Source organism: Triticum aestivum, chromosome 5D, assembly GCF_018294505.1.
Source record: "Triticum aestivum cultivar Chinese Spring chromosome 5D, IWGSC CS RefSeq v2.1, whole genome shotgun sequence".
In the NCBI taxonomy this organism is placed as follows: Eukaryota; Viridiplantae; Streptophyta; class Magnoliopsida; order Poales; family Poaceae; genus Triticum; species Triticum aestivum.
In genome coordinates, this window is record NC_057808.1 from 407,016,492 (window position 1) to 407,088,580 (window position 72,089).

Consider the following 72,089-nt stretch of genomic DNA (forward strand, 5'->3'; position numbering starts at 1 on the left):
CATGCAGAAAACAGGAACTGGCACTGGGCACTGGATCAATAGGTTAGTCAAATAAATCATATGAAAAGTTGCCAAAAGTATGTAAAAGTTGTATAATATTGGCATGAAACAATCAAAAATTATAGATACGATGGCGGGTCACGAGGCAAAGCCCAGTAGGTTCTGGCGATGGCGGGTCCCTTTCTCTCCCCGACGTAGTTGTTGTAGCCCGGTATTGTGCTTGCTTATCTTGCTACTTGTTGTAGTTGCTTATCTTACTTAGCACTAGAATCACCCTTGCAATTGTTAGGCTCACTTCCTTATTCTGCAATCTTGCCTAAAATTGTTGAATAACAATTAAAAATTATAATTTTACCTATTCATCCCCCCTCTAAGTCCATCTTGATCCTTTCACTTGCTTGTTATATTTTTCGTAGAAAGGAGACTAGCTCGTCTTAGTTAATCAAATAAAAAGTTGAGTTATCACTGGGATAATAACCAAGGAGTGGATCTAGAGCATTAAAAAGGACAACACAAGTATATGTGTGAATGTCATGCTTATTGACGTGGTAGAGCCGAACAGGGACTTCGGGAAGAAGACGACATCTAGTATGAGCGCTCCCGCCCATACCAGCGCATGAACCACATGTTATTGCCTCCCCTGGTTTGACTATTTCACCATGGCGGGTTCAGATCGTGAATCAGAATTACAGAAACTCCAGATTTTACTAGAATGAAGAACCCTAGCCTCTGGAAGGAATATGCAGAATGAATCAATCAAAGGGATCTGCCACGCCATCATCTTGCCCAAGGAGACTCCGGCATCAACTGTCGTCATCACCATCCTCTATCCATCTCTTTGTAATATCAAACCCAAGGTGGAAACCTATGTGTATTAATTTCAATGTTCATCCATGTTTACCAAGATTATCCTTGTGATGTTTGTCGTTTCTATGTTCAAGTACTACTCGGGGACATGAAGGAACCTAGTATGTTTAGGTGTTCAACGCCGATAGGATATGGAACCCTCCTTTGCATGTTTGAGTTAATATTCTTCATGAATGTTGTGTAAGGTCAACCACTCGACATTTAGACTTTATGGCCATGAAGAATGTTGCTATCTTTGTGATGGTGGGAGACGGGGGTAAAAAGGTGAAGGTAATATACTATCTTCCTTCTCTAAGCAACTGATACGGGAATAATGGAGAACCAACCATTGGCCACATCCTATGGGTGACCCTTATCATCGTTTATGTAACCTACTATGGAGAGGAATGATGGTGTCGTGTGTGATATGGAGCTACGCGAGTAGCACGTATGTTGTACCAGGCTCTGCCCACTTATAAAAAGATGCAAGGTGGCTTAGTTATCCGAACCTAAAATTGTGTTACATTGGACACATAGTGGTGGGAAATTCAGTCTCTCATAGATACATTCTTATCAGATGAACAACATGTTTCTCAGTTGTGCCTTAGCTTTGAGCTCAAAAATCCTTAGCCCATTTATTATTACCAATAATTCCTGAAAATCAGAAGCCCGTGTGGCCCATTCATGCATGATAGGGAGGTGTAGGAAGTTTAAGCCCATCCCATTTGTCGAGGAGGCTTTGAACCAATATATAAGGTTGGTTGTCTCACACACACCACTAAGACCTTGAGAAGAGAACACATACATGTGCGCTCCTTCTCCGTCGACATAGATATGTTTCCTATATAGGTTTGGTGCAATTGATCCTGCAGTTTAGGTTTGTGTCCTCGCAAGACCGATCTTTCCAATATGTTGAGTTTTTGTGGTGTGTCTCCATGTTTTATCGACTTGAATTTTTGTGGAACTAGAGTCTTTGCTCGACACTTACTTGCAAGCCAAAGCTTCCAGACTACCCGGATGTGTGATCCCACTGAAAATGACTGCATCCACACCGGATATGTGCCATCCCCGCCTAGCAAATGTCAACAACAACCCCTTTTGATTTCTTTTATCCACCACATCGACGTTAATTTTGTAATTGCCTGTCAAGGTGGGATCCACGTAGGTGTCGAAGCTGGTGTTGAGACAACCCTCGGATGGCCCCTTTGCAACATATAAGTCACTATTGAAATTATCCATGAAAAGATGTGTGGACATCGGGCTGTATAAAGGATCCTGATGGATCTCCTGATACCTCGCATGCCAAATCGCAAAAACGGTCACTAGCATATGAGTAAGCTCCTCTACTTGCATTGCTTCCATCATAGCAAAAAGCGACCACTTTAGTCCTTTCTGCATCATCAGGCTCAGGAGCTCCATCGCACATGGATCTACTAAGGCATGGACACACCAAGACATGGTGTACTCGAGGAGAGAATGCCCCATGAGACCTTTTGGACAAAGAGTGAGCACACATTTGTCTGGGCAATATTTCTATGCTGTCGCACATGACCTTTGGGAAGGGAACGATGCACTAACCTCCATAAGTAAACATGAACTTTTGACTAGACATGAAACTCCCATAACTTTGTCCAGCTCTTTCCCTCTACTTCTGTCGTGGATGTCGGTGGCTCCCCTTGGAGCCAAGCTTCCCTAGACGAGTAGCAGCTACGCCAAGCGCACCTGAACACCCCTGATGGCTCAAAATGCCACACCAAGAAGTCTTCCTGATTGTGCGCACTCATCGTAATGGACTTGGTGATCTCTGAGTCCATCAGAGAGGAATGATCTAATAGTAGCATTTTCTTCCATTTGGACAAAACCCAAACGTAGATGAATTTGTTGTTGGGAAATTTTGTGGGCTTGGGCCTACTACCAAGCGAACATGGTTCAAATCCTAACAAAGGCAAATCCATGCACCAAATAGTGTTTTAGCGGTATCTGACGCTCACGACACAAGGGACAATATCTTGCTTTAGCGGCAGTAGTAGCAGGCCGACGCATGCGAGACTGCACTGTAGGTTGCTTTTCCATTTTGGAAACGTTTTAGAAGGTTCCCATGGTTTAACGGACTAGTTTTCTCTGTGTTTTTACTTCTGTTTCTTGGGCCGGTTTTCTATCTAGTTTTGTTTTTTCTTTGTTTCAATTTTTAAAATTGTGATCTTTTTTATAATTCTTTTAGATTCAGAAAAAATCAAATTCTTGAAGCTCTTTCAAATTGGATAACATTAGTGAATTCATGATATTTTTTAATTTAGAACTTAATTCAAATTCCTAAAATAATTCCAATTTGTGCAAATTTTCAAATTCGTGGACTTTTTAAAACTATCTCCAAATTCCCGAGCTTCTTTTTTGCAAAAAAAATTCAAATTCATTTATTCAAATGCATGACCACTTTCTTAAATCCGCAAATATTTTCCAAATCCGTGGACATTTTATTTCAAATGCATGAACTTTTTCCATATACACAAACATTATGTGAATTCTCAAAGTTGTTTTCAAATTCGGGATTTGTTTTTCAAATTAATGACTTTTAAAAAACAGAAACACTAACACCCACACGTGTGGGCGTTTGTATCTCGCCCACATGCATGGATCCGCGTCTGTTTGTGGGTGCACGAATCTTGGCATGTTTGTGGTGCCATGTAGGACTGGGCTGGTGTGTGGGCATTCACCCGGTCGCCCACGCGTCCGTTTCACCACACGGAAGGGCCGGTGTGTGGGCGTTTAGCAGTTCGCCCACATGCCAGTTTTCACTCACGCATAAGGGTTGGTGTGTGGGCATTTGCCATCTCGCCCACACGCGCGTCTCCTCTCCCACACCCAAGCTGCCAGTTGCCATGCGTATTGCAGTGTACATGGCAACTGCCCTAGTGTGCTTGTAAGCAGATGGCAACTCTCTCTTTTTTTTTACCCGAACATGTGAGTTGCCATGTGTTTTTCAAGGTACACGGCAACTGTCCTAGTGTGCTTGTAAGCAGATGGCAACTCTCTCTTTTACCCGAACATGTTGTTTTACCATGTCTCTTTGTAGCGCTACACGGCAACTGCCTAGTGTTAGTAGGTGGCAACTCCTAAGGTTTTCAAATCATGGCAACTGTAGTAAACCAGACCATACATGGCAATTTCTTAGTGTTAGTAGGTGGCAACCTCTAAAGTTTTCAAATCATGACAACTATAGTAAACCAGACCTGTCGTGGAATAGTCACGGCAGATGCCCTTGTGAAAGGACTTAGTCGTGGAGCCATCGCAACTAGGAAGCTTAAAGGGGTTAAAGCGGGACAAAGGACACGTGGGTTATACTGGTTCGGCCCCTTACGGTGAGGGTAAAAGCCTACTCCAGTTGAGGTGGAATTACTAGGGTTTCGATGACCAGGGAGCGAATCCGCTATGCCTGGCTACCGATTTGATGTTACTTGTCCTAAGCCGCCGGCGGGTCATCCCCTTATATACACGGGCTGACGCCCCGCGGCCTACAGAGTCCCGGCCGGCTTATAAACAGTATCCGGCTCGGTAACTAGTTAATCTTGCCTTACAACACAAGTCACGCCATTACGGCGGTTTATCACTACGGGCCTTAAATCACCCATGGACTTTAGGCCCTTTATTGAACCGCCATCTTCAAGCTTTGACATTGGGCTTCATATGATGAATTACCCTAACGTAACCCGGCCCCTCCTGAGCGGGTTACGCCAGTAGTTATATCCCCAGCATTAGGCCCCAGATTGATTTGAACTGGTTCATGTCGATCTTCAATACCTTAAGAAGAAAACTTCTGGCTTCTGTCTGTGCAAAAGTTATGACCCGTCGTGACGTCATCCTCTGGATTCCTGATAACCCGCCATGACGTCATCTTCCATTAAATTCATTTTTTTATTCTGTCATATCCCAACGGATCTTTATCTTAATAACCATCCCGGAAATCGAGGCGTCGGAGCCGCTGGGTAATCAAGTTTTTGGCCTCCTCGTTTTTCGCGCCCACTTTCAGTCCTCCCTTATAAATAAGCACGACCAGGTCTTTTCTCATTCTCCCCCTTCCTATCGTCTTCCTCCTCTCTCGACCTTGCTGCCGCTCGAGCTCCGCCGCCGCCGTAACAGAGCACCTCTTCTTCGTCGATCTTGGCCGCTGCATCAACCTGGATCGACTAGAGAACAGCGGCGATTCTCCATAGTGAATCTGCAGCCGTAAGTCTCCTCCTTCTCGAACGTCAGATCTGCATTAGGGTTTCCAAGTTCTTCCCTGTTCTTCGTGGTTCATCACGGTTTCTTTGTAGTTCTTCCACTGCGGCCTTATTTGATCCAAAAAGTAATATCGAAACTTATGCGACAGTTATTTCGCGTCCATTTTTAATACTGGCATATCCCTTTCCTTCGTGCAGAGGCCTAACTAGAACTCACGAACTCATCTGTACCTGTTTTTAGGTCTAGAATATCTTCTTTTCTGAACAACCATTTGATCCAAAATAACAGCTGCAACTTGTGAAACTTGTTTGTGCGACACTTAGGCAAAAACTGTATCCGTTATCCATGACGGCTCTTACCGCCGGCTTAACGAGGCAATGCTCAATGAATGATCCTGATCACTCATAGTGGATTTAAATAATCTAATTGCTATTGTTTCCCATGGCAGTTTAAACAATCTAACACAATTAGCCATATATCATTAGGCCCCTTCGTAAGTCGCCATCTTGAATATGAATTGAAGTATTTTCTCCGGCTTAAATTTGAACCGGAAATTTTTATTTTGTCATAGGCTTCCATCCTTCATAATGCCGCCCAAGGCTCCCAAAGCACCCATCACATGTAACTGGGTTAAATCCACCGTCACTGATAGCATCTTAGCTGATTTTGTAAAGACTGGTTATCTGCCGAAGAAAGAGGTCATGTCCTATCGTGCTCCTGATCCGTCAGAAGAAAAACCTCAACCCAAGGATGGGGAAGTTGTCATCTTTACTGATCACATGAACCGGGGCTTTGCTCCACCCGGCTCAAAAAATTTCAGAGACGTCCTGCACTTTTTTGACCTGCGACCTCAAGACATCGGACCCAATTCCGTGTCAAATATCTGCAATTTCCAAGTGTTCTGTGAGGTGTACCTTGGAGAAGAACCCAGCTTATTACTCTTTAGAGAGTTATTTTATCTGAACCGCCAAAACGAATGTGCCAATGGGCCCAGCTTGGAACTTGGCGGAATCTCAATCCAACGACGGAGAGATTGTCTCTTCCCTTATGCTGAGCCGCCAAGTCACCCTAAAGATTGGAACCAGACATGGTTCTACTGTCAAGACACTTCTCCGGCTGATGAGAACCCTCTGCCCGGCTTTCGCGCCCTACGACTGGAGTCAAATCACCCCTTGCCAGATAAATTATCTCCAGCTGAACGTCAACCACTTGCTCCCACCATCAACAAGATCAAAGCTCTTCTGGGGAACGGCCTAAATGGCATTGATCTAGTCCGGGTTTGGATTGCCTGGCGGGTTATCCCCTTAAGCCGCCGCCCCGGCTTGATGTGCGATTACACTGGCCTGAACAATGATCCTCTACGGCACAGTCCCGACGACTTACCCGAAGACGTTGTTGATGACATGACCAAGTCTCTTTTGAACGAAAGCCTGGCCGATTGTGGGAAAGTGGGCTTAAGCCCTTTCTACAAAGCTAACCCAGCTCCAGCGGTAAGCCATTGACTTTGAGCATTTTACTTCCCACCTTGATAATGTTGTCTTTACTCAAAAACCCTTTGTTGCAATTTGCAGGCTGATGACAAATTTTGGAAGGTCAAGTATGACCATGAGGCTGCAAAGAGAGCCAGAAAAGCTAAGAAAGCCGCCAGGAAAGCCGCTCCCCGTAAGAAGGGAAGCAAGCCTAGCGCCTCGGATATGTTTCATCTGGACGATACCTCCGAGTCAGAGGTAGCTCTTGACTCTTTAGGTTCCTTTTTTAACCATCTTATTCACACTGATTATCAGCAGGAGGATACGGGAGCGAGTACTGCAGTGATTGAAGAGGTAACTATAATTTCCTCCGACTCCGAGCCTTTGCCGAGACAGGAAGTCCGAAGAGTAACCCGGAAAGTAAGATTTTCACATCCTTTAGCTTATCAAGATCCTCAATTTCTTTTGAAGCGACAGATTCACGAAAGTCGGAGGCAGACCCGGACCAGCAAAGACGCAGACCTCTCCTCCGGCTTACCTGATGCAACAAGAAAACGCCGGACTGAGGTTACCTCCGATTTACATTCTTTGTATCCTTTAGCGGGTTTCACTCGTCAATCACTAAATTTTTCTGACTCAAACTATCACGGGACTCCACCTTCCTCCGGCGACTCCATGCAATCTAACATGCCGGCTTTCAAAACCGCCCCAGGGTAATGATAATCTGTTTATCTTGTGTTTATCTTGTGTTTATCTTACTCATGTTTTTGTACTAACCCATTGATTCCCAGTGTTCAAGTGAAGCCCAGCAAGAAGGCAAGGAGAAGTAAGCCGGCCAAAGAGCCGATCTTGGCTGAATCGGAGCTCAGAACGGCTGCTGCCGATACTTCCGTTCCTGAGCCGCCGCCTGGACCGGCTCATGACGCTCCAACTTCCACCACTGATCCATCTGTCGAACAAACTATGGAAGGCTCTGAAAACCCGGAGATCCCCAGCTCGGCCATGATGGATGACCCGGAAGTCGAAATCACCCGGACGGTCTTTGTTGAACCGGGGAGACCTACCGCGCTGGCCAAATGTTCTGCCAAAGAAGAACTTCTGGAACGCCGCAAAGCCAAACTAAACGTTACTAATTATGCTCATCTGAGTATTGGAGACATTGTCACTGGCTATCTGAATCAAGTGCACAACAGCCGTGACTTGGAAATTGACATGGTGAAGCAGATTCACCAAAAATCTGAGGTATAATTCACATTGCTTATTCCTTAGTTATCTTAACTCTACCAGCCCCCAAGTCTACTGCTTATGATCAAATATGTTGTAGACTTAACACCAGCTTAGTAATTACCGCAAGAAAACCGGCTTATCCAGTAGCGCACAAGGTCCGGCTTAGATAGCAGATTTGATCCAGCCCTCACCGTGTTTTAACCAAGTATTTGAACAACAATATGCATTAGCCCCCAAGTGCCAAGTACATTTGCCTGCAAAGTGCTTGGGACTTACTTTCATAAACCGCCACTGTAAATAGAGCTCTTCAGCATACATTAGCCCCCAAGTGCCAAGTTTCTTTGCTTGCAAAGTGCTTGGGACTTAATATTGCATTATGATCACCCTAACTGTGACCCGAAATTTATACAAGCCGCCATTAATCAATTTGAGTTGGAGATCTCTGAACTGAAGACTCGATTGAAAACTCAAGAGAATGAGACACAAAAGGCAAATTCCAAGTTTGAATTCAGTGTATCTACTCAAGAGAAACTGAAAAGGAAGTTTGAAGCAGAAAGAAAGGCCTGGGCTGATGAAAAGGCCGCTTTGCTCAACCGGGCTGAACAAGCGGAGGCTACTCTTGCAGAAACAACCGCCGAATTATCCGGCTTAAAACGCCATGTATCCCAGATGGTCTCAGCAATCTTTGGTAAGTTACTCTGCAAGTGTTAGCTATTTTAAATATTTTTCAACAAGTATCTCAATTGTCATTAGCTCACCTGACTTTGCAATGCAGGCCCCAGGAGTTCCAATCTCAACCAGAGCATGCTGACAAAGCTGAAGGCCATTTATACCCTGGTGGAACAACTCTACACCGGGTCACAACGTGCTTTAGCTGTCGTGGCTCTGTCAAATGAAGTTCCCACTCATCTGGCGGACGTGCTAAGGCGGCTTGCCGTGCTACCTCAACGATTCCAAGAACTGAGATGAGCTTCTGCAAGAGCCGGAGCCATAGCTGCATTAAGCCGGGCCAAGGCGTGGCTACTGGAGCTAGACCCGGCCGACATCGCCCTTGGTTATCCCAGCTTGAAGGAGGACGGCGCTCCATTTGCAGAAGGATTTCGCCGCTTGCGTGAAGGACATACGCCCTGTGGCCACTCTGATTGGCAACGATACAGATCTCACCAAGTATCAACCGGGTTATGATGCCGAGAATCAGAGAATTCCAACCCCGCGTTATGAAGCAATCAGCCTGATCCCTCCAACTCGTAAGCATACCTTCGCCCCTGAAGTTGACCCGGCCGAGTTAATTGATGATGAAGCTGAATTTGAAGCCTTGAGTGGCATTGACTGGAAATCATCAACCTTCCAGGACAGGGAAACAGCCGGAGGAGCGGAAAGGGATGAACCGGAAGCTTCAGCCCAACAACACCTTTGATCCCTCAGGCGGCTCATGGTTATGTCTTGACAAAAAACAATGCCTCACCTTTTGGACTCGGGGAGTCATGTAATAGAGTAGGAAAATACTTAATTTTGTCGTGCCATTGCGCATTTGTGTGGCACTCAACACTTCTTAAGCCGCCATCTTATATTCACCCGTATTATACTGATCCTCTGCTTTCCTTGCTTTAATTGTCCTGCATATAGAACAAATCACAAGTACCTTGGCGGCTTACCGCCTGGAGGGTCATATATTTTACATATAACCGGAGTAAGTAATAATCATAAAAACTGGTTCGCAATCATATCTTTGAGACATAATCATAACAGCATACCTGTGATCCTTCGATTATGCTGCCGGTTTATGCGATCTGAACAATGAGGTTGAGAACCCAACCCCGGTTTACCAGCACATATGATATTTATTATGTGCTATCAACGTTATTGATCAAGGTTAAGCCGGTGGAATAAAAACCACCCGTGAACACCTTAGATATGATCAAAAAGAACGTCAAGTAAAATCCAAAAAATTGTTTGCAAGAAGAAATTTCAAAAAAACCTTAAGGCCTCTGGTTCGAATACGACCAGAAAACCGTCCCAAATGGGTTAAGCTAAGATTCGAATATGATCATATAGCCCCCAGTGGCTTTGGCGTTGCCGATCAAGAGGGTACCGACAGCTATGTTCTCTTTGGTTCGAATACGACCTATGTTTGAACAGGAAGCCCCCAAATGACCTTGAGAGTTGTTTAACGACGCTGATTCGAATACGATCCACGTCGGTTCTCAAAAGGGGGTTGAGCTATGGTTCAAATATGACTAAGAAAACTCCCCAATGAGCTCGGCAGTGCGCCGATCAAGAGGGTATCGACAGCTATGTTCTCTTTGGTTCGAATACGACCTATGTTTGAACAGGAAGCCCCCTAGTGATCATAATTTCTAACGGCTAGATTCGAATACGATCGTAAGCCGGATCAGCCCCCAAGTGACCATGTGAGATCATAACGGAAATAACAACGACACCTGTTACCTTTGAGGGGAAAAGGACAGAGGTCCTGCTTTATTATTTATCATAATATATACATTGTCACGGAAGTATGTACATTATGAGAGCCGGTGGCTCAAGTGTAATAAGGCCGAAGCTGAGCTATATTCCACGACCGGCGGGTCTCCTCCTCCAACTTACGTGAATCTTTGTGCTCTCGAACATCGATGAGGTAGTATGACCCGTTGTGCAAGTTCTTGCTGACTACAAAGGGCCCTTCCCAAGGTGGGGATAACTTGTGTGCATCTGTTTGATCCTGGACGAGCTGGAGCACCAAGTCACCTTCCTGAAAGGTTCTGGACTTAACCCGGCGGCTGTGATAGCGGCGCAGGTCTTGTTGGTAAATCGCCGAGCGAGCTGCTGCTATATCACGCTGTTCATCCAACAAGTCAAGAGCATCCTGACGCGCTTGTTCATTGTCCGTCTCAACATAAGCCGCCACACGAGGCGAGTCATGACGGATGTCGCTAGGGAGCACCGCCTCGGCTCCGTAAACCATGAAGAAAGGCGTATAACCCGTAGACCTATTAGGAGTAGTATTGATGCTCCATATCACAGAGGGTAACTCCTCCACCCAACAACCCGGCGTCCGCTGCAAAGCCAAAAGCCGGGGCTTGATGCCTTTCAAGATTTCCTGATTGGCTCTCTCAGCTTGACCATTGGATTGGGGGTGAGCCACGGATGAAACATCAAGTCGAATATGTTCTTGTTGACAAAATTCTTCCATGGCGCCTTTAGACAGATTGGTACCATTGTCAGTTATAATGCTGTGTGGAAAACCAAAGCGAAATATCACCTTTTTCATGAACTGAACCGCCGTGGCCGCATCACACTTACTAACTGGCTCTGCCTCAACCCACTTTGTGAACTTGTCAACCGCCACCAAGAGATGGGTCTTCTTATCCTTGGACCTTTTGAAAGGTCCAACCATATCAAGCCCCCAGACTGCAAACGGCCAAGTGATTGGAATCATCCTCAACTCTTGAGCCGGCATGTGAGCATGTCTAGAGAACTTCTGACAACCGTCACATTTACTGACTAAGTCCTCTGCATCAGCATGAGCCGTCAGCCAATAAAAGCCGTGATGAAAAGCTTTAGCCACAAGGGATTTTGAGCCGGCATGATGGCCACAATCCCCCTTGTGAATCTCTCGTCAAATTTCTTGCCCTTCCTCAGGGGAAACACAACGCTGAAAAGCCCCAGTGACACTGCGATGATGCAACTCGCCATTGGCAATTATCATTGACTTAGACCGCCGGGTTATTTGTCTGGCCAAAAGTTCATCCTCAGGCAATTCTCCCCGGGTCATGTAAGCCAACTATGGCACTGTCCAATCTGGGATAACATGAAGAGCCGCCACCAACTGTGCTTCAGGGTCTGGAACAGCCAAGTCTTCCTCTGTAGGTAACTTGACAGAAGGGTTATGCAGAATATCCAAGAAAGTATTAGGCGGCACCGGCTTTCGCTGAGAGCCCAGCCGGCTTAAGGCATCAGCCGCCTCGTTCTTTCTGCGGTCAATGTGCTCTACTTGGTAACCCTGAAAATGTCCGGCAATGGCATCAACTTCACGGCGATAAGCCGCCATGAGGGGGTCCTTGGAATCCCACTTGCCTGATACTTGTTGGGCCACCAAATCGGAGTCGCCAAAGCACCTCACCCGGCTTAAACTCATCTCCTTAGCCATCCGAAGACCATGGAGCAAAGACTCGTACTCAGCTGCATTGTTAGTACAAGGAAACATCAACCGTAGTACATAACAAAATTTGTCACCTCGAGGGGAAGCTAATACGACTCCAGCCCCCGAGCCCTCCAATTGCCTGGATCCGTCGAAGTGAATAGTCCAGTATGTGTTATCCGGTTTCTCTTCAGGCATCTGCAGCTCTGTCCAATCATTGATGAAATCTACCAATGCTTGTGATTTGATAGCTGTGCGTGGCACATACTTTAGATCACGAGGCCCAAGTTCAATGGCCCACTTAGCGACTCTTCCTGTGGCTTCTCTGTTTTGGATGATATCTCCTAAAGGAGCAGAACTAACCACAGTGATAGGGTGGGCCTGGAAATATTGCTTAAGCTTCCGGCTTGCCATGAATACCCCATAAACAAGCTTCTGCCAATGTGGATACCGTTGCTTGGACTCAATAAGTACTTCGCTGACGTAGTAAACCGGCCGCTGAACCGGATGTTCCTTACCCGCCTCCTTGCGCTCCACCACGATGGGCACACTGACGGCTCGTGTGTTAGCAGCTACATACAATAATAAGGGCTCCTTATCAACAGGAGCTGCAAGAACTGGCGGTTCAGCTAACTGTCTTTTCAAATCCTCAAAAGCGGTGTTGGCAGCATCACTCCAGACAAAGTCATCTGTTTTCTTCATCATCTGATACAGCAGTTTGGCCTTTTCACCCAACCGGCTTATAAATCGACTTAAAGCAGCGATCCGACCTGCCAGACGGTGGACGTCATTTATACACGCTGGCTTAGACAGGGAGGTGATTGCCTTGATCTTCTCTGGGTTAGCTTCAATGCCTCTATGAGAAACCAGAAAACCCAAGAGCTTGCCTGCAGGAACACCGAAGACGCACTTGGCCCGGTTAAGCATCATATTGTAGACCCGGAGATTACCAAAGGTCTCCCTCAGATCGTCTATCAAAGTCTCCTTCTCTCTGGATTTTACCACAATATCATCCACATAGGCATGAACGTTGCGCCCAATCTGATTATGAAGACAATTCTGTATGCACCGCTGGTAAGTTGCCTGGGCGCTCTTGAGCCCAAACGGCATAGACACATAACAGAAGGCTCCAAAAGGGGTAATGAACGCCGTCTTCTCTTGGTCCTTAACTGTCATTTTGATCTGATGGTATCCAGGGTAAGTGTCCAAAAAACTTAAACGCTCACAACCCGCCGTAGCATCAATAATTTAATCAATACGGGGGAGAGCAAAAGGATCAGCCGGACAAGCCTTGTTTAAATCCGTATAATCCACACACATACGCCAGGTGCCGTTCTTCTTGAGCACGAGCATCGAGTTAGCTAGCCATTCTGGATGAAAGACTTCAACGATGAACCCGGCCGCCAAGAGCCGGGCCACTTCCTCACCAATGGCTTTCCGCCTCTCCGCATTAAACCGCTGGAGAAATTGCTTGATTGGCTTAAATTTTGGATCAATATTAAGAGCGTACTCAGCGAGCTCTCTCGGTACACCCGGCATGTCAGAAGGTTTCCATGCAAAGATGTCCCGGTTCTCACGGATGAACTCGATGAGCGCGCTTTCCTATTTAGGATCCAGATTGGCACTGATGTTGAACTGCTTAGACGAGTCGCCAGGCACAAAGTCAATAAGCTTAGTCTCATCGGCCGACTTAAATTTCATTACCGGCTCATGCTCCGTGGTCGGCTTTTTCAAAGACGTCATATCTGCCGGGTCAACATTATCCTTGTAAAACTTTAATTCCTCTGTCGCACAAACAGATTCAGCGTAAGCAGCGTCACCTTCCTCGCACTCCAAGGCTATCTTTCGGCTGCCATGAACCGTAATGGTCCCATTGTGACCCGGCATCTTGAGCTGCAAATATACGTAACACGGCCGTGCCATAAACTTGGCGTAAGCCGGCCGCCCAAATAAAGCATGGTACGGGCTTCTTATTTTGACCACCTCAAAAGTCAGTTTTTCCGCCCTGTAATTGTACTGATTTCCAAAGGCTACTTCCAGCTCGATCTTACCAACTGGATACGCCGACTTACCGGGCACCACACCATGGAAAACAGTATTAGACTGGTTGAGGTTTTTATCAGTTAATCCCATACGACGGAAGGTCTCATAATAAAGGATGTTGATGCTACTGCCTCCGTCCATGAGTACCTTAGTGAATTTATACCCACCAACTTGAGAAGCCACCACCAAGGCCAAGTGACCTGGATTATCAACCCGGGGAGGGTGATCTTCCCTACTCCATACAATCGGCTGTTCAGACCATCGTAAGTAACGTGGAACTGCCGGCTCAACAGCATTCACAGCCCTCTTATGAAGCTTCTGGTCTCGCTTGCACAAACTGGTAGTAAACACATGATACTGTCCACTGTTGAGCTGCTTTGGATGGGTCTGGTATCCCCCCTGCTGCTGCTGCTGATTACCCTGGCCAGATTGCTGGTTAAAACCACCTTGATTACCTTGAGAATTCTGAAAATTGGAATTTGAACCGCCGCCCGGGCCATGAAAGCCGCTGCCACCTGAGCCGCCGCCCTGCCCATTGTTACCATTGAACATGTTGGAATTCTTGAAAGCTTTCATGATCGCGCAGTCTTTCCATAGATGAGTGGCCGGCTTCTCCCTAGAGCCATGCCTTGGGCAGGGCTCATTTAACAACTGCTCAAGCGTCGGGCCTGACCCGCCAGACCGGGGAGGCTGTCTCCCCTTACGTCGAAGATTGTTACCCTGCGTGTTGGTGTTGGCCACAAACTCCATACCATCACCAGCCTTACGCTTATTACCTCCCTGATTCACCGGGTTATGCTGAGGGCCCTTGTCGTTGCCATTCTTCTTTCCCTTCCCTGTCTTTTCCCCATCAGATGCGGGATCCTTGGTACTACCAGAGTCGGCGTACTTGACCAGAGCCGCCATCAGCGTACCCATATCGTTGCAATCGCGCTTGAGCCGCCCAAGCTTCATCTTCAGGGGCGCAAAACGACAATTTTGCTCCAACATAAAAACTGCAAAGCCGGCACCAATTATCAGACGAATGTATTATTTCCTTGACCCGGCGTACCCAATGGGTCGTAGACTCGCCTTCTTGCTGCTTGCAGTTAGTCAAATCCACAATTGACATAGATTGCCTACAGGTATCTTTGAAGTTTTGGATGAACCGGGCTTTCAGCTCTGCCCATGACCCGATGGAATTAGGTGGCAGTCCCTTTAACCAAGTGCGGGCAGTCCCATCCAACATCATGGTGAAGTATTTGGCCATTGCCGCTTCGCTGACCTCCAGCAACTCCATAGCCATCTCGTAGCTTTCAATCCATGCTCCGGGCTGTAAATCAGCCGTGTAATTAGGTACCTTCCTAGGTCCTTTGAAATCTTTGGGCAGACGTTCGTTACGGAGAGCCGGCACCAGACAAGGGACACCTCCGGTCCTCGTAGCTATGCCTGCCTCGATAAAAGCCGTTGAATAAACCGGGAAGGGTTGGTGAGCTGTCAGCTGAGCCGCCTGCTCCACCTCTTGACGTGCTCTGTCTTGGTCTACCGCGTTAAAGGCTCCGTTATGCGCCGGGCCGTGGCCAGCTGGCAAGTCACGGCGCCGGACGTTGCTTGAGCCGGTCGCTGAAACCATGTGTCTGCTATAACTTGGGCTCCGGTTTGGACGAGGGGTTGAATGAATCCTGTCCCGGCTATATGAATATGCCTCCTGTTGTGCCAGAGCCGTCTGAAGAAGTTCTCTGACCCTGCGGGTTTCGACCGCCGTTGGAGAGTCACCCTCGACTGGGAGAGCCGCCAGTCGCGCCGCTGCAGCGATCATGTTTTCCAACGGATTAGAATAATGACCCGGTGGTATCGGCACGTATTGAGGTGGGGCAGTATTCACACGGGGAGGCCCCATCACTTGCGGCTGAACCGGCGTCCCTGCCCCGGGTGCCATGATTTCTGGCGGGTTACTGGGCCCTGCACCGGGCGTGTTGAAGAGGTTTCGAGGATCATAAACCGGAGGGAGCCGAGATTGAGCCTTCTGATGCCTCCTTCTCATGACCTCATTGGATGCGTTCTGATCCATCGTGAGCCGGAAAGACTGCGCCTGAATCAGTTGAGTCTGGGCGTCCAGAGCCGCCCGTTCTGCAGCCATCCTGATTCCCTCCGCTGCCAGATCTTCCTTGGCTCGTGCTATATCCAGCTTTAACTGTGCCACCTCCGCATCATCTTGAGCTTGATCCGCAGGGACGACCGTGGCGGTTAGCAGGGCAGTCATCTTATCCGTGAGATCCATCAGCACCTGAGCCGGCGAGTGCACAGGGCCTCCTGCCCCAGCGGCGGAGTTTTGAACAGGCTGCGTGCCGGCCATGAAGATTCCAACCCAGCTCGGCGGCTCAAAAGGGTCCGGAATACTGTCGTCATCGGAACAACCCTCGAGCCTGCCGTCTCGAAGTTGATACAACGAGTCCGTCTCACCTGTGGATGATTCATCATCAGAGCAGATAGCCGTCTCATCGCTAGATCTAGATCCTTCTGAGAGTCCTCCGTGGATGCATCCCACGAAAGGACGCTTCAAAGCGGGCAGAGTCCGGGCGGGTCTCGCACGCTGAGCCATCTCAGTGAGGTCGGTGCAGATGTCCGGCTCAGGGCCCGGCTCACCGATCTTGCCAATGAAAACGTGGATTCCGCCGAAGGGGACCCGGTACCCGTACTCGATTGAGCCGGCGTCGGGGCCCCAGCCTGCGTCGTTGATGTAAAGCTTGCCGCGACAACTCTTGGTCATCCGGCCCACAGCGTATCCCTTGAGCCCTTCGAAGCTGCCCTTCAAGAACTCAAATCCGCCGTGCGCTGGCCCCACGGTGGGCGCCAACTGTCGTGGAATAGTCACGGTAGATGCCCTTGTGAAAGGACTTAGTCGTGGAGCCATCGCAACTAGGAAGCTTAAAGGGGTTAAAGCGGGACAAAGGACACGTGGGTTATACTGGTTCGGCCCCTTACGGTGAAGGTAAAAGCCTACTCCAGTTGAGGTGGAATTACTAGGGTTTCGATGACCAGGGAGCGAATCCGCTATGCCTGGCTACCGATTTGATGTTACTTGTCCTAAGCCGCCGGCGGGTCATCCCCTTATATACACGGGCTGACGCCCCGCGGCCTACAGAGTCCCGGCCGGCTTATAAACAGTATCCGGCTCGGTAACTAGTTAATCTTGCCTTACAACACAAGTCACGCCATTACGGCGGTTTATCACTACGGGCCTTAAATCACCCACGGGCTTTAGGCCCTTTATTGAACCGCCATCTTCAAGCTTTGACATTGGGCTTCATATGATGAATTACCCTAACGTAACCCGGCCCCTCCTGGGCGGGTTACGCCAGTAGTTATATCCCCAACAAGACCATACATGGCAACAGCTGCAGTTGTCCAAAATGGCATCTGGCACTTGACCTAAGATGACAACTGCAGTTGAGCAACCATGGCAACTGTAGTTGTCCGACATGGCAACTTTAGTTCAGCGACATGGCAACTGCAGTTAAACGGACATTGAAGAGGGTCCAGACCATGGCAACGGCGGGGACGCGTGGTGACTGTCACGCGGGGCGTGCGGGACCGTGAGGTAGGTGGCTGAGAGAGTTCGTGTGGATGTTATGCTTTTTGCCCACACATAGGCGTGTGAGAGGGATCGCAAGAAAAAAAAAGAGGCGTGTGGGTGCTAGTTGTTTTGCCCACACGTAGGCGTGTGGGCTGGTCCTCTTAGACACCACACAAAATGTGTGGGCAGACCCCTTAACGCCCACACGTGTGGCAGTTATCGTCGTCCTTTGAAAATTCCAAAGTTGTTTTCAATAAAATATAAAGGACCATCCGAAATAAAAAAGAACAGCCGATTTAAAAAAAAAACGGCTAAAAAGCCTGGCAAAATCGGCAGCGAACAGGCGACCGCTAATGGGCTGAGGCCCAACAATCGTCTGCTAACTGGCGCGTTAAGCGCCGTATAGGAGGTCTCCCTGCCAGACGCATTATGTTCTGCCGGTTCAACGCTCTGCTTTTGTTCCTTCGTTTTTCACGAAGCCGCCCCATGTACGATCGTTAGGTTCCTGGTTTTCAGCTTCATAAACGCATTACTCCTACCCGTCTGGCGCCTCGCTCGGGGACAGATTGTTTCTGATACGGCGATAAGGCTGTACTCGTGTGCCCAACGGCGAGGCAACAGCCTTCCCGTCCCTGTTATACTCCTATATATACAGGCCACAGATTGGCTCTTTTTTGGAACGTGGTTATCTTCTCGTCATAGATAGATCAGTTGAGTAGCTAACTAGAGATCCGCCGATCGAGGCAGTAGAATATGGCGAGTTTTCATGTCGCCGACGCGTCGGAGTACCTGGCCATCACCGGGTGGGGCATCGACGACGTGAAGCTCGCGAAGAAGGCGTGGGTGTTCGTCGGGCAGCAATGCAAGAAGCTCTGCATCTCGCCCGTCAACTACGAGTTCGAGGTGCACGCCATGAGCGCCGAGAAGCTGCCCTTCATCCTCCCCGCCGTCTTCACCATCGGCCCCAAGATCAGCGCCATCGGCGACGAGGCGGCGGACAAGGAGGAGCTCCAGGCGCAGCTCCTGCTCTACGCCAAGCTCATCGCCCCGCTGCATCACAACACCAGCCACGTCCACGACCTCGTCAAGGGGGTCATCGAGGGCGAGACCCGCGTGCTCGCCGCCGAGCTCACCATGGAGGAGATCTTCAAGGGGACCAAGACCTTCAAGGAGAAGGTGTTCGACAGGGTGCAGCTGGAGCTCAAGCAGTTCGGGCTCTTCATCTACAACGCCAACGTGAAGCAGCTGGTGGACGTGCCGGGGCACGAGTACTTCTCCTACCTCGGCCAGAAGACGCAGCAGGACGCCGCGAACCAGGCCAAGGTGGACGTGGCGGAGGCCCGGATGAAGGGGGAGGTGGGCGCCAAGGAGAGAGAGGGGCTGACCCGGCAGAACGCCGCCAAGGTGGACGCCGAGACCAAGGTGCTGTCGGTGCGGCAGATGGGTCAGGGGCAAAAGGAGGAGGCCAAGGTGAAGGCCGAGGTGCAGGTGTTCGAGAATGCAAGGGAGGCGGACATCGCCGCGGCCAAGGCGGAGCTGGCCATGAAGAAGGCCGGGTGGGACAAGCAGGCCAAGGTAGCCGAGGTTGAGGCGGCCAAGGCCGTCGCCATCCGCGAGGCCGAGCTCCAGATGGAGGTCGAGATTAAGAACGCCATGCGCCAGACTGAGAAGCTCAAGGCCGAGCAGCTCAGCAAAGCTACCGTGCAGTACGACACACAGGTACCACATTATCCATAGTTCCAAAGAATCCAAACCATACATGTGCTCAAATATTCTCATAGATGACCGATCTCTCAAAAATATATATTCTCGTGCATGCCTGTAGGTTCAAGACTCAAACGCGCTGTTGTACAGCAGACAGAAGGCGGCCGAGGCGGCGCTGTTCGAGCAGATGAGGACGGCGGAGGCGCGCAAGGCGCAGGCGGACGCCAAGTTCTTCGAGCAGAAGATGGCCGAGGACGCCAAGCTCTACGCCAAGCAGAAGGAGGCGGAGTCGGTGGCTCTGGTGGGCAAGGCCAAGACAGAGTACGTGGCGTCCATGCTCCAGGCGCTCGGCGGCAACTACCACGCTCTCAGAGACTACCTCATGATTGACGGCGGCATGTACACGGAGATGGCCCGCATCAACGCTGGAGCAGTCAACGGCATGCAGCCCAAGATCAGCATCTGGAGTAACTGTGGTGGTGACGCCGGGAACGCAGGCGGAGAGGCTGCCGCCGTCAGCGCGCTGCAGCAGGTGGCCGGGGTCTACAAGATGCTTCCGCCGCTTCTGTCGACGGTGCACGAGCAGACGGGGATGTCGCCGCCGGCGTGGATGTGTACTCTGTCCAAGGACAATGCTGCCAACTAATCGTCGATGTGTACTCTGCCCATGACTCGTCGTGGAGTATATATACCTTGTTAGAATCGAGCTTGCTGTTCGTTAGAAAGTTTTGGTTCCTCGTTGTCGCAATTTAGGTGTTTTTTAGGGGAAATATTAGGTGTTAATGTGGCTACCGTTTGCTACTTCTTAGTTGTCCAATACTTTGAAACAACTTGATTGAAAGAAAAAATCTTATTTGAATTGTTCGTTGCTGGGTCGACATAGAGAAGTACTTCCTCCGTAAACTAATATAAGAGTGTTTAGATAACTACTTTAGTGATCTAAACGCTCTTATATTAGTTTATAGAGGGAGTAATTTAAATTCTTATTTCGAAGTTGATGATCCTCAGCATCCAAATTAACTTCCAAACTTATCGAGATGTACATGTTTTCTTTTGGGAAAAACTTTTGATCTTTTCATCATGTATCAAGACAGTACAAAGAACACTAAAAGTAAAAGTTATCCATAGACCACCTACCGACAACTACAAGCACTGGAGCGAGCCGAAGGCGCGCCGTCATTACCCTTCCCTCACTATAGTCAAGCAAACCTTGTTGTGTTAAGCAGTCGAATAGTCATCGTGCTAAGACCCAATAGGACCCGCACATCAAAACAACAACTGTCGCCGATGAAGAGAAGCATCGAAAGGATCCAATTTGAAGACACACGAACACAGAAGGGCAAAGACCCCAAAGACAAATGCCTACTAAATCGCACCACCAGGACGAAGGCTAGACAGGGAGAACCATATTGAAACTTCAGGTATCCGCCGCTGTCTCATTTTCCGGAGTAGGATGCAAACCCTAAACGGACACCTAAAAACACCTGAAAACGGAGCAGGAGCCCTCCCGTATGCAAGGGTCGAGATCCACCACGTACGCCTCTATGGCCATAAGGCCACGGAAGATGAAGCCAATCTGCGGCGGCGCCGACGGGAGGCGCAAACCACGATCTCTATTTGAAAGTACTATTTAGTACATAATCGTTCGCTTAATCAGAAAAAATAATTACAAGATTTCCATCTTCAACAATTTCATGAAGTATGTGTGAATTTCAATTTCTAATTCGACCAGAAGGAGTAGCCGCTAAACCACCGCAATTCATGTATTAGTATGTATTTTATGTGACATAAAATTGACTTACTTACCTTTATATTACAAATTACTTGTGGTTATAACTTTAAAAAGTAAAAGTTATACGTTAATAATATTGAAATTGTTTGTGAAAGTCACGTCATGTGAAATCAAATACGAAAAGATAGAGTAAGATGAGTTTATTTACGCGCGCCCATGTAGAAGCCGTTGCTCTTGACTCTTGAGCTCATGATAGTCCTGGCAAACAGGTGGACACAACAGTCGATGCAGGGCTTATCCGGGTGCCCATACTGTTCCCGCAGCTTGCAACGATAGCAGCAAGAGTAGACGCAGCACAACCCCGCCACCCAGCAGATAGGGAAAGTTGTGGTTGCCTGGCCACGTAGTTACACCTCTTAACTAGACCATTCATTCTTGTATCAAAATTCATGCGTGCAAACTTCCTTTCTTTCTTATATCCACATAAATTTCCATGAAAGCACTTTTGCTCAAATTTACGTTGATTTGGTCGTTGCCTTGCAACTGGCAAATATTCTGGGTGCCGGTTGTTAGCTACTCCATCCGTCCTGAATTAGTTATCTCGGATTTGTCTAGATACGGACGTATTACAAAGTAAGACAATTAATTCGGGACTGAGGTAATATTAGGCATCTATAACTCTCTATTAACTGGCCTCTCATCAATTAGTTTATACATGACTTTGTATTTTGGGAGGAAGCTTAACACGACTTAGCTAGGCCTAGTGGTTGAGGAGTGACATCGAATAATAGGGATAGAAGACAATCAATCTAGGGACTGTTCGGTTCCTCTCGACTCCTTTAACTTCGCTCCCGGAGCGGACCATACATTAGCTTAATTTGACGGAGCTGCCAAAACGCAGCTCCCCAACTCCGCGGAGCGGGGAAGTTCCGAATAGGACTCTAGAGTGGTTTTATTACAACTGAATGGGCATAAGCACGGGCAGTCGGGACTCGAGAGAGGTCCCTCCCAGCATCTGATTTAGTTGTAGGAAGAAATTGCACCAGGACACAAAAATAAGAAAAAGTTGGGGCGTTGCGAGAATCGAACTCGCGACCTCTCACACCCAAAGCGAGAATCATACCACTAGACCAAACGCCCGAGTTGATTTACTTGTAATTAATCACGTACTTATTCTAAATACTTCACTTGCTCCTGGCGACGGGTAGCTTACAGCTACTTGGACGATTTATATATTTTTCTCAAACGAAGTAGATCGACTTCTCGACCAGTCTTTCAGAACTCTCTCTCCGTCCCATCCTTTAAATTCCATGGCGGTAGCGGCAATATCGCCCTCCTTTTTAGATTATATCTGAGCATGTGCCGAAACATATCTTCACAATATTTATAATTCATTTATAACCTTTTTTTGCGGGAAACCTTTTTTGTATGCTGCTATATATTTATACCTACTTCTTTTAGGGGAACTTGATGCCGTTTTATTACCTAGGCGGCCTCGGCCGCAATAATGTCATGAATACAGAGTGGGGGAATAGAAAACCAAGTCTTACATAACTTATTCAGGTAGCCTTCCCTAGCTAGAATGTGTGCCGCGTGATTCGCATTGCGCCTAGTCCCCATTCCAGTGGTGTATCTTCGACGGATTTGTTCTTGGTGGATTTGCTCGGATTTAATCATAGTTCATCTATGTTCGTGTGTCTTTAGTTGTTTTTTTATCTACGCTTCTCTTCAACGATGTCGGTTGCTATTTTGGTGCGCTAGTTCTATGGGGTCTTAGCACAACGACTTTCCGATTGTCTACTATAACAAGTTTTTTTCTGGCTTCGGCGAAGGAGGGGCGGTGAAGGCGGAAATAATAGTAGGGATAGAAGACAATCAATCTAGAGTGGCTTCAGTGCTTGTAATCGTCGCTAGGTGGTCTACGGATCTGGATGTAATTTTTATTATTTCCGATGTTTGTTGTAATACCATGATTAAAGATGAATAGATCGGAAGTTTTTCCGTAAAATAATAATACTTATGGCTGCCTTCTATTCATTCATTTTTTCTGATGCGGAACACCATGCATTTCATTAGCTAGTGGTCGCGACCAAATCGTCGGCCACAGCATACATTATATCAGAGGGAAAACCAGTAAGCCAAACATGTTGACTGCTTGGTTCTAGCCTAACACCACGACCTGCAAGCAGGTTTGCTGGCACATTACACTCACGTGGTTCGGTGGTTGAAAGACAACCTTCAGCTCTACAAAGCTCATACGGAGCAGAAACTTTATCTCCCGGAACAGGGTTCCCAACTTTGCTCGATCAGCATTAGACGATCATGCCTTCTAATTAATCTGCGTGAGATGTGCGCTTGCATCGTTGGTTGCGTGGCTCGTGGTATGTGGTGATGGATGTACGGTTACTAGGAAAACTTTGCGTGCATGTGCATGGCCTCCACTAGCGGCTGGAGCAAGCATGAAGTTATGCACCGCTGGGGAATCACTGACTCGTCATCTTCAATCGATTTCTTTCTAGAGTTGAGAAAGAAGAAGCGTAGACAATAGAATTTTTGTTGGGGTTTGCATTAGTTTGTGCTATTTGTTTGCAAAAAATTGCACATGTTGTTCATTAGTTGGGTGATGTTTGCATCTGGTAATATGGACGCCGATAACTGCCACACGTGTGGGCGTTAAGGAATCTGCCCACACGTTGTGTGTGGTGGCTAAGAGGACCAGCCCACACGTATGTGTGTGGGCAAAACAACTAGCGCCCACACGCCTTTTTTTTCCTCCCGGTCCCTCTTACACGCGTGCGTGTGGGCGAAATAGATAACGCCCACACGCCCGGTACGTCAGCCCTCGTACCTCGTGGTCCCGCACGCCCCACGTGACACTTTACCGCGCGCCCCGCAGTTGCCATGGGCCGGACCCTCGTCCATGTTCGTTTAAGTGCAGTTGCCATGTCGCTGAACTACGGTTGCCATGTCGGACAACTACAGTTGCCATGTTTGCTCAACTGCAGTTGCCATCTCAGGTCAAAATTCCAGATTGCCATTTTTTGGACAACTACAGTTGTTGCCATGTGTGGTCTGGTCTACTGCAGTTGCCATGATTTCAAAACTTTAGGAGTTGCCACCTACTAACACTAGGCAGTTGCCATGTAGCGCTACAAAAAAAGGCATGGCAAAAAACATGTTCGGGTAAAAAAAAGAGTTGCCATGTGCTCACAAGCACACTAGGGCAGTTGCCATCTGCTTACGTGCACGCTAGGGCAGTTTGCCATGTACCATGCAAAACATATGGCAACTGACATGTTCGGGTAAAAAAAGAGAGAGTTGGCATCTGCTTGCAATCACACTAGGGCAGTTGCCATGTACACTGCAAAACGCATGGCAACTGGCAGCTTGGGTGTGGGAGAGGAGACAGGCGTGTGGGCGAGATGGCAAACGCCCACACACCAGCCCTTGTGCGTGACTGAAAACTGGTGTGTGGGCGAACTGCTAAACGCCCACACACCGGCCCCTCCGTGTGGTAAAACGGATGTGTGGGCGACCTCTCTCACACACCACACAACGAGTTGTCCTACGTGGCATACAAAATCAGCTAATTCGTGCCAAAATTCGTGCAGAAGTTACTGGACGGTGATGGAGGCGTGTGGGTGAGTTGGCTAACGCCCACACGTGTGGGCATTACACTTTTCGGGTAATATTTAGATGTGTTGTGATCAGCTTACACGCGGTTCGTTGACGAGGGTGGAAAGGAAAATAAGCGGCAACATGGCTGGAGGTTTATTAGGTTAGGGGCATATGCCCCCCGCCCCCCTCTGCGTGTTGCCCGCGACACGGGGGAAACCCTCGCCGCCCCCAGGAGCTCCCACCCGTCTCACCCCAGCCGCATCGCCACAGCGAAGCCAGACCGCGCCCCGGGATGGCGGCGACGCGGCGATTTCATTTTCCCCACCACCCCTTTCCCTACACCGGACCCCCGCATCGCCACAGCCTCCCCGCAACACCGTCGCTGGATGGTTGAACGGTGTGGCCGCGTTGCGCCCGAAGATGGTTGCGGCGGGGCGGACCCCCCGCCCCCACCACCTCGAGCTCGAGTCCCCTTCCTCCCTCGACCCCATATTGGATCTGGCACGCCATGCGCTCTCCCTCCCGTCCATCTACTGCGGCCCCCTCCTGTTGTTCCGGTGCGGCGGCGCGGCCTTGCTCGCGGTGACTCTCCACCGTCCGCCTCCTATCCCCCAGGGCACAACTCTTCTTGATGCTGCTATTTTGGGCAGGGGAGGCCCTTGGAGGAGTTGGTCGGGCAGGCCAGGGCTCGGCCCTGCATCGGTGCAGGCCACCCTTCGTCCCTGACGGCGCCTCCTCCGAGCTGCGGCAACGACCTGCATGTGTGCGGTCACAACATCCTTTGGCAGGCGGCTGAAGTTTCCTGGTGGTTCTTTGTCGGCACTGCTTCGGTCCCGGCGACCACAGACATGCGTTCTCCAGTGTCCATGGTCTGTCGGCGTCCCCACTGCCGCGGTTTCGGCCCCGACTAACCGGTTGCTGCGTCCCTTCCAGCATCTTCAGTTCGTCGGCGTCCTGGTGGCTATGCCTCCGGCATCACGGAGCTGCGTTCCCTTCCGGCTCTGGATTGCCAGCAGCATCGACCGCCATCCTACCATTCGTGTCGGCTCTCTGCCCCGCTGCCTCTCCAATCCCGTCTGCCTACACGCCATGTCGGTTGCAAAGCTCGCGTTTTGTCGAGGCTAGGTGCAGCCCCACCCTGCTTCTGAGGCAGCGATCGACGAACGGATTGTCTCTTGCATCTTCGGATCCTGATCTGGTGGCTACGGGATTGCTCGGAATCAGGCCTGGCGAAAGCCATGCTCGGCTTGCCGATGCTGGCAGCGGCGACACCCGTGGATGTTGTTTCCCTTCTTGGAGGCGCTGCCATGGCTTTAGCCGAGCCCCTCTTTGAGCTTTAGGGAAAACCCTAGGTCCGGCTTTTCGGACGGATGGCGGCGGCATCACGATGTCGTTCCCCTTCTTGAAGGTGCTATCTTGCTCGCTCGCGGAGTCCCTAGTGTTGGAATTGAAAATGTTCGACGTCCTGCTCATGCGGTCTGCTCCTCTAGTTTTAGGTTGGGTGGGTTTAGCTGTGTGTTTCTCCCTGTTTGGGCTGAGCACCCCTTCTCTCTGCGTCGGGCACCATGCGGATGCCCCCTTGCGTTCATGTCATGTGTTGTATCTTTTATTGTACTCATTCTTTTTCTATCTATCAATGAAAAGATACGCAAACTTTGCGTATTCACGAAAATAACGCACATGCACATTTGCTAGTTATACTTAAATAACAATAGACTCCGAGGCTACCACCAAGCTCGCAAACTTGAGCGATACCTGAAACCAAGTCTTACAAATCTTGTTCAAGCGGCCTTCCCTAGCAAAAACATATGCGACTTTATTCACGGATCATGAGACCCGCTTAACCCTAAACTCCTCAAATCAAAGAGGAGCTCTTTGACCTGTTCCACATACTAGACCATTAGCCGATAAACCTCTCGCTCCACCGTCAATCTTGTGGACCACCACCTGGGAATCTGATTCTAGAATCACCTTCTGGATCCCTATCTCCTAAGACCGTTATAATTCTCGCATGCACGCCAATAATTTCGTCAGGTTTTGGCAAGCGGCTGGGAGACGGTCTGTGTGTCCTTCTCGCCCTCTCTTGGGCTTTTTATGCCCTCTTTTTCAAGACTCGATTTTTGTTGCATCGTAGTCACCAGGGGAAATTGTTGATTCTTTCCCATCAGTCCGATCTCTTTCCTTGAGCTCTGATCGTGCTGTTCCGCCTCCCTTATCTGGAGGATCTCTCGCATGTAATCCCTCTGTGATCAGAGTGGTTTCTGAAGGATCCGCTTCTCCAAGCCCTTTTCTCATATCTTCTTTCATGTCTCTCAATCTCTCTCTGATCCTTGCCAACGTATCCTCGCGCCCCATCCTGGATCTGCATCCCAGACTCCTTTCCTTCCCACTTCGATTTTTCCTTTTCACCGCGATACGCTTGATCGCTTTCCTGGTTCGCAGCCATGCCTCCTGCAGACCCAGCGGATCATCCTCCTTTCCGGATGTTGATCTGCTATCCCCTGACGAAATCTTCTTTCCCAATTCCGGGGATCCCGCCGGCGGCCGGATCGTCGCTTGCTCCCTCGGGAGTCGCCTCCCAATCGCATCATCGTGGGCTCCGTAATTTCCGCTCATCACAAAAAGATCCCCGCTCATCCAGAGCTAATGGCGAGCCAGCAGCACAAGAAGGACAAGGCCATGGTGCAGTCCGGGAGAGAGGCTCCGCGCTCCGGCGATGGCAGCAACACTGCACGTGTGCTGCTCCGCGGCGACTCCTCCCGCAGCCAGGGAGGGAGGGCGACCATGAGGAGGCTGGGTGCCGGCGCTGATAGCGTCGCACCTAGGTTCCCGGTGAGCCTGGGGACAAAGAAGGACGGGGTGGTCGAGCTGGACCTCACCAAGGAGTGAGCCGCCACGAAAACCTGGTGGATTGCTGTAGGGCTCTACTTCTCGCCACTGCCCTACAGTAATGAGGGTCTCATCGGCAACCTAAAGAACAAGTGGGGGCTCCGTGGCCACCTCGACTACAAGCCTCTCAAGAACAATCGCTTCCTCTTGGAGTTTGAGAGGGAGGGAGATCGGTGCTTCATCCTGGACAATGGGCCATGGACATACAATGGTGACGCCTTCCTGATGGTGGCATATGATGGCAGCACTCCGCCGGTCGAAGTGGAGGTCGCCTACATGCCAATTTGGGTGCGCATCCACGATGTTCCCCTGTCATGCTGAATGAGGGGTGATGTCTACTATGCAACCTTCTCCTTGTAGACGTTGTTGGGCCTTCAAGTGCAGAGGTTTGTAGGACAGTAGCAAATTTCCCTCAAGTGGATGACCTAAGGTTTATCAATCCGTGGGAGGCGTAGGTTGAAGATGGTCCCTCTCAAACAACCCTGCAACCAAATAACAAAGAGTCTCTTGTGTCCCCAACACACCCAATACAATGGTAAATTGTATAGGTGCACTAGTTCGGCGAAGAGATGGTGATACAAGTGCAATATGGATGGTAGATATATGTTTTTGTAATCTGAAATTATAAAAACAGTAAGGTAACTAATGATAAAAGTGAGCGTAAACGGTATTGCAATGCGTTGAAACAAGGCCTAGGGTTCATACTTTCACTAGTGCAAGTTCTCTCAACAATAATAACATAATTGGATCATATAACTATCCCTCAACATGCAACAAAGAGTCACTCCAAAGTCACTAACAACGGAGAACAAACGAAGAGATTATGGTAGGGTACGAAACCACCTCAAAGTTATCCTTTCTGATCGATCTATTCAAGAGTCCGTAGTAAAATAACACGAAGCTATTCTTTCCGTTCGATCTATCATAGAGTTCGTACTAGAATAACACCTTAAGACACAAATCAACCAAAACCCTATTGTCACCTAGATACTCCAATGTCACCTCAAGTATCCGTGGGTATGTGATTATACGATATGCATCACACAATCTCAGATTCATCTATTCAACCAACACAAAGAACTTCAAAGAGTGCCCCAAAGTTTCTACCGGAGAGTCAAGACGAAAACGTGTGCCAACCCCTATGCATAAGTTCACAAGGTCACTGAACTCGCAAGTTGATCACCAAAACATACATCAAGTGGGATCACGTGATATCCCATTGTCACCACAGATAAGCACATGCAAGACATACATCAAGTGTTCTCAAATCCTTAAAGACTCAATCCGATAAGATAACTTCAAAGGGAAAACTCAATCCATTATAAGAGAGTAGAGGGGGAGAAACATCATAAGATCCAACTATAATAGCAAAGCTCGCGATAAATCAAGATGGTACCACCTCAAGAACACGAGAGAGACACACTACTAGGAAGAGGGCTATAGATAATATGGACACTAATGGCGCACCATATATGTGGTGCGCCACTACTATATACGAATGGCGCACCATGTGTTGGTACGCCATTAGTGTCCAAACTAATGGCGCACCACATCCACGGTGCGCCACTACTAACAATTTTTTTTCTAAACTAGTAATGGCGCACCAGGGGATAGTGCGCCATTACTAGTTGGCGCACCACACCCTCGGTGCGCCACTACTAACAATTTTTCTTATTTTTTTTTCAAAACTAGTAATGGCGCACCGAGGGGACAGTGCGCCATTACTAGTTCGCACCACACCCTCGGTGTGCCACTACTAACAAATTTTGTTTATTTTGTTTTCAAAGTTAGTAATGGCGCACCGTGGGTGTGGTGCGCCATTACTAGTTACTAGTAATGGCGCACCACACCCACGGTGTGCCATTACTAACTTTGCCCAAAAATTCCACCGAATGCACCCCCCCCCCTTGTACCGCCTTTTCAGTTTTAGAAAAAATAAAAGAAAATGATGGAAATGTCAAAAAAATAAAATAAAATAAGTTTCCCATGTGATATGTGGTCTAGTTGTTGGGAAAATTTACAAATATGAATTTCGACTTTATTTGCAAAACTCTCTGGAATTTGTAAAATGGGCATAACTTTTGCATACGAACTCGGATTAAAAAAAAATTATATGAAAAATCATCTACTCGAAAAGTTACATGGGGAACCCCGTTCAACATCTTCAAAATCTCCAAAAACCTAACAGAACGAAAGATACGGGGCTTTTAAGATCTAGAGGGGGGAAAAATGAAAAAAAAATCAAACTTACTAGTGGCGCACCATTTGCTAGGTGCGCCACTAGTAACAGAAAAAAAAATTGGTTTCAAAAAAACTTTTTTTTGGATTTTTTTCAAAATATGATACGTAATATGACCGGGAAGTTTGAAATATTTTTTCAAAATTTCATCACACTCATGAACATGAACAAAGTCCTAGACATCAACCAGGTTTAATAGGATTGATATGATAGATATATCAACAAGTGCCTGTGAAGTGAGCTGGTGCTGGGGTTGGATAGAACTGCGAAGTTAAGTGTGCTCGGGCTGAAGTAGTGTGAGGATGGGTGACCTTCTGGGAAGTTTGACCACGGAGTGTGATTTGACTTGAGATTAAGCCATAGTGGCCCGAGATTAAGAAAAAAATGAAAAAAAAATTGTGAATTTTTTTTTAAAAAAATTGAAAAAATTGAAAATTTTTTGTTAGTAATGGCGCACTTCTATGCGCCATTACTAAGTCAGATAGTAATGGCGCACCATGGGATATACTAATGGCGCACTCCCTGGTGCGCCATTAGTATACCAGATACTAATGGCGCACCTGTGGTGCGCCATTAGTAAAAAATTCTAATGGCGTGATGCTAGTGGCGCACCTGTAGTGCGCCATTAGTAGCCAAAACAGGTGCGCTACTAGCAGGCCTTTTCCTAGTAGTGAGAGAGAGATCAAACACATAGCTACTGGTACATACCCTCAGCCCCGAGGGTGAACTACTCCCTCCTCGTCATGGAGAGCGGCGGGATGATGAAGATGGCCACCGGTGAGGGATCCCCCCTCCGGCAGGGTGCCGGAACAGGGTCCCGATTGGTTTTTGGTGGCTACAGAGGCTTGCGGCGGCGGAAATCCCGATCTATTCTGCTCCCCGATGTTTTTAGGGTATATGGATATATATAGGCGAAAGAAGTCGGTAAGGGGAGCCACGAGGGGCCCACGAGGGTGGGGGCGCGCCCTGCTACCTCTTGAGCACTGCGTTGGTTTTCCCTTGAAGAGGAAAGGGTGATGCAGTAAAGTAGCGTAAGTATTTCCCTCAGTTTTTTAGAACCAAGGTATCAATCCAGTAGGAGATCACGCACAAGTCCCACGCACCTACACAAACAAATAAGAACCTCGCAACCAACGCGATAAAGGGGTTGTCAATCCCTTCATGGTCACTTACGAGAGTGAGATCTGATAGATATGATAAGATAATATTTTTGGTATTTTTTTATGATAAAGATGCAAAGTAAAATAAACGGCAATAAAAATAGCGAAGTGTTGGAAGATTAATATGATGGAAAATAGACCCGGGGGCCATAGGTTTCACTAGTGGCTTCTCTCAAGAGCATAAGTATTATGGTGGGTAAACGAATTACTGTCGAGCAATTGATAGAATTGAGCATAGTTATGAGAATATCTAGGTATGATCATGTATATAGGCATCACGTCCGCGACAAGTAGACCGACTCCTGCCTGCATCTACTACTATTACTCCACACATCGACCGCTATCCAGCATGCATCTAGAGTATTAAGTTCATAAGAACAGAGTAACGCTTTAAGCAAGATGACATGATGTAGAGGGATAAACTCATGCAATATGATATAAACCCCATCTTTTTATCCTCGATGGCAACAATACAATATGTGTCGTTTCCCTTTCTGTCACTGGGATCGAGCACAACTAAGCACTTCTCCCATTGCAAGAAAGATCAATCTAGTAGGCCAAACCAAACTGATAATTCGAAGAGACTTGCAAAGATAACCAATCATACATAAAAGAATTCAGAGGAGTTTCAAATATTGTTCATAGATAATCTTGATCATAAACCCACAATTCATCGGATCTCGACAAACACACCGCAAAAAGAAGAGTTACATCAAATAGATCTCCAAGAGAATCGAGGAGAACTTTGTATTGAGATCCAAAGAGAGAGAACAAGCCATCTAGCTAATAACTATGGACCCGAAGGTCTGAATTAAACTACTCACACATGATTGGAGAGGCTATGGTGTTGATGTAGAAGCCCTCCATGATCAATGCCCCCTCCGGCGGAGCGCCGGAAAAGGCCCCAAGATGGGATCTCACGGGTACAGAAGGTTGCGGCGGTGGAAATAGGGTTTTGGCTCCGTCTCTGATGGTTTGGGGGTACGTAGGTATATATAGGAGGAAGAAGTACGTCGGTGGAGCAACGTGGGCCCCACGAGGGTGGAGGGCGCGCCTGGGGGTAGGCGCGCCCCTTGCCTCTTGCTCTCCTCGTTGATTGCTTTACGTAGACTCCAAGTCCTCTGGATCACGTTTGTTCCGAAAATCACGTTCCCGAAGGTTTCATTCCGTTTAGACTCCGTTTGATATTCTTTTTCTGCGAAACACTGAAATAGGCAAAAAAACAGCAATTTGGGCTGGGCCTCCTGTTAATAGGTTAGTCCCAAAAATAATATAAAAGTGTATAGTAAAGCCCATTAAACATCCAAAATAGAATATAATATAGCATGGAACAATAAAAAATTATAGATACGTTGGAGACGTATCAAACATCCCCAAGCTTAATTCCTGCTCGTCCTCGAGTAGGTAAATGATAAAAAATAGAATTTTGGATGTGGAATGCTACTTAGCATAATTTTCAATGTAATTCTCTTATTTGTGGTATGAATATTCAGATCTGAAAGATTCAAGACAAAAGTTTAATATTGACATAAAAATAATAATACTTCAAGCATACTAACTAAGCAATTATGTCTTCTCAAAATAACATGGCCAAAGAAAGTTATCCCTACAAAATCATATAGTGTGGCTATGCTCTATCTTCACCACACAAAATATTTAAATCATGCACAACCCCGATGACAAAGCCAAGCAATTGTTTCATACTTTTGATGTTCTCAAACTTTTTCAATCTTCACGCAATACATGAGCGTGAGCCATGGACATAGCACTATATGTGGAATAGAAGGGCGGTTGTGGAGAAGACAAAAAGGAGAAGATAGTCTCACATCAACTAGCGTATCAACGGGCTATGGAGATGCCCATCAATAGATATCAATGTGAGTGAGTAGGGATTGACATGCAATGGATGCACTAGAGCTATAAGTATATGAAATCTCAACAAAAGAAACTAAGTGGGTGTGCATCCAACTCGCTTGCTCACGAAGACCTAGGGCATTTTGAGGAAGCCCATCATTGGAATATACAAGCCAAGTTCTATAATGAAAAATTCCCACTAGTATATGAAAGTGATATCATAGGAGACTCTCTTTTATGAAGATCATGGTGCTACTTTGAAGCACAAGTGTGGTAAAAGGATAGTAGCATTGTCCCTTCTCTCTTTTCTCTCATTTTTTTTCTTTGGGCCTTTTCTCTCTTTTTTATGGCCTCTTTTTTTTCTTCTCTTTTTTTATTTTTTTATTTTTCGTTTGGATTCTCATCCCGACTTTGGGGGAATCATAGTCTCCATCATCCTTTCCTCACTTGGGACAATGCTCTAATAATGATGATCATCACACTTTTATTTACTCTACAACTCAAGAATTACAACTCAAAATTTAGAACAAAATATGACTCTATGTGAATGCCTCCGGCGGTGTACCGGGATATGCAATGAATCAAGAGTGACATGTATGAAAGAATTATGAACGGTGGCTTTGCCACAAATACGATGTCAACTACATGATCATGCAAAGCAATATGACAATGATGGGGCGTGTCATAGTAAACGGAACGGTGGTAAGTTGCATGTCAATATATCTCGGAATGGCTATGGAAATGCCATGGTAGGTAGGTATGGTGGCTGTTTTGAGGAAGGTATATGGTGGGTGTATGATATCGGCGAAAAGTGCGCGGTATTAGAGAGGCTAGCAATGGTGGAAGGAAGAAAGTGCGTATAATCCATGGACTCAACATTAGTAATAAAGAACTCATATACTTGTTGCAAAAATCTACAAGTTATCAAAGCAAAGTATTACGCGCATGCTCCTAGGGGGATAGATTGGTAGGAAAAGACCATCGCTCGTCCCCGACCGCCACTCATAAGGAAGACAATCAATAAATAAATCATGCTCCGACTTCATCACATAACGGTTCACCATACGTGCATGCTACGGGAATCACAAACTTTAACACAAGTATTTCTCAAATTCACAACTACTCAACTAGCATGACTCTAATATCACCATCTTCATATCTCAAAACAATTATCAAGCATCAAACTTCTCATAGTATTCAACACACTCATAAGATTTTTTTACTAATCTTGGATGCCTATCATAATTAAAGCAAATTACCATGCTGTTTTGTAGGACTCTCAAAATAATATAAGTGAAGCATGAGAGAACAATAGTTTCTATAAAACAAATCCACCACCGTGCTCTAAAAGATATAAGTGAAGCACTAGAGCAAAAACTATATAGCTCAAAAGATATAAGTGAAGCACATAGAGTATTCTAATAAATTCCGAATCATGTGTGTCTCTTTCAAAAGGTGTGTACAGAAAGGATGATTGTGGTAAATTAAAAAGCAAAGACTCAAATCATACACGACGCTCCAAGCAAAATACATATCATGTGGTGAATAAAAATATAGCTCCAAATAAAGTTACCGATGGACGAAGACGAAAGAGGTGTCCTTTTCCTTCTAAACTAGCTGCTCTCGCTTGACTCTTCTAGTGAGCAAGCAAACTGGTCGGGGAACAGGGTCGGATCAAAGTAAGGAATGGGAATAGCACTCACTCGTTGAAGGTAAGCCAGGGATGCCTTCCGGGGAATCCCCAAGCTTTAGCTTTTTGGTGTCCTTAGATTATCTTGGGGTGCCATGGGCATCCCTAAGATTAGGCTCTTTCCACTCCTTGTTTCATAATCCATCAAATCTTTTACCCAAAACTTGAAAACTTCACAACACAAAACTCAACAGAAAATCTCGAGAGCTCCGTTAGCGAAAGAAAACAAAACACCACTTCAAGGTACTGTAATGAACTTATTCTTTATTTATATTGGTGTTAAACCTACTGTATTCCAACTTCTCTATGGTTTATAAACTCTTTTAGTAGCCATGGATTTATCAAAATAAGCAAACAACACATGAAAAACAGAATCTCTCAAAAACAGAATAGTCTGTAGTAATCTGTAACTAACGCAAACTTCTGAACTCAGAAAAATCTACCAAAATAGGACGACCTAGACAATTTGTTTATTGATCTACTGCAATTGGAATCAATATTTTATCACGTTCTAGTGATTTTAAACAATTGTTTTCGTGAACAGAAAGTTTCTGGAATTTTCAGCAAGATCAACTAACTATGATCCAAGAAGATCCTATAGGTTTAACTTGGCACAAACACTAATTAAAACATAAAAGCAAATCTAACCAGAGCCTAGATCACAGATTTATTCCTAAACAGAAGCAAAAAGCAAAAAATACTAAAATAAAATTGGGTTGCCTCCCAACAAGCGCTATCGTTTAACGGACCTAGCTAGGCATAAAAGCAAGGATAGATCTAGGTATTGCCATCTTTGGTGGGCAATCCATAAGTAGCTCTCATAATAGATTCATAAAGTAATTTTATTTTCTTTCTAGGGAAGTGTTCCATGCCTTTCCTTAACGGAAATTGGAATCTAATATTTCCTTCCTTCATATCAATAATTGCACCAATCGTTCTAAGGAAAGGTCTACCAAGAATAATAGGACATGAATGATTACAATCTATATCAAGAACAATAAAATCTACGGGCACATAGTTCCTATTTGCAACAATAAGAACATCATTAATTATTCTCATAGGTTTCTTAATAGTGGAATCCGCAAGGTGCAAGTTTAAAGAGCAATCATCAAATTCGCGGAAACCTAACAAATCACACAAAGTTTTTGGAATCGTGGAAACACTAGCACCCAAATCACACAAAGCATAGCATTCATGATCTTTAATTTTAATTTTAATAGTAGGTTCCCACTCATCATAAAGTTTTCTAGGGATAGAAACTTCCAACTCAAGTTTTTCTTCATAAGATTGCATTAAAGCATCAACGATATGTTTAGTAAAAGCTTTATTTTGACTATAAGCATGAGGAGAATTTAGCACGGATTGCAACAAGGAAATACAATCTATCAAAGAGCAATTATCATAATTAAATTCCTTGAAATCCAAAATAGTGGGTTCATTAATATCTAAAGTTTTGACCTCTTCAATCCCACTTTTACCAATTTTTGCATCAAGATCTAAAAACTCCGAATTTTTGGGACGCCTTCTAGGTAAAGGTGACTCATCTCCAGTCCCATTATTATCAAGATTCATATTCCAAATCAAAGATTTAATAGGAGACACATCAATAACTTTTAGATCTTCATCTTTATTTTCATATAAACTAGAAGAACACGCTTTCACAAAGCAATCTTTCTTAGCACGCATCCTAGCGGTTCTTTCTTTGCACTCATCAATGGAAATTCTCATGGCTTTGAGAGACTCATTGATATCATGCTTAGGTGGAATATATCTAAGTTTCAAAGAATCAACATCAAGAGAAATTCTATCAACGTTCCTAGCCAATTCATCAACCTTAAGCAATTTTTCTTCAAGCAAAGCATTGAAATTCTTTTGCGAATTCATAAACTCCTTAACACTAGTCTCAAATTCAAAGGGCATATTATTAAAATTTCCATAAGAATTGTTGTAGGAATTACCATAATTATTAGAGGAATTACTAGGGAACGGCCTAGGATTAAAGTTTCCTCTATACACGTTGTTACCAAAATTATTCCTACCAACAAAATTCACATCCATAGATTCATTATTATTCTCAATCAAAGTACACAAAGGCATGTCATTAGGATCAAAAGAAACACTTTTAGTAGCAAATAATTTCATAAGTTCATCCATCTTTCCACTCAAAACATTAATTTCTTCTATCGCATGCACTTTTTTATTAGTAGATCTTTCGGTGTGCCATTGAGAATAATTAACCATAATATTATCTAGGAGTTTAGTAGCTTCTCCTAAGGTGATTTCCATAAAAGTGCCTCCCCTGGCCGAGTCTAAAAGATTTCTAGAAGCAAAATTCAATCCGGCATAAAATTTTTGTATAATCATCCAAAGATTCAAACCATGTGTAGGGCAATTACGTATCATTAATTTCATCCTCTCCCAAGCTTGTGCAACATGTTCATGATCAAGTTGCTTAAAATTCATGATATCGTTTCTAAGAGAGATGATTTTAGCGGGAGGAAAATACTTAGAGATAAAAACATCTTTGCACTTATTCCATGAATCAATACTATTTTTAGGCAAAGACGAAAACCAAACTTTAGCACGATCTCTAAGAGAAAAAGGAAATAGCTTGAATTTAACAATATCATTTTCCACATCTTCCTTCTTTTGCATATCACACAAATCAACGAAGCTATTCAGATGGGTAGTGGCATCTTCACTAGGAAGGCCGGCGAATTGATCTTTCATGACAAGATTCAACAAAGCAGCATTAATTTCACAAGATTCAGCATATGTAAGAGGAGCAATCGGAGTGCTAAGAAAATCATTGTTGTTGGTATTGGTAAAGTCACACAATTTAGTATTATCTTGAGCCATCGTGACAAGCAAGCGAAAAAGAGGCGAACGAAAAAGAGAGGGTGAATAAAACGGCAAGGGTGAAGTGGAGGAGAGGAAAACGAGAGGCAAATGGCAAATAATGTAATGCGAGGGATAAGAGTTTGTGATGGGTACTTGGTATGTCTTGACTTGACTTGAATCTTGATAACCCACAAGTATAGGGGATAGCAACAGTTTTCGAGGGTAGAGTATCCAACCCAAATTTATTGATTCGACGCAAGGGGAGCCAAAGAATAATCTTAAGTATTAGCAACTGAGTTGTCAATTCAGCCACACCTGGATAACTTAATATCTGCAGCAAAGTATTTAGTAGCAAAGTAGTATGATAGTAGTGGTAATAGTAACAAAAAATAATGGTAGCAAAAGTAATATTTTTGGTGTTTTGTAGTGATTGTAACAGTAGCAACGGAAAAGTAAATAAGCGAAAAACAATATGTGAAAAGCTCGTAGGCATTGGATCGGTGATGGAGAATTATGCCGGATGTGGTTCATCATGTAACAATCATAACATAGGGTGACACAGAACTAGCTCCAATTCATCAATGTAATGTAGGCATGTATTCTGAATATAGTCATACGTGCTTATGGAAAAGAACTTGCATGACATCTTTTGTCCTACCCTCCCGTGGCAGCGGGGTCCTAATGGAAACTAAGGGATATTAAGGCCTCCTTTTAATAGAGTACCGGACCAAAGCATTAACACATAGTGAATACATGAACTCCTCAAACTACGGTCATCGCCGGGAGTGGTCCCGACTATTGTCACTTCGGGGTTGCCGGATCATAACACATAGTAGGTGACTATAGACTTGCAAGATAGGATCAAGAACTCACATATATTCATGAAAACATAATACGTTCAGATCTGTAATCATGGCACTCGGGCCCTAGTGACAAGAATTAAGCATAGCAAAGTCATAGCAACATCAATATCAGAACATAGTGGATACTAGGGATCAAACCCTAACAAAACTAACTCGATTACACGATAGATCTCATCCAACCCATCACCGTCCAGCAAGCCTATGATGGAATTACTCACGCACGGCGGTAAGCATCATGAAATTGGTGATTGAGGATGGTTGATGATGACGACGGCGACGGATTCCCCTCTTCGGAGCCCCGAACGGACTCCAGATCAGCCCTCCCGAGAGGTTTTAGGGCTTGGCGGCGGCTCCGTATCGTAAAATGTGATAAATCCTTCTCTCTGATTTTTTTATCCCCGAACACGAATATATGGAGTTGGAGTTGAGGTCGGTGGAGCGTCAGGGGGCCCACGAGGCAGGGGGCAGGCACGCCCCCACCCTCGTGGACAGGGTGTGGGCCCCCTGATGTGGATTCTTCTTCCAGTATTTTTAATATTTTCCAAAAATATGTTCCGTGGAGTTTCAGGTCATTCCGAGAACTTTTGTTTCTGCACATAAATGACACCATGGAAAGTCTGCTGAAAACAGCGTCAGTCCGGGTTAGTTCCATTCAAATCATGCAAGTTAGAGTCCAAAACAAGGGCAAAAGTATTTGGAAAAGTAGATACGACGGGGACGTATCAACTCCCCCAAGCTTAAACCTTTGCTTGTCCTCAAGCAATTCAGTTGATAAACTGAAAGTGATAAAGAAAAACTTTTACAAACTCTGTTTGCTCTTGTTGTTGTAAATATGTAAAGCCAGCATTCAAGTTTTCAGCAAAGATTATGACTAACCACATTCGCAATAACACTTAGGTCTCATGTTTACTCATATCAATGGCATAATCAACTAGCGAGCAATAATAATAAATCTCGGATGACAACACTTTCTCAAAACAATCATAATATGATATAACAAGATGGTATCTCGCTAGCCCTTTCTGAGACCGCAAAACATAAATGCAGAGCACCTTTAAAGATCAAGGATTGACTAGACATTGTAATTCATGGTAAAAGAGATCCGGTCATAGTCATACCCAATATAAATTAATAGTAATGGATGCAAATGACAGCAGTGCTCTCCAGCTGGTGCTTTTGATAAGAGGGTGATGACTCAACATAAAAGTAAATAGATAGGCCCTTCGCGGAGGAAAGCTGGGATTTGTAGAGGTGCCAGAGCTCGGTTTTGAAATAGAGATAAATAATATTTTGAGCGGCATACTTTCATTGTCAACATAACAACCAAGAGATGGCGATATCTTCCATGCTACACACATTATAGGTGGTTCCCAAACAGAATGGTAAATTTTATACTCCCCCTCCACCACAAGCATCAATCCATGGCTTGCTCGAAACAACGAGTGCCTCCAACTAACAACAGTCCCAGGGGGAGTTTTGTTTGCAATTATTTTGATTTAGTTTGCATAAAGCATGGGACTGGGCATCCCGGTGACCAGCCATTTTCTTGTGAGTGAGGAGCGGAGTCCACTCCTCTTGAGAATAACCCGCCTAGCATGGAAGATAAGGACAGCCCTAGTTGATACATGAGCTATTCGAGCATCCAAAACATAATTTCATTTGAAGGTTTGGAGTTTGGCACATACAAATTTACTTGAAGGGCAGGTAGATACCGCATATAGGAAGGTATGGTGGACTCATATGGAATAACTTTGGGGTTTAAGGGATTGGATGCACAAGCAGTATTCCCGCTTAGTACATGTGAAGGCTAGCAAAAGACTGGGAAGCGACCAATGAGAGAGCGACAACAGTCATGAACATGCATTAAAATTAATGAACATTGCGTACAAGCAAGAGTAGGATATAATCCACCATGAACATAAATATCGTGAAGGCTATGTTGATTTTGTTTCAACTACATGTGTGAACATGCGCCAAGTCGAGTCACTTAAATCATTCAAAGGAGGATACCACCCCACTATACCACATCACAACCGTTTTAATAGCATGTTGGCACGCAAGGTAAACCATTATAACTCATAGCTAATCAAGCATGGCATGAGCAACTATAATCTCTAATTGTCATTGCAAACATGTTTATTCATAATTAAGTTGGATCAGGAACGATGAACTAATCATATTTACAAAAACAAGAGAGGTCGAGTTCATACCAGCTTCTCTCATCTCGATCAGTCCATCATATATCGTCATTATTGCCTTTCACTTGCACGACTGAACGATAAGAATAATAATAAGAGTGCACGTGCATTGGACTAAGCTGGAATCTGCGAGCATTCAATAAATAGGAGAAGACAAGGCAATATGGGCTCTTGGTTAAATCAACAATAATGCATATAAGAGCCACTTACACAATTTAATTATGGTCTTCTCCTATCGACCCCCAAAGAAAAGAAAAGAAATAAAATTATTTACACGGGAAAGCTCCCAACAAGCAAAATAAGAACGGGAAATCTTTTTGGGTTTTCTTTTTAATTATTACTACTACAGCAAGAAGGTAAACTAGCTTAAAGCTACATCTAATTTTTTTTGTTTTCTTAAGGTTTATTAAACACACAAGAAGAAAACAGGAAAAAGAAAGTAAACTAGCATGGATATTACAATGAAAGAGTATGAGCACCGACATCTAGCAATGAGTGTGTGAACATAAATGTAATGTCGGTGAGAAATACGTACTCCCCCAAGCTTAGGCTTTTGGCCTAAGTTGGTTTATTGCCACGGGTGGCCTGGTGGGTATCCATAGTTGTAGCCGGGGTCGTACTGAGATGAGGAAGACTCTGATTGCCACTGGTTGGCAATCATCTCCGGGTGCCACTTGTAATTAGATTGTCGTGGAGGATCAAATTGTGGTTCCGGCTCCGACTCTGTAGCTGATGTAGGGTTCCGGTAGGCGTGAATGGCCGCCAGCGGAACGAGATACGGGCCTGCAGATAAATCAAACAAGGAAGGAGCTGGCAAGGTAATAGTTTCAGGATGATGTTTATCAAAGAACAACTTGTATTTAAGCGCCCCTTCCCTATTCTTAACAATAAAATCATGTGCTACCATACTCTTATAATCTAAATAAACAGTGGTCAGCAATTTTTCTTCTTTTTCATAGTGTCTAATGGGTATGTTAAAATGTGCAGCTAGGCGTGAAGCATAGATACCTCCAAAGATGGGACCCTTTGTACGGTTCAGACTTAACCGTTTGGCAATAATACCACCCATACTAACAGTATTATCACAGAATAAACCATGGAACAAAATAATAATATCAGAAACACTAAGGTTTCCACAGTTTCCGCGACCAATTAAGCAACGACTAGCAAATATAGCAAAGTAGCGTAAAACAGGAAAATGTATGCTAGTGATTCTCGCATCGGAAACCTTCCTAGTTTCCCCTACAGTAATAGTGTCAATAAACCCGTCCACATCTTTACGATGTGGTTCCTCTAAGCTACCCTCGAAAGGTATTTTGCAAACCATGCAAAACTCATCTAGTGACATCTTCTTAACCACATCATATAAATGAAACTCTACTGAAGGAGGTGATTCCTTAGGATAATAGTAGAAGTTTTGCACAAAAGTATTGGTGAGTAAGAGATACTGTTCGCGTTGGTCGCGGAGGAAGTCGGTGAGGCCTGCATTCTCAGCCAATTCATAAAAATCATCATAAATCCCGGCTGCTCTCAAGAAATCATTGGAAGGCCATTCACACGGCCGAACCTCCGCGGTGTGAGGCAGATTATATTTGGGCCTCTCTGCTTCCTCATTTTGTTTTTCCTTCGAGCTTCGGCTCTACGAGCCCCTCAAAAATCTCATCATCATTTTCTGAAAAATTCTGAAATTTTTAGTAACTTCAAACAAAAGTGAACCAAGCTCAACAAAATTGATAGTAACTACTCCTACAAGTGTCTAGAGCCTATATCATGCATTAGAACTACTTAGAACCATATAAATTTGACATGCAAGCTCAAGAACATGGTCACCTATGCAGCACAATTTTGCAATGAATAAAGCACTAGAACAAAAACTAATTGGACCAATGGAGGAGTCACATACCAAGGAACAATCTCCCCAAGCAGTTTTGTGAGAGGTGCTTTGAGCAAGGAGATCGAAAATCGCAGCAAAATGAGCTAGAACTCGTGCTTGAGCTGGATGATGATTTTTTTGGAGGAAGAAGAAGTGTGTGGGTGCAGGAATAAGTGGAGGGGAGCCACCGTGGGCCCATGAGGCAGGTGGGCGCGCCCTGGACCCTCGTGGCCAGGTGCTTGCTCCCCCTGCTGTGTTCTCAGTGCCAGATATTCTCAAATATTCTAGAAAAAATCATATTCCAATTTCAGGGCATTTGGAGAACTTTTATTTTCGGGGTATTTTTATATTGCACGGATAAATCAGAAAACAGACAGAAAAATACTATTTTTACTTTATTTCAACTAAATAACGGAAAGTAGAGAGAGGGTACAGAAGGTTTTGCTTTCTAGTTTCATCCATCTCATGCTCATCAAAAGGAATCTACTAACAAGGTTGATCAAGTCTTGTTAACAAACTCATTCCGAATAACATGGAACCGGAGAAATTTCGAATAACACTATGTTACCTCAACGGGGATATGCACATCGCCAATAATAAGAATATCATATTTCTTCTTGATAGTAGGAAGAGGAAATTCAAAACCTCCAAAAATAATCGATGGAATTTTTCCAATAGAATTGATACTGTAGACTTGAGGTTGTTTCCTCGGAAAGTGTACCGTATGCTCATTGCCATTAACATGAAAAGTGACATTGCCTTTGTTGCAATCAATAACAGCCCCTGCAGTATTCAAAAACGGTCTTCCAAGAATAATAGACATACTATCGTCCTCGGGAATATCAAGAATAACAAAGTCCGTTAAAATAGTAACGTTTGCAACCACAACAGGCACATCCTCACAAATACCGACAGGTATAGCAGTTGATTTATCAGCCATTTGCAAAGATATTTCAGTAGGTGTCAACTTATTCAAGTCAAGTCTACGATATAAAGAGAGAGGCATAACACTAACACCGGCTCCAAGATCACATAAAGCAGTTTTAACATAGTTTCTTTTAATGGAGCATGGTATAGTTGGTACTCCTGGATCTCCTAGTTTCTTAGGTATTCCACCCTTAAAAGTATAATTAGCAAGCATGGTGCAAATTTCAGCTTCCGGTATCTTTCTTTTATTGGTGATAATATCCTTCATATACTTAGCATAAGGATTCGTTTTGAGCATATCAGTTAATCGCATACGCAAAAAGATAGGTCTAATCATTTCAGCAAAGCGCTCAAAATCCTCATCATCCTTTTTCTTGGATGGTTTGGGAGGAAAAGGCATGGGTTTCTGAACCCATGGCTCTCTTTCTTTACCGTGTTTCCTAGCAACAAAGTCTCTCTTATCATAACGTTGATTCTTTGATTGTGGGTTATCAAGATCAACAGCAGGTTCAATTTCTACATCATTATCATTACTAGGTTGAGCATCAACATGAACATCATCATTAACATTTTCAATAGTTTCACGTTCATTACCAGATTGTGTTTCAGCATCAGAGATAGAAATATCATTTGGATTCTCAGGTGGTTCAGCAATAGGTTCACTAGAAGCATGCAAAGTCCTATCATTTTTCTTTTTCTTCTTTTTAGAAGGACTAGGTGCATCAATATTATTTCTCTGAGAATCCTGCTCAATTCTCTTAGGATGTCCTTCAGGATACAAAGGTTCCTGAGTCATTTTACCAGTTCTAGTAGCCACTCTAACAGCATAATCATTATTCTTACTATTCAATTCATTGAGCAAATCATTTTGAGCTTTAAGTACTTGCTCTACTTGAGTGGTAACCATAGAAGCATGTTTACTAATAAGTTTAAGTTCGCCTTTAACTCTAGACATATAATCACCCAAGTGTTCAAGCATATAAGCATTTTGTTTTAATTGTCTACCAAAATAAGCATTAAAATCTTCTTACTTAACCATAAAATCATCAAACTCATCTAAGCATTGGCTAGCAAACTTGGTAGGAGGGATTTCAGCTTTATCATATCTATAGAGAGAATTTACCTTTACTACCTGTGTCGGGTTATCAAGACCATATGTTTCTTCAATAGGCAGTAAATTAAGACCATATATTTCTTCAATAGGAGGTAAATTCTTAACATCTTCAACTTTAATACCCTTTTCTTTCATAGATTTCTTTGCCTCTTGCATATCTTCAGGACTGAGAAATAGAACACCTCTCTTCTTCGGAGTTGGTTTAGGAATAGGCTCAGGAGTTGGCTCAGGAAGTGTCCAATTATTTTCATTTGTCAACATATTATTCAATATAATTTCAGCTTCATCCGGTGTTCTTTCCCTGAAAACAGAACCAGCACAGCTATCAAGGTAATCTCTTCAAGCATCGGTTAGTCCATTATAAAAGATATCATGTATTTCATTTTTCTAAAGAGGGTGATCAGGCAAAGCATTAAGTAATTGGAGAAGCCTCCCCCAAGCTTGTGGGAGACTCTCTTCTTCAATTTGAACAAAATTATATATATCCCTTAAAGCAGCTTGTTTCTTATGAGCAGGGAAATATTTAGCAGAGAAGTAATAAATCATATCCTGGGGACTACGCACACAACCAGGATCAAGAGAATTAAACCATATCTTAGCATCACCCTTTAATGAGAACGGAAATATTTTAAGGATATAAAGGTATCGAGATTTCTCATCATTAGTGAACAGGGTGGCTATATCATTTAATTTAGTAAGATGTGCCACAACAGTTTCAGATTCGTAGCCATAGAAAGGATCAGATTCAACCAAAGTAATTAGATCAGGATCAATAGAGAATTCATAATCCTTATCGGTAACACAGATAGGTGAAGTAGGAAAAGCAGGGTCAGGTTTCATTCTAGCATTAAGAGATTGCTGCTTCCATTTAGCTAATAACTTCTTTGCAAGCAAAAATAGCTTTAGCAATTTCTTCATCCATAACATAGCCCTCAGGCACAACAGGCAATTCATATTTATTAGGGGGAGAGTCTTCATCATCACTTTCATCAATATTATCAGTTTCAATAATTTCATTCTCTCTAGCCCTAGCGAGTTGTCCATCAAGAAATTCACCAAGTGGCACAGTAGTATCAAGCATAGAAGTAGTTTCATCATAAGTATCATGCATAGCAGAAGTGGCATCATCAATAACATGCGACATATCAGAAGGAATAGCAGAAGCAGGTTTAGGTGTCGCAAGCTTACTCAAAACAGAAGGTGAATCAAGTGCAGAGCTAGATGGCAGTTCCTTACCTCCCCTCGTAGTTGAGGGATAAATTGTTGTTTTCGAGTCTTTCAAGTCCTTCATAGTGACCAGCAGATATAAATCCCAAGTGACTCAAAGAATAGAGCTATGCTCCTCGGCAACGGCGCCAGAAAATAGTCCTGATAACCCACAAGTATAGGGGATCGCAACAGTTTTCGAGGGTAGAGTATTCAACCCAAATTTATTGATTCGACACAAGGGGAGCCAAAGAATATTCTCAAGTATTAGCAATTGAGTTGTCAATTCAGCCACACCTGGATAACTTAATATCTGCAGCAAAGTATTTAGTAGCAAAGTAGTATGATAGTAGTGGTAACAGTAACAAAAGTAATGGTAGCAAAAGTAATATTTTTGGTGTTTTGTAGTGATTGTAACAGTAGCAACGGAAAAGTAAATAAGCGAAAAACAATATGTGAAAAGCTCGTAGGCATTGGATCGGTGATGGAGAATTATGCCGGATGCGGTTCATCATGTAACAATCATAACATAGGGTGACACGGAACTAGCTCCAATTCATCAATGTAATGTAGGCATGTATTCCGAATATAGTCATACGTGCTTATGGAAAAGAACTTGCATGACATCTTTTGTCCTACCCTCCCGTGGCAGCGGGGTCCTAATGGAAACTAAGGGATATTAAGGCCTCCTTTTAATAGAGTACCGGACCAAAGCATCAACACATAGTGAATACATGAACTCCTCAAACTACGGTCATCACCGGGAGTGGTCCCGACTATTGTCACTTCGGGGTTGCCGGATCATAACACATAGTAGGTGACTATAGACTTGCAAGATAGGATCAAGAACTCACATATATTCATGAAAACATAATAGGTTCAGATCTGAAATCATGGCAGTCGGGCCCTAGTGACAAGCATTAAGCATAGCAAAGTCATAGCAACATCAATCTCAGAACAAAGTGGATACTAGGGATCAAACCCTAACAAAACTAACTCGATTACATGATAGATCTCATCCAACCCATCACCGTCCAGCAAGCCTACGATGGAATTACTCACGCACGGCGGTGAGCATCATGAAATTGGTGATGGAGGATGGTTGATGATGACGACGGCGACGGATTCCCCTCTCCGGAGCCCCGAACGGACTCCAGATCAGCCCTCCCGAGAGGTTTTATGGCTTGGCGGCGGCTCCGTATCGTAAAACGTGATGAATCCTTCTCTCTGATTTTTTTCTCCCCGAACACGAATATATGGAGTTGGAGTTGAGGTCGGTGGAGCGTCAGGGGGCCCACGAGGCAGGGGGCAGGCGCGCCCCCACCCTCGTGGACAGGGTGTGGGCCCCCTGATGTGGATTCTTCTTCCAGTATTTTTAATATTTTCCAAAAAATACGTTCCGTGGAGTTTCAGGTCATTCCGAGAACTTTTGTTTCTGCACATAAATGACACCATGGAAAGTCTGCTGAAAACAGCGTCAGTCCGGGCTAGTTCCATTCAAATCATGCAAGTTAGAGTCCAAAACAAGGGCAAAAGTGTTTGGAAAAGTAGATACGATGGAGACGTATCAACGCCCCCAAGCTTAAACCTTTGCTTGTCCTCAAGCAATTCAGTTGATAAACTGAAAGTGATAAAGAAAAACTTTTACAAACTCTGTTTGCTCTTGTTGTTGTAAATATGTAAAGCCAGCATTCAAGTTTTCAGCAAAGATTATGACTAACCACATTCGCAATAACACTTAGGTCTCATGTTTACTCATATCAATGGCATAATCAACTAGCGAGCGATAATAATAAATCTCGGATGACAACACTTTCTCAAAACAATCATAATATGATATAACAAGATGGTATCTCGCTAGCCCTTTCTGAGACCGCAAAACATAAATGCAGAGCACCTTTAAAGATCAAGGACTGACTAGACATTGTAATTCATGGTAAAAGAGATCCGGTCATAGTCATACCCAATATAAATTAATAGTAATGGATGCAAATAACAGCAGTGCTCTCCAGCTGGTGCTTTTGATAAGAGGGTGATGACTCAACATAAAAGTAAATAGATAGGCCCTTCGCGGAGGAAAGCAGGGATTTGTAGAGGTGCCGGAGCTCGGTTTTGAAATAGAGATAAATAATATTTTGAGCGGCATACTTTCATTGTCAACATAACAACCAAGAGATGGCGATATCTTCCATGCTACACACATTATAGGTGGTTCCCAAACAGAATGGTAAAGTTTATACTCCCCCTCCACCACAAGCATCAATCCATGGCTTGCTCGAAACAACGAGTGCCTCCAACTAACAACAGTCCCGGGGGGAGTTTTGTTTGCAATTATTTTGATTTAGTTTGCATAAAGCATGGGACTGGGCATCCCGGTGACCAGCCATTTTCTCGTGAGTGAGGAGCGGAGTCCACTCCTCTTGAGAATAACCCGCCTAGCATGGAAGATAAGGACAGCCCTAGTTGATACATGAGCTATTCGAGCATACAAAACATAATTTCATTTGAAGGTTTGGAGTTTGGCACATACAAATTTACTTGGAAGGGCAGGTAGATACCGCATATAGGAAGGTATGGTGGACTCATATGGAATAACTTTGGGGTTTAAGGGATTGGATGCACAAGCAGTATTCCCGCTTAGTACATGTGAAGGCTAGCAAAAGACTGGGAAGCGACCAATGAGAGAGCGACAACAGTCATGAACATGCATTAAAATTAATGAACATTGCGTACAAGCATGAGTAGGATATAATCCACCATGAACATAAATATCATGAAGGCTATGTTGATTTTGTTTCAACTACATGTGTGAACATGTGCCAAGTCGAGTCACTTAAATCATCCAAAGGAGGATACCACCCCACTATACCACATCACAACCGTTTTAATAGCATGTTGGCACGCAAGGTAAACCATTATAACTCATAGCTAATCAAGCATGGCATGAGCAACTATAATCTCTAATTGTCATTGCAAACATGTTTATTCATAATTAAGCTGGATCAGGAACGATGAACTAACCATATTTACAAAAACAAGAGAGGTCGAGATCATACCAGCTTCTCTCATCTCGATCAGTCCATCATATATCGTAATTATTGCCTTTCACTTGCACGACTGAACGATATGAATAATAATAAGAGTGCACGTGCATTGGACTAAGCTGGAATATGCGAGCATTCAATAAATAGGAGAAGACAAGGCAATATGGGCTCTTGGTTAAATCAACAATAATGCATATAAGAGCCACTTCAACAATTTAATTATGGTCTTCTCCTATCGACCCCCAAAGAAAAGAAAAGAAATAAAATTATTTACACGGGAAAGCTCCCAACAAGCAAAAGAAGAACGGCAAATCTTTTTGGGTTTTCTTTTTAATTATTACTACTACAGCAAGAAGGTAAACTAGCTTAAAGCTACAACTAATTTTTTTTCTTAAGGTTTATTAAACACACAAGAAGAAAACAGGAAAAAGAAAGTAAACTAGCATGGATATTACAATGAAAGAGTATGAGCACCGACATCTAGCAATGAGTGTGTGAACATAAATGTAATGTCGGTGAGAAATACGTACTCCCCCAAGCTTAGGCTTTTGGCCTAAGTTGGTTTATTGCCACGGGTGGCCTGGTGGGTATCCATAGTTGTAGCCGGGGTCGTACTGAAATGAGGAAGACTCTGATTGCCACTGGTTGGCAATCATCTCCGGGTGCCACTGGTAATTAGATTGTCGTGGAGGATCAAATTATGGTTCCGGCTCCGACTCTGTAGCTGATGTAGGGTTCCGGTAGGCGTGAATGGCCGCCAGCGGAACAAGATACGGGCCTGCAGATAAATCAAACAAGGAAGGAGCTGGCAAGGTAATAGTTTCATGATGATGTTTATCAAAGAACAACTTGTATTTAAGCGCCCCTTCCCTATTCTTAACAATAAAATCATGTGCTACCATACTCTTATAATCTAAATAAACAGTGGGCAACAATTTTTCTTCTTTTTCATAGTGTCTAATGGGTATGTTAAAATGTGCAGCTAGGCGTGAAGCATAGATACCTCGAAAGATGGGACCCTTTGTACGGTTCGGACTTAACCGTTTGGCAATAATACCGCCCATACTAACAGTATTATCACAGAATAGACCATGGAACAAAATAATAATATCAGGAACACTAAGGTTTCCACAGTTTCCGCGACCAATTAAGCAACGACTAGCAAATATAGCAAAGTAGCGTAAAACAGGAAAATGTATGCTAGTGATTCTCGCATCGGAAACCTTCCTAGTTTCCCCTACAGTAATAGTGTCAATAAACCCGTCCACATCTTTACGATGTGGTTCCTCTAAGCTACCCTCGAAAGGTATTTTGCAAAACTCGTCTAGTGACATCTTCTTAACCACATCATATAAATGAAACTCTACTGAAGGAGGTGATTCCTTAGGATAATAGTAGAAGTTTTGCACAAAAGTATTGGTGAGTAAGAGATACTGTTCGCGTTGGTCACGGAGGAAGTCGGTGAGGCCTGCATTCTCAGCCAATTCATAAAAATCATCATAAATCCCGGCTGCTCTCAAGAAATCATTGGAAGGCTATTCACACGGCCGAACCTCCGCGGTGCGAGGCAGATTATATTTGGGCCTCTCTGCTTCCTCATTTTGTTTTTCCTTCGAGCTTCGGCTCGACGAGCCCCTCAAAAATCTCTTCATCATTTTCTGAAAATCATCATAAATCCCGGCTGCTCTCAAGAAATCATTGGAGGGCTATGGTGTTGATGTAGAAGCCCTCCGTGATCAATGCCCCCTCCGGCGGAGCGCCGGAAAAGGCCCCAAGATGGGATCTCACGGGTACAGAAGGTTGCGGCGGTAGAAATAGGGTTTTGGCTCCGTCTGTGATGGTTTGGGGGTACGTAGGTATATATAGGAGGAAGAAGTACGTCGGTGGAGCAACGTGGGCCCCACGAGGGTGGAGGGCGCGCCTGGGGGGTAGGTGCGCCCCCCTGCCTCGTGCTCTCCTCGTTGATTGCTTTACGTAGACTCCAAGTCCTCTGGATCACGTTTGTTCCGAAAATCACGTTCCCGAAGGTTTCATTCCGTTTGGACTCCGTTTGATATTCTTTTTCTGTGAAACACTGAAATAGGCAAAAAAACAACAATTTGGGCTGGGCCTCCGGTTAATAGGTTAGTCCCAAAAATAATATAGAAGTGTATAGTAAAGCCCATTAAACATCCGAAACAGAATATAATATAGCATGGAACAATCAAAAATTATAGATACGTTGGAGACGTATCACGCCCAGGGGGCAGGCGCGCCTCCCTGCCTCGTGGCCACCTCGAAGCTTCCCTGACTTCAACTCCAAGTCTCCTGTATCACGTTCGTTCCAAAAATCACGCTCCCGAAGGTTTCATTCCGTTTGGACTCCGTTTGATATTCCTTTTCTGCGAAACACTGAAACAAGGAAAAAAAGAAACTGGCACTGGGCTCTGGGTTAATAGGTTAGTCCGAAAAATAATATAAAAGTGCATATTAAAGCCCATTAAACATCCAAGATGGATAATATAATAGCATGAATACTTCATAAATTATAGATACGTTGGAGACGTATCAGCATCCCCAAGCTTAATTCCTGCTCGTCCTCGAGTAGGTAAATGATAAAAGAAATAATTTATGAAGTGTGAATGCTAGCAGGTGCATAAGTTTGATCAATGATAATTTCAATCACCTTTTCTAGCATCATTATATGTCATAACAGTAGCTCACTCATAGAACTTTTCATGATCAAGTAACAAGCTATTCACATGTTAAAGTATAGATCATAAACTTTCTTAAAAACTAATAAACTATGTTATTAGTCATCAAACAATTACAATTCATCTTATTTTCAGGAAGAGTCTATGTCAGAGCTTTGATTTAGCAAATCCCACATACTCAACTATCATATAGTCTTCCATGATTGCTACCACTCAAAGCATATTTTTAGAACAAATAGCATCCATCGAACACAGAGAAAGATAGGGGCTTAATGCTTCGCCTCCCAACTTATTTATCATATAGATAATTGTCAACAATAATAATTCATGATCAAATATATTTGAATGGCCATATATGCTTAGATCTTTCCATCACATGATGCTTGCCAACTAAAGAGTGGGTTGGAATGAGAAGGAATACTACTGACTCTTGCATAAAAGTAAAAGATAGGCCCTTCGCAGAGGGAAGCAGGGATTTGTAGAGGTGCCAGAGCTCGAAGCAAAAACAGAGATGAAAATAATTTTGAGAGGTATGCTTTCATTGTCAACATAACGACCAAGAGTTCCCAATATCTTCCATACTAGATACATTATAGGCGGTTCCCACGCAGAAAGGTAAAGTTTTTACTCCCCCTCCACCAACATTCACACTCCACGGCTTGTCCGAAACAACGGGTGTCGTCCAACTATCAACATTCTTGGGGGAGTTTTGTTTAAATTATTTGTGATTTTGTTTTTGATCTTTTGATCATAGGACTGGCATCCCAGTTACCAGCCATTTTCTCGTGAATGATGAGCGGAGTCCACTCATCGTGAGAATAACCCACCTAGCATGGAAGATACTGACAGCCCCTAGTCACTACATGAGCGATTCGGGCATACAAAACAGATCATTATTTGAAGGTTTAGAGTTTGGCACATGCAAATTTACTTGGAACGGCAGGTAAATACCGCATATAGGTAGATATGGTGGACACTCATGGAAGAAACTTGGTTCAAGGAATTTGGATGCACAAGCAGTATTCCCGCTTAGTACAGATATTTTGGCTAGCAAAGGATTCTAAATAGCAAGCACCACATGTTAGAGGATCCATAACAATATAACTTCTATACAAATATACCCAAGCATAACTCATTATGTTGTCTTCCTTGTCCAACTTCAACTAATTTGCTCGGGTTTGAAAATAATTAATGGGGCTCACAATCATAGAAGATGTCCAAGATAGTATATTTATATGTGAAATCTCTCTTCCTTCAATATTCTTTCATGAATTGTTCAAGTGACCAATACAATGTTTGCTAACCTTCAAAAAATTTACCACCTCTACTTCTTATATGTGAAAGCATTACTCCCCATGGGAAAGGCATATGAAACATATATAATTTCAGATTTATGACATTCAAATCATTCAACCATTTACTCATAGGATATAAGTGAAGCACACGAGTAAATGACAAACTACTCCAAAAAGATATAAGTGAAGACCAATGAGTAGTTAAATAATTACGTAGCTATGTGAAGACTCTCTCTCATTTAAGAATTTCAGATCTTGGTATTTTATTCGTACAGCAAGCAAAACAAAAGAAAACGACATTTCAAGGATGGCACTCATCATGTGAAGAAGCAAAAACTTAGGCTCAACCGATACTGACCGATAATTGTTGAAGAAGAAAGGTGGGATGCCTACCGGGGCATCCCCAAGCTTAGATGCTTGAGACTTCTTGAATATCTTGGGGTGCCTTGGGCATCCCCAAGCTTGAGCTTTTGTGTCTCCTTAATTCCTCTCATATCACGGTTTCCTAAATCTCGAAAGCTTCATCCACACCAAACTCAACAAGAACTCGTGAGATAAGTTAGTATAAACCAATGCAAAAACCTTATCATTTTCTACTGTAACAACTCACTAAAATTATTATTCAACATTGCATATTAAATGTCTCTGCGTATTTAATACTCCTATCCTCAAATAGAATCATTAAACAAGCAAACATATGCAAACATAACAACAATCTGCCAAAACAGTACAGTCTGCAAAGAATGCAAGATTCATCATACTTCCCTAACTCCAAAAATTATGAAATTCTACCACACTGTAGAAAATTTATCAGAGCTCAATATGCAAAAAAATTCAACATTTTATCATATTCTGACTTTCCTAGGGAATTTTTGCAACAGCGGTAAACTTTCTGTTTTGAAACAGCAACATGTATACTTGCAAAATAAGCATGGCAAAGGCTATCCTTGACATTTTTATTGAAAATAGAGATGCGAAACATTATTTTAAATAACATCAAGAAAATACTAACAAAATAAAATGACGCTCCAAGCAAAACACATATCATGTGGTGAATAAAAATATAGCTCCAAGTAAAGTTACCAATGAACGAAGACGAAAGAGGGGATGCCATCCGGGGCATCCCCAAGCTTAGGCTCTTGGCTGTCCTTGAATATTTCCTTGGGGTGCATTGGGAATCCCCAAGCTTAGGCTCTTGCCACTCCTTATTCCATAGTCCATCGAATCTTTACCCAAAACTTGAAAACTTCACAACAGAAAACTCGTAAGCTCCGTTAGTGTAAGAAAATAAATCACCACTTAGGTACTGTTGTGAACTCATTCTAAATTCATATTGGTGTAATATCTACTGTATTACAACTTCTCTATGGTTCATACCCTCCGATACTACTCATAGATTCATCAAAATAAGCAAACAACACATAGAAAACAGAATCTGTCAAAAACAGAACAGTCTGTAGTAATCTGTATCAAACGTATACTTCTGGAACTCCAAAAATTCTGAAATAAACTGGTGACCTGAGGAATTTGTCTATTAATCTTCTGCAAAAAGAATCAACTTAAAATCACTCTTCTGTAAAAAATGACAGCTAAACTCGTGAGCGCAAAGTTTCTGTTTTTAACAGCAAGATCACCTTAACTTCCACCCAAGTCTTCCCAAAGGTTCTACCTGGCACTTTATTGAAACAAAAGCTATAAAACATGATTACTACAGTAGCTTAATCATGTTAACAAACAAAAACAGTAACGGTAAATATTGGGTTGTCTCCCAACAAGCGCTTTTCTTTAATGCGTTTCTAGCTAGGCATGATGATTTCAATGATGCTCGTATAAAAGATAAGAATTGAAACATAAAGAGAGCATCATGAAGAATATGACTAGCACATTTAAGTCTAACCCACTTCCTATGCATAGGGATTTTGTGAGCAAACAACTTATGCGAACAATAATCAACAAGCATAGGAAGGCAAAACAAGCATAACTTTAAAACTTTAAGCACATAGAGAGGAAACTTGATATTATTGCAATTCCTACAAGCATATATTCCTCCCTCATAATAATTTTCAGTAGAATCATGAATGAATTCAACAATATAACTATCACATAAAGCATTATTTTCATGATCCACAAGCATAGAAATTTTATTACTCTCCACATAAGCAAATTTGTTCTCATGAATAGTAGTGGGAGCAAACTCAACAAAATGACTATCATGTGAAGCATAATCCAATTGAAAATTAAAATCATGATGACAAGTTTCATGGTTATCTTTATTCTTTATAGCATACGTGTCATCACAATAATCATCATAGGTAGGAGGCATGCTTTCATCATAATAAATTTGCACATCAAAACTTGGAGGACTAAAAATATCATCTTCATCAAACATAGCATCCCCAAGCTTGTGGCTTTGCATATCATTAGCATCATGGCTATTCAAATAATTCATACTAACAACATTGCAATCATGCTCATCATTCACATATTTTATGCCAAGCATTCTATGTAATTCTTCTTCTAGTACTTGAGCACAATTTTCCTTCCCATCATTTTCACGAAAGATATTAAAAAGATGAAGCATATGAGGCACCCTCAATTCCATTTTTTGTAGTTTTATTTTATAAACTAAACTAGTGATAAAACAAGAAACTAAAAGATTCGATTGCAAGATCTAAAAATATACCTTCAAGCACTCACCTCCGCGGCAACGGCGCCAGAAAAGAGCTTGATGTCTACTACGCAACCTTCTCCTTGTAGACGTTTTTGGGCCTCCAAGTGCAGAGGTTTGTAGGACAGTAGCAAATTTCCCTCAAGTGGATGACCTAAGGTTTATCAATCCGTGGGAGGCGTAGGTTGAAGATGGTCCCTCTCAACCCTGCAACCAAATAACAAAGAGTCTCTTGTGTCCCCAACACACCCAATACAATGGTAAATTGTATAGGTGCACTAGTTCGGCGAAGAGATGGTGATACAAGTGCAATATGGATGGTAGATATAGGTTTTTGTAATCTGAAATTATAAAAACAGCAAGGTACCTAATGATAAAAGTGATCGTAAATGGTATTGCAATGCGTTGAAACAAGGCCTGGGGTTCATACTTTCACTAGTGCAAGTTCTATCAACAATAATAACATAATTGGATCATATAACTATCCCTCAACATGCAACAAAGAGTCACTCCAAAGTCACTAACAGCGGAGAACAAACGAAGAGATTATGGTAGGATACGAAACCACCTCAAAGTTACCCTTTCTGATCGATCTATTCAAGAGTCCGTAGTAAAATAACACGAAGCTATTCTTTCTGTTCGATCTATCATAGAGTTCGTACTAGAATAACACCTTAAGACACAAATCAACCAAAACCCTAATGTCACCTAGATACTCCAATGTCACCTCAAGTATCCGTCGGTATGATTATACGATATGCATCACACAATCTCAGATTCATCTATTCAACCAACACAAAGAACTTCAAAGAGTGCCCCAAAGTTTCTACCGGAGAGTCAAGACGAAAATGTGTGCCAACCCCTATGCATAAGTTCACAAGGTCACTGAACTCGCAAGTTGATCACCAAAACATACATCAAGTGGATCACGTGATATCCCATTGTCACCACAGATAAGCACATGCAAGACATACATCAAGTGTTCTCAAATCCTTAAAGACTCAATCCGATAAGATAACTTCAAAGGGAAAACCCAATCCATTACAAGAGAGTAGAGGGGGAGAAACATCATAAGATCCAACTATAATAGCAAAGCTCGCAATACATCAAGATCGTACCACCTCAAGAACACAAGAGAGAGAGAGAGAGAGAGAGAGAGAGAGATCAAACACATAGCTACTGGTACATACCCTCAGCCCCGAGGGTGAACTAATCCCTCCTCGTCATGGAGAGCGCTGGGATGATGAAGATGGCCACCGGTGAGGGATCCCCCCTCCGGCAGGGTGCCGGAACAGGGTCCCGGTTGGTTTTTGGTGGCTACAGAGGCTTGCGGCGGCGGAACTCCCGATCTATTCTGCTCCCCGATGTTTTTAGGGTATATGGATATATATAGGCGAAAGAAGTCGGTAAGGGGAGCCATGAGGGGCCCACGAGGGTGGGGGGTGCGCCCAGGGGGCAGGCGCGCCTCCCTGCCTCGTGGCCACCTCGAAGCTTCCCCGACTTCAACTCCAAGTCTCCTGGATCACGTTCCTTCCAAAAATCACGCTCCCGAAGGTTTCATTCCGTTTGGACTCCGTTTGATATTCCTTTTCTGCGAAACACTGAAACAAAGGAAAAAACAGAAACTGGCACTAGGCTCTGGTTAATAGGTTAGTCCCAAAAATAATATAAAAGTGCATAGTAAAGCCCATTAAACATCCAAGATGGATAATATAATAGCATGAATACTTCATAAATTATAGATACGTTGGAGACGTATCAAGGGGGTGGCGTGGAAGCTTGGAGCCATGCTTGGAGAAGTCCTTGAGGTGGACACAAATAGGAGTGGTAAGATCTAGGGTGATTTCAATAGAGTTAGAGTGAAACATGATGTAGATGAACCGCTCTGCAACAAAATCACTTCCCGTGACAAGGCTAGCAATGAGGTATTTTTCCTAGAGGTGAAGTATGAGAGAGTGCCTAGGTTTTGTGGATATTGTGGTTTCCTTGGGCATGGCCAATGCGATTGTAAGTTGCTGGCGGACCTCCAAGAGATGAGGTACATGACAACAATGCGCGCCTCCCCATATAAGAAAAGTAACAGTAAGGGTTGGTATGTGGCCCCGGTTGCGAGTAGTGCTAGCCGCTTCCTCAGTTTTGGACAGGATGGCTTCAGAGGAAGCAGAGCTGATTAGCCTATGCAGGTTCATGAAAGGATCCCGGAGGAGGTCCTAGCCAACCCTCTGGAGCAGGCAGCGATCTTAGCTGTGGGCACTATCAAAGTATATAATGATGATTCCCAGCCGATGGCACATAAGGCGCCCCTTGCGGCTGCGCCCACAGAGATGGTGGTGGGCTCGGTGGAACAAAACATGTTGTACCCAGCGCTAGCAGCGGCCCTGAAAGGCACGGCGACAAAGGACCTGGACAACCGCTCGTTCCCAGCACATGACATGGAAAAGGGACAGTATGAAAAGGGTACTAGTGAGGAGGACCCCGCCTTCCCACCTGGCTTTGGCCCTGTGGCTCGCTATACTAAGAACGAAGCTGAAGCCTCCCAGACAATGTTGGCAGTGGTCAATGGAGTCAATGCCGCTGCAAATAAAAAGACGCTCAAGAGTGAAAGAAAGGCCGAAGCTGGTGCTGATCAGATGGTTTCACTGCTTGGTAAGAGAGGGGACAGAGAGCAAGTGTACCACGAGCCTACAGAGATAGAAGAGGTGGAAGATGGCAAGGAAAACAACAAGAAGATAAAAGGCAGTACTAAAGAGGAGGGAGGAAAGGACCTGGGTGAGCTTGGTGGAATGGAAGCAACCAGAAATGGGGCTACCGGTGAACTGGTGGACGCTGAGGATGGCGTCCGCCAGGAGCCATGACGATCCTTAGTTGGAATAGTCGAGGCCTCGGGCAACCTCGCACAGTTCAGGAACTTGTGTGCCTCGTGCACACGTACAAGCCCAAACTCGTCTTCCTCACTGAAACCCGGCAAAGCAGTAAGTACGTCAGCAATCTCAAATGGAGGCTAGGCCTCTGCCATTGTATCCTGCAACCCGGCATTGGAAAAGGTGCCGGCATTGCTCTTTTTTATGATGAGTCCGTTGAAATAAAGAAGATTGCCGGAGGGGCGAGATACATCGATGTGTTGATCCGTTTAAATCCTAATGGCCTCCAATGGAGGGGCACTTTTGTCTATGGTGAACCAAAAGCACATGAAAGACACCTAATGTGGACTCTGTTGAGAAGGATAAAGAATACCAGTAACCTTCCTTGGATGATAATGGGGGATTTCAACCAAACCATGTGGCAAACAGAACATTTACTCGGTTTCAAAGAGGACTGAAAGGTATATGGAAAATTTTCGTGATGTACTTGCTGATTGCAACCTCTTTGACTTGGGTTTTAAGGGCCCAGGATGGACATACAATAACAAACAGAAGGGTAGGAACAATGTTCGCGCACGGCTGGACAGAAGAGTAGCTTCCCCAGAATGGTCAGACTACTTCAAAAATGCGAGGGTCAAACATATATGCTCCTCACGATCTGATCACTTGCCAATCCTCCTTCGTGTGGGGAACAAAATGGAATGGAGACCAGTGGACGGGAGAAAGAAAAGTTTGTTTCGCTATGAACAAATGTGGGAGAGAGTGGAGACCCTACAGTCAACCATTGTGGCGACTTGGCAGAAGCAGGGACAGGCGAACGACCTTCAGATGATATGCACAAAACTGCAGCAGATGCAGAATGATCTAAAGGACTGGGCGGAGCGAGATTTTGGGTCGGTCTTAAAGAAAACCACAGAGATCAGGAAGAAGCTCAGCAGAATATGGAATTCGCCTCACATGGCTGATCGACAGATGGAAGAAAACAGGCTGACGAAAGAACTGGATGAGTTGCTGTTGAGAGAGGAGATCATGTGGAGACAACGATCGCGGGCCACCTACCTTAGAGAGGGAGATAAAAACACCAAATGGTTCCAGCAGAAGGCCACTTGGAGGAAAAAGAAAAACACCATAGTAAAGCTCAAGGACGAAAATGGTGGCTGGATGGAGAACGTGGAAAGCATACAGGAAATGGCAAGTAATTTCTTCAAAAATCTGTATGAGAAGGAGGTTGGAGTGGATCCTACAGAAATTCTTGAGTTAGTGCCAGAAAGGGCAAATGGTGAGATGAATGATACATTAACTAAACCGTTCTCCGCCACGAAGGTCAGCGACGCCTTGTTCCAAATCGGCCCACTAAAAGCTCCGGGACCCGATGGATACCCGGTGCGTTTCTTCCAAAGGAACTGGGGAGAGCTAAAGGAGGAGGTGGTGAAGGGGGTTCTGGACTTCTTTGTAAAGGGGATCCTACCAGAGGGCATAAATGACACGGTTATAGTACTAATCCCAAAAGGAAATGACCCGCGGTCCTTAAAGGATTATCGCCCAATAAGTCTGTGCAATGTCTAATATAAAGTTGTGGCGAAGTGCCTTGTTAACAGATTGCGGCCAATTCTGGATGACATTATTTCTGAGACCCAAAGTGCCTTTATCCCGGGTAGAATGATAACGGACAATGCCATCATCGCTTTCGAGTGTTTCCACAAAATCCAACACTGCCGAAACGAAAGGAACAATTACTGTGCATACAAACTCGACCTGGCAAAGGCATATGACAGAGTAGACCGGTGCTTCTTGGAAGGTGTGCTACGGAAAACAAGTTTCTACAAAAGATGGACTGACTGGGTAATGCAATGCGTACAGTCGGTTAGATATTCGGTGAGATGTAATGGGGAGCTGCTAGACCCCTTCTGCCCGGCGAGGGGTTTGAGACAAGGGGATCCGCTCAGCCCTTACCTCTTCCTTTTCGTGGCGGACGGTTTGGTGCACTTGCTGAGGAAGGAAATGGCGGAAAACAAGCTCACCCCCATAAAGATTGCGAGAAATAGCCCAGGCATCTCAAACCTCTTGTTCGCGGATGACAGCCTTATTTTCTTCAAAGCCATTCCGGAACAAGCCGAAGCTATAAAGAGAGTCCTCACTACCTTCCAGAAGTGCACGGGGCAGCTTATTAGCACTAATAAGTGCTCATTGCTGTTTAGTGAAGTGTGCCCGGCCGAAATAAGAGGGGAAATTAAGACCATCTTGGGGTCCAGTCAAAAACGTTTGAAAGCAAGTATTTAGGCCTGCCCACACCAGAAGGAAGAATGAAGGAGGAACAGTTCCAACCAATCATGGACAAATTTGGAAAAAGGTGCCGTAATTGGTCTGAGAGATTCATGTCCTATGCCGCGAAGGAGGTTCACGTCAAGTCGGTGGTCCAGGCCCTCCCAACGTTCACCATGAGTGTTTTCATGCTCCCAAAAGGCTTCTGTGAAAAATATGAACGAATGATAAGGAAATTCTGGTGGGGAGAGGAGGAGGAAAGGAGGAAGGTACACTGGATGTCATGGGATCAGATGATAAAACCAAAGAGAGCAGGGGGCATTGGCTTCAGAGATATGCACCTGTTTAATCAAGCGCTCCTGGCCAAGCAAGGTTGGCGGCTGATACAGAACCCAGGAAGCCTATGTGCGAGAGTCCTTAAATCAAAGTATTACCCTCATGGTAACCTACTCGACACAGTGTTTGCGACGGATGCCTCACCAGTATGGAGAGCCATAGAATTTGGGCTAGAACTGTTGAAAAAAGGCCTAATTTGGAGGGTGGGAGATGGCAAAAACATACAAATCAAGCGGGACCAATGGATCTCAAGAAGAGAGGGCTTGATGACGGCAACTTTCATCAGGAGGTCTCGGATCCGTTGGGTAAACCAACTCATGCACCCGGACAGGAAGGAGTGGAATGTGGATTTAATAAGTCAAGTCTTCTACCCTTTTGATGCGGATGAGATCTGCAAAATACATATCCCGACCTCGAATGTAGAGGACTGTGTTGCATGGCATTATGAGAAAAATGGAGAATTCTCGGTGAGGAGCGCTTACAAGCTGGCGGCGGCGAACCTTCCCCAACTAACTCACAATCCATCAAGCTCTACTAGGGACCCAAACGACCAAAGTATATGGGATCTCATTTGAAAATCAAAAGTACCATAGAAGGTGCACATTTTTTGTTGGAGGGTGGCTACCAATACCCTAGCTACAAAGGAAAATAAATGGAAGAGAACCCTTGAACAGGATGCTACCTGCAGTATTTGTGGAAATGGGACAGAGAACGAACATCACGCGGGGATTATGTGCACAAAGAGTAGGGCCTTGAGAGCTGCTATGAGAAAGGCATGGAATTTACCCCAGAAAACAAGTTCTGGTATACAGGGGAGGACTGGTTACAAGTACTACTGGACACGGAGAGTGAGGATGTTCGCACCAAAATCCTGCTGCTACTATGGAGGGGATGGCATCTGAGAGAGGACTGCATACGCTACAATGGCAGAGAGACCCTCAGTAGTCCAGTACAATTCCTGAAGCAATATCAGGAGGATTTGAAAAGGGCCGGGGATTCTGCAGACTGGACGGGCAAAAAGAATAGAGGAAATGGCCATGGAATGGGTGCTCGGGATGACGCGATCCCCGTGTGGTCTGCTGAAAGTCCTGACGGACAGTGGAAGCCACCGACATGAGGTGTTGTAAAAATAAAACTGACGCAGCGTTTTCTGCTAAAACTGGGGAAAGCGCGGCAGGGGTTGTCAGTCGTGACTACCGTGGCTCTGTCATCATGTCGGCCTCCAAAACTCTGCCTCTTTGCCGCAGTGTAGAAGAGGCCGAAGCCCGCGCTATTCTGATCGGGCTTCAGTCCATGGCAGGAGTGGCAAATGGCCAGGTGGTGCTTGAGACAGACAACCAGGTGATTGCAAAAGAACTAACGACACAGCCAGGTGGTGCTTGAGACAGACAACCAGGTGATTGCAAAAGAACTAACGACACAGACCCAAACGCGCTCACCGCTATATGGCCTAATCATGGACATAAAGAGAGCCATGGCCTCATTTTCAGCTTGCAGCATCCAACATGTGAAGAGGAGCAGAAATTCATTGGCTCACGCCTCACGGTCTGGCGGCGTTGACCAGGAGCTCAGGAGAGCAAGTGCTGATTGCGGACGTCCCGAGTAGCCTCCGGCCTCTTATGATCTCTGAATGTCCTGCTCTGTTTTGAGGGGTTTCTTTACCCCGTTCTAAAAAAAAAAATCGTCATGTTTGGATCGATGGTGGATGAGAAAAAATGGCTTGTACCTGCACGGAAGAAGCCACGATGATCCCTCGGAATCGCTACTCCACCTCCAGAGTCCATTTCCTTTGCCATAGCATCGTGAGCATTAGCCTTGTGCCACCCTTGTTCTGGTGGTTGTCATCTCTCCTGAGTGGTGCTTTTGTGAACCTGCTCAGCCGCATGCATTGAGTGCCCCTCCTCTAGCAGGTACTCCTCGACGGACATGCAACTGCAATTGTACACAAGTGGACATGCAGTTGCACGTAGGTGATAGTCATGCAATGAACAGTGGACATGAAATTGTGTGTGGTAGTGGACTTACAGCTGCGCGTAGACAATGGCGTGCAATTAGAGTTGCATGCAGTCGGTGGCATGCAGTTGCGCGTTGTAGTGGACATCTGACTGCAGTCAGACTCGGTTGATTGAAATGCAGTTGCACGTAAGCAGTGGGCATGCAGTTGTGCATGGGTAGTAGACATAGCAACTGTAGTTGCACGTGACCGATGGACATGCAGTTGCAATGGTCGACCGACATGCAGTTACACGTGGACAGTGGACATGCAACTGTAGTTGCCCACAACCGGCTGACATGCAAGTGGTCTGCAAGCGAATAATTAACCAAGGAAGGGTGACACGTTATTTTTTATACACATAATTAAAATGCACATGGGTGGTCGACACGCAATTGCGCGCAGGTGGTTAGTGTACAATCTGAGGACAATTTTTTTAAAAAAATATTGATTATTTTGAGAAAATGAAATAAAAGTAATAAATAAAACTAAAAAAGGCAATGTAAAAATAAAAAATGAAAGATAAAAAATAAAAATAATAAAAGAGCAATTTACAGGGAAAATCCATTCTGACAAAAAATAAATAAGGAAAGAGCCTACAAGTCACAAGTTACGCACAGGTGAAATAGTGCCCAATTCAGCGCCTTAAGTTTTTTTTAGAAATACTTGTAACTTTATTCATACTCATAACAATTATAGGTAGACTGATTTGGACCTAAGATTCAAGAAAATACAAAGTAACTCATATGACAAAGAATTACAATGAAATCTCTTGTTTTTTTACGAATACGCAAAGCTTGCGTATCTTTTCATTGATAGATAGAACGAGAATGAGTACAATAAAAGGTACAACACATGACATGAACGCAAGGAGGCATGCGCGTGGTGCCCAGAGCAGAGAAAAGGGGTGCTTAACCCGAACAGGGAGAAACACACAGCTAAACCCATCTAGCCTAAACCTAGAGGAGCAGAATGAATGAGCAGGATGTCGAACGTCTTCAATTCCAACACCGGGGACTCCGCGAGCGAGCAAGATAGCGCCTACAAGAAGGGGAAAGACATCGTGACACCGCTGCCATCCGACCCGAAAACCCGGACCTAGGGTTTCCCCTGATGCTCGGAGAAAGGCCATGGCAGCGCCTCTAGGAAGGGAAACATCATCCACGGGTGTTGTCGATGCCAGCGTCGAGCATGGATTTCGCCTGCTCTGAATCTGGGCAATCCCATGGCCACCAAATCAGGATCTGAAGATGAGGGGGTCAACCTGTCGGTCGACCGCTACCTCAAAAGGGGTTGGGCTGCACCTGCCGCCGACAAAAACGCGAGCTTTGCAACCGACATGACGTATAGGTGGATGGGGTTGGCAGCGGGGCAGGTAGCCGACACGGATGGTAGGGTGGCGACCGGCACCGTCGGAAATCCGGGGCCGGAAGGGAACACGACTCCATGTTGCTGGAGGCCTAGCCACCAGGCCGCCGCCGAACCAAAGATGCTGGAAGGGAGACAGCAACCGGTCTGCCGGGGCCCGAAACCACGCCAGTGGGGACGCCAGCAGACCATGGACACACGAGAACGCGGGTCCATGGATGCCGGGACCGGAGCAGTGCCGACAAAAGAACCACCGTGAAACTTCAGCCGCCAGCCAAAGGATGTCGTGACCACACAAATGCAGGTCATTGCCGCAGCTCAGAGGAGGCGCCGTCAGGGACAGAGGGTGGCCTGTATCGAGGCAGGACTGAGCCGCGGCCTGCCCGACCTCCTCCCCCAAGGGCCTCGCCCGCCCCAATCAGCAGCAGCCACAATGAAATCTTTTGTAAACACCTTCTTGACAGTATCAATCACTGCTCCAAGAAATACTCCAAAGACTTCGATAAGGATGTTGCAATTAGACTAGAGCAACGATGTTGTCACTCTTTCACCCTCACGAACATTAACAATAATGGTTTTTGAAAGCGTCTTGAGTCGCCCATCTAAAAAGATGAGAAGCCTTGATCGATGAACGTATTTGGGCCGGGAATGATCTCCTAGAAGCACAGGTCGTCGAGTCACTATATTTTCACCATGTGATCGATGAAAGATTTCAGCGCCTTAAGTGCGTCTAGGCGCTCACCCGCATGCTTGTGGGCCGCGGCCCATTAGTTTGCTCGCTAGCTTGCTTCAAGAAAAAGGAGAAAAAAACATGCATTGATCGTTGACCATAAAGACCTTGTCCATGAAGAACGCTGATAGCTAAGACCGCTGACTTAATCGCGAACTAAAAAAAAATCATGAATTTTGAGAATAGTTCATGAGTTTGAAAAAAAAATGTTCATGAAATTAAAAAAGCTCATGCATTTGAAGAGAGTTAATGAATTTGACTAACTATCATAGAATTCAAACAAATTTTTGCAAATTCAAAAATTCTTTGTGAATTTTAGAAAGTTCACAAATTCGAAAAATAGTTCACAAACTGGAAAAAGTTCATGAATTCAGAAAAGTTAACAAACTTGCAAAAAAGTTCAAGAATACGAAGGTATTTTAGGAAATTTGGGAAAAAGTTCACAAATTTGAAAAGTTTAACAAACTTGAAAAACATGTTCACTAATACAAATTTTTCATGAAATTTGAAAAAATGTGCAAAATTTGAGAAAGTTTATGAAATCTTGGTGACAAAATATGGGAAATTTTTATGAATTTGTAAAAAGTCTATAATGTTAAAATATCCAAGAATTTGAAAGTTTTGACCATTTTTAGAAAAAAGGAAAACAAAAAAACCTTGTGAAAAACAAACAAAAACAAGTAAAAATAGCATGAAACAAGATATAGGAAACAGTTCAAAACCTTCCAGAAACTTGCCAAAACCGGAGCAGAACTCCCGCTGAGTGCATTGAAAATAGGCCAACCCATAGAAACAGGCACGTAGGCGCCGCATACGAGTAACACATTATGTGGCATAAAAAGGCGCTAAATAGTAGAGCTCGAGTTAAGAAACTCCGCGTCCGTCTATAGGCACGTGCTGGGCTCTCCACTTTCATTGTCTAGCTACCATGTTGTTCACCTGGTCAAATCCTATTTAACGGTGACTCCTTGGGAAGGTCACTACCCATCTTCTCAAGCAATTACAAGTGGCGCACATGGCAAACATTAAGAAATGTTTTCAGTGATTGCAAAGTTTCATCTTGAAATCACAATCGTGGAAGTCATGGAAAGAAAAAAACAAAATTAATGCTTCGAAGATGCTACTTCTAAAAGCATTTTAGAGCACTGGTTTATCTTTTTTGGAACAACTTTTACAAATATGATGTGATGATGAAATTTTGCAAGCACTAATTTCTTAATGTTTGCTACAAAACAAATTTAGATTTTTTTTCCAATTTACTATTCATGCCAAGAGCATATGAGCTCGAGCTCAAATTAAGACTTTCACCTATAGGCCCAGTTCTAATGTAAAAGAAGAATAAAGCCCGAAACAGTTGTGAGGGCTATATCCGCGGAAAACCCAATTCGCTCCTCACAGCGGCAAAATGCTAGTGCTTCACATATTGATACCCTAGCAGTGTCGGCCCATTTATATTATTTTCATTTTCCTTCGCCTGTTCCGTTTTCCCTGTTTCTTTTTGCCATTTTTCTCCTTTTATATTTTTAGTTTTTCTTTCCTTTTTTATTATGTTGTTTTATTTTAAGAAAATATTTGTATTTTTTTAAACATAATCGTAAATTTCAAAAAATGCTTGCATTTTTCATACATTATGAAAAATTGAAAATATGTTCCGTTTTCAAATTTTGGTTCACAAATTTTAAAAAACTTGCTTTTTAAATAAATTCAGGAATTTAGAAAATGTTTGCATTTTTAAAAATTGTTCAGAAGTTCAAAAATTGCTCCAGCTTTCAAAATTGTTCACAAATCCAAAAAAGTTCATTTTTCAAAAGAAATTCCAAATTTAGTTTGGGGTTTGAAAAATATTCATGTTTTCAAAAACTGTTTGTGTTTTCAAAAACTGTTTCGCAAACATGTTCAAAATTTTGCAAAAAAAATGTTGCGTTTAAAAAAAAAATTCACGAATTAGGGAATTTATTCACAATTATAGAACATTTGAAGTTTTCAAAAATCTATTATGTTTGTCAAAAATTGTTCGCAAGTTAAAAAATTATCACCAATTTTGGGAAATTCATCATGATTTTTCAAGTAGTGTTAAGTTTTACCGCTGCAGTTCATTTCTTGAAGTGTCACGTGCACATCTTTCACTAGAGTTAGCCTTTTCGTTTAAGTAACCTCACTAGAGTCAGCCAGTTGCAGTGGCTAGCAGCGCTCTTCTTCTTGTTTTATATTTTCATAGCGCGCTCCTGCAAATGGGCCAGCCCTAGTCTGATGTCCTTGTGAGAATCGTCAACTCCATGCCGCGGTGAGCAGCATATAGGAGGTCCCATATCTTTGCCTATTGCGGAGCCTGTGGACAAATCGGCTCAAGCGTTAGCCTTGTAGGCCGGTCCAATATTACAATTTTGGGAAGGTTGTGTGGAACCGGTTTTAGAACTTGCCGCATGGTTTTGGGAAGACTATATGCGGTTTTGGTTTTTCTGTGTTCTTCTCTATTTGTTCACTTTTGTTTGCTTTTGTCCTTTTATTGTTGTTTCTTTTTTTTTTGAAACACGCCATTTTTTTATGAATACACGTTGAACATATGTTGCATATACAGGTCCAACATTTTTCAAATACACCTTAAATATTTTATCAAAATATACATTGTACATTTGTAAAATGCACATTGAACTTTTTATATACATAATGAACATTCTTCTAAATTTTCATGAACACGGTTGTAGAACGTGCAAAACATACCTCAGGTGTTTTACGAATATTTATTAAAATGGCACAATTTTCTTTTATATGTTATGTATATTTTTGATGAATTAAACGGATACATTTTTAAATGCCATGGAAAGTTTTTAAAAATGCCATGAACGTATTTATTAAATGCGTGAACATTTTTAAACGGTTGAATATTGTTTTGAAATTGTATGATCCTAAAAAAAATGTGCGAACACTTTCTTTTACATCTCATCAACTTTTTAGAAAATGTGATGAGCATGTTTTTAAACTTGTGATTATATTTCTAAATGGCACAAACAGTATGTTGAATGAGGTGAGGCGCACATCTGTCTCGCAAGAAGCGAGACATAAACGCACCCAATACTTGCGACTTGAGCAACTGCGAGACAAACAAAATAGTAAAGATGAATCTTAGCGACAATGGATTTCACTGAGACGTCTCACTGAGATTTAGCAAAACAGTTATACAATCTATCGTAACAACTTAGAGCATCTCCAATAGAAGCTGTGGATGAAAAAATAACTACTTTTTCATCTCTTATGCCCAAAAAGGCTGCTCCAACAGAGATGTAAAAAAATTACATCTCCACCTTCTGAAGATGTCAACTACAACGCCTCGCGATGTAAAAACGCTGGTTGCGCGCAACCGCCAACCGTTGCTCCTTTCCCTTCCGAGCGACAAACCGCCACCCGCCCGACTCCGCCGCCGACCAAATCTGCACCAAACCACCCCCCCCCCACCCACGTCCGATGGCCGCCGGGCCCGCCGCGACTTCGCCCGCCCCCCCCCCCCCCCCCCCCCCCCTGCTCGATCCTCTTTCCGCCGCCGCCGTCGGCCGATTATGGGCAGCTGCGACGCCGCCCCGTGCTCCCGCTAACCAGGTTGGCTTCCTCTCGACCTCCCCTACCCATTCCTCTCCACCGCCGGCTGATTCCGTCCATCCCCGCCGGCCCCGGCGAGCTGTGCAGCGGGAGTGCGACCCGACCTGCAGCGGGAGCGTGCAACCATCTGTTCGGCGGTGCTTGATCCGTGCTTCTTCTTCGCCACGCCGTTTGACTCGCGGCCGTGCTTGAGCCTCGAAGGCGGCGGATCGGCCAGCCACGACACGGCGGCCTCGTTTAGCAAGCTGATGGCGATGGGGTGGCGGTGGCGGGGCCCTGAGCCGAAGCTCACGCTGCGGCTGCAGATCCTGAAGAAGGCGGCCAGAGGGCTGGGCACGCATCTTCAGCCGCAGCCATGGAGCTCGAGCGGCAACACCAGACCACTTGGTCGCCAAGCATATCTCTGAACTTGCTGCTTTCCGGTTTCGACAGTTTCGACCAATAGGTTCCGTGTACTAGTTTTACATTTTTAAATATATCATCTGTTGGAGTTGAAGTTTTACATCACAAATATACATCATCTGTTGGGGTTAGCTCTTTGTTAAGATGTAAAAAACATTTTTCGGTGATGTAAATTATACAACACCTAGTTTTACATCTTCAAATTTACGTCAAGTATTAAAGATGCTCTTACAACGAGAAAATGAAATAGAATGAAGATATGAAAGAATCATTATATCTGCAATTAGTATGACGCGAATGGCCTATGGATTCACCAATCATCTTGGTGTGTCTACAAAACCTTGCAAGCCCATCAACTGATCCGTGAGTAGCTAGTGGCCGGCGCCCCTGCGGCTGGGCCCAGCCGGCAGCCTCGCCATGAGCATCTCCGCCGTCTCCGCCGGGTACACCGCCAAGTGCAGCGCGTCGTTGCCACTCCCCTCAGCCGGTGCCGGCCGCGCCGCGCCGACAAGGCTCGTGCCGGCGATCAGAACGATGATCACGAGTACGGGGACAGCCAGGCGCCGGACCGACGATGCCATCACAGAGCTCCGGAGAACTGAAGCTGGTGTTGGTGTAGCTTTGAGGCTGAACCTCAGATGAGAACGTACGCGAGGAGAGAGGCGAGGCCTGCGACTTTCCAGCGCTGGTTGTGATTTTGGCTTTGTAGGTTGGTTCAGCTCGCAGCCGAGTGTGTGCGAGCGTGTATTTATAGAGGCGGTGGTGCCGAGACGGTGAGGCCGACGCGTTTGCTGAGCTCGCAGAATTGAATAATTGATGTGTAAAGCGGAAAGGGAATTCTAATGGCGCGTCAGCTGAGCCCATGGAAAAAGACGTGTAGATGTGCTGACCGATCGAACATGTTGCTGCTGCTCGCTCGAACCCAGTCCTTTCCTTCTCACGGCTGGAGGTGAGCAAACATGATATCAGTATATCAATCACTGACGGTGACGGAATATCTGAAGATGGTTTCGGTCCTGACCGTAAGTAAAGTGGCCACACGTACGAATCTGACGACGACTGGCCGGGTCGTTGTTACCCAGACACCGAAAGTTCCAGGAGCCTGCTACTTGTCTTGGATCGTACTTGCCCGGTGTCACTGAGAAACGCTTTAACTTCTCACGTGTTCCCATCGTCGAATGCTGCAACGCGCTAGCTAGTACAGTAGTGGGTTTAGTTTCAGCCATGGCTGTAAATTCTTCACTGTACTCCGCCTGTTAGCCTGTGGTAGTCTCCTCAACTTTCAGGAAACAGCTCAGGTGTACCAGATGTAGATGGCCCCTAATCAGACACATGTGTGTGGCCTTCTCAAGATGAACAGGTCCTCAGTTATTTGCTCTAGTCGTTGTCACGGGAGATCGTTGCGCGAGTGGCCTCAGTTCACTGGCAAATTCTGTTGGAAATATGTGCAAATTATGTTGTTGCCGCGGCCTCTGTCTTCCTCTCTCTCGCTGCACCTCCCGCTCGTTCTCTCTCTGACACAACAAAGAGGAAGGTGAAGGAACAAGAAGGACGCAGGACACAGGTGTTTCCCGAGCACGTACTCCGCCCGCCGCACGAACGGCGTGTATTTCTTTCCCTGAGCACAAACTCAGTTCAACCCAGGCAAGCTACACAGGAGTCTGGAGCAGGCTTTATACCCGCGCGCACGTACGCGCCATGCCTCGCTCCTACGCACTCGACGCACGCACTCCCCCACGTCCCATGCTCCCTGGATCACGTGCCCGACGCGCACAAACACAGTCGCCGTGATCCCGAGTCCAGCGCCCGACGCGGTCACCCCTCCTAGCATCTCGCCTACACGCAACGGCCCATGCACTCGAACGCGTGGACACACACGCACACACCTGGCCTATACACTAGTCAGACTCAAGTCGGACTATGCCCAAGACCATCCAACATATGGATGCTACTCGGATGCTATCCAGACTATGGTCAGACAAAGTGCCTCGCCATGGCTTATTCCTATATTCACCCCCCTAAGCCATGGCTCAGAGGAGTCCGCCGTCTTCAACTCCGACGACGTCCGCCAGCAGCGCGCTCCGCCGCCGGCTCCCTCCACAGCTTGGGGCAGTCCCTCTTGAAGTGGCCGCGCTCGCCGCACTTGTAGCAGCGCTCGCGCCGGTTCTCGCCACTGCTCGACGCCACGCTCTTGCCGTCGTCGTCGTCCCGAGCACCGCCGTGTCGACGCTCCCGCGCTGCCCACTGCGCCGCCGTCATGAGCAGCTGCTCACCCCCGCGCTCGCCACCGTCTTGTCCACGGCGCCGAACCCGCTCGTCGAACGCGCGCAGCCGCCCGAGCGCTTCGTCGAACGCCATCGCCGTCACGTCGTGGAACTGCTCGATGCCGGCGACGACGGGGAAGAGCCGATCCGCCACCGCATCCAGCAGCTTATTGACGAGCGTCGCGTCGCCCAGTGTCTCCCCGAGGTTGGCATACCTCGCCGCCATCGCCGCGAGCCTCCCGCCGTACACGTCGAGCTCCTCGCCGTCCGCCATCTTCAGGGGGTCGAATTCACCACGCAGCGTCGCCAGCCTTGCCGCGCGCACCCGATCGGCGCCGACGAACCTCACCTTCAGGGAGTCCCATACCTCCCTAGCGGTGAGCTTCGTCGACACCTGCAGCAACACGTCCTCTGGCAGCACTCCGAGCAGCAACGCGCGCGCCGTCTTGTCCTTCCGCGCGGTCACCGCCGCACCGCCCGGCGCCACCGCCTCCCACACGGTGTGCACGTCGAGGATGGCCTGCGCCTTGATCGCCCAGACGGTGTAGTTGTCCACCGTGAGCATCGGCATCGCCATCGATGCTGATCCGCCCGCGCCACCGCCGTGAGGGACGAGCGCCATGTTCGCCAGTGATCGCCCGAACCGAAGCTCTGTATACCAATTGTTGTTGCCGCGGCCTCTATCTTCCTCTCTCTCGCTGCACCTCCTGCCCGTTCTCTCTCTGACACAACAAAGAGGAATGTGAAGGAAGAAGAAGGACCCAGGACACAGGTGTTTCCCGGAGCACGTACTCCGCCCGCCGCACGAACGGCGTGTATTTCTTTCCCTGAGCATGAACTCAGTTCACCCTAGGCAAGCTACCCAGGAGTCTGGAGCAGGCTTTATACCCGCGCGCACGTACGCGCCACGCCTCGCTCCTACGCACTCGACGCACGCACTCCCCCACGTCCCACACTCCCTGGATCACGCGCCCGACGCGCACGAACACAGTCTCCGTGATCCCGAGTCCAGCGCCTGACGCGGTCACCCCTCCTAGCATCTCGCCTACACGCAACGGCCCCTGCACTCGAACGCGTGGACACACACGCACACACACCTGGCCTATACACTAGTCAGACTCAAGTCGGACTATGCCCAGACCATCCAACATTCGGATGCTATTCGGATGCT

General features: G+C 45.1%; 1 protein-coding gene and 1 non-coding gene across 2 annotated transcripts; one reads left to right on the forward strand and one right to left on the reverse strand.

Annotated features, from left to right (window-relative positions):
- The first annotated feature begins 17,990 nt into the window (after positions 1-17,990).
- LOC123125159 (flotillin-like protein 2) lies at positions 17,991-20,068 on the forward strand. The gene is made up of 2 exons (XM_044545690.1): positions 17,991-19,219; positions 19,326-20,068. Exons 1-2 carry the CDS (start codon positions 18,254-18,256, stop codon positions 19,848-19,850), a joined length of 1,491 nt encoding a protein of 496 aa, XP_044401625.1. The 5' UTR covers positions 17,991-18,253; the 3' UTR covers positions 19,851-20,068.
- A 1,936-nt stretch (positions 20,069-22,004) lies between these two features.
- TRNAP-UGG (transfer RNA proline (anticodon UGG)) lies at positions 22,005-22,076 on the reverse strand. Its single transcript has one exon. It is a non-coding gene; the product is annotated as a tRNA-Pro (tRNA).
- Positions 22,077-72,089: the final 50,013 nt, after the last annotated feature.

What these genes read in the sequence shown, in the direction of transcription:
- LOC123125159 (XM_044545690.1), top strand. Translation starts at nt 18,254, where the DNA reads ATGGCGAGTTTTCATGTCGCCGACGCGTCGGAGTACCTGGCCATCACC. An exon ending in CCGTGCAGTACGACACACAG is followed by an intron (nt 19,220 to 19,325) that starts GTACCACATTAT and finishes GCATGCCTGTAG; the next exon opens with GTTCAAGACTCAAACGCGCT.